Source organism: Sebastes fasciatus, chromosome 3 (assembly GCF_043250625.1).
Source record: "Sebastes fasciatus isolate fSebFas1 chromosome 3, fSebFas1.pri, whole genome shotgun sequence".
Lineage (NCBI taxonomy): Eukaryota > Metazoa > Chordata > Actinopteri > Perciformes > Sebastidae > Sebastes > Sebastes fasciatus.
In genome coordinates this window covers 40,593,311-40,665,032 of record NC_133797.1, presented here as the reverse complement: position 1 = coordinate 40,665,032, position 71,722 = coordinate 40,593,311, and the positions used below count along the sequence as shown (strand labels likewise).

Below are 71,722 nucleotides of genomic sequence, written 5' to 3'. Positions count from 1 at the left end.
TCCGGAAGAGCCTCCACCCGCTCCCCGACCACTGAGGAGGGAGGATGATGGGCTAGGTATCATTTGAAAGTTTACTTTAGTAGTGAGTCTCAGAGCAGAAACCAAACCTTCCTCTGAGGAATATAAACACATAGTTTCTACAAAAAAATTACTTATTTCATTCTGAAAATGATAAATACAAAAGAGACTAGAATTTACTAAATAGTTTATCCTTAAATGATTGTTTAAAAAAAAAAAAAACATTATTGCGAATAAACAGTTAATTACACCATGTTTCTGGGGGAATACTTGATTCTGATTGGCTAGAGTGTACACATAAAAACATTTAAACACACAAAATTATTGTTATGAATACATGTAAGGGATAATGTACAGCGAGCCGGTCATTGTTGGGAAATAAACCCCGACAGGGTGATGTGGACCCTGGAGTGAAGCATCGCCCTGAAGGGGTTTATTTCATGATAATGACCCGCTAGCTGTACATTATCCCGCTTATTACACGGCTACGTACTGAAGAAATCAATAATTTGACACAAAAATGGTCCGCCAGAGTCCGACCGTCCATAGCAACGGTCTGTTATACATAGCAACGGTCTGCTATACGTAGCAACGATCTGCTATACGTAGCAACGGTCTGCTATACATAGCAACGGTCTGCTATACGTAGCAACGGTCTGCTATACGTAGCAACGGTCTGCTATACGTAGCAACGGTCTGCTATACGTAGCAACGGTCTGCTATACATAGCAACGGTCTGCTATACGTAGCAACGGTCTGCTATACATAGCAACGGTCTGCTATACGTAGCAACGGTCTGCTATACATAGCAACGGTCTGCTATACATAGCAACGGTCTGCTATACATAGCAACGGTCTGCTATACGTAGCAACGGTCTGCTATACGTAGCAACGGTCTGCTATACGTAGCAACGGTCTGCTATATGTAGCAACGGTCTGTCATACGTAGCAACGGTCTGTCATAAGTAGCAACGGTCTGTCATACGTAGCAACGGTCTGTCATACGTAGCAACGGTCTGTCATACGTAGCAACGGTCTCTTATACGTAGCAACGGTCTGTTATACGGCGCAACGGTCTGTCATACGTAGCAACGGTCTGTTATACGTAGCAACGGTCTGCTATACATAGCAACGGTCTCTTATACGTAGCAACGGTCAGTTATACGGAGCAACGGTCTGTTATACGGAGCAACGGTCTGTCATACGTCATAACGGTCTGTCATACGTAGCAACGGTCTGTCATACGTCATAACGGTCTGGCATACGTAGCAACGGTCCGTCATACGTCATAACGGTCTGGCATACGTAGCAACGGTCTGGCATACGTCATAACGGTCTGGCATACGTAGCAACGGTCTGGCATACGTCATAACGGTCTGGCATACGTAGCAACGGTCTGTCATACGTCATAACGGTCTGGCATACGTAGCAACGGTCTGTCATACGTAGCAACGGTCTGTCATACGTCATAACGGTCTGTCATACGTAGCAACGGTCTGTCATACGTCATAACGGTCTGGCATACGTAGCAACGGTCTGGCATACGTCATAACGGTCTGGCATACGTAGCAACGGTCTGTCATACGTCATAACGGTCTGTCATACGTAGCAACGGTCTGTCATACGTCATAACGGTCTGGCATACGTAGCAACGGTCTGTCATACGTCATAACGGTCTGGCATACGTAGCAACGGTCTGGCATACGTCATAACGGTCTGGCATACGTAGCAACGGTCTGGCATACGTCATAACGGTCTGGCATACGTAGCAACGGTCTGGCATACGTCATAACGGTCTGGCATACGTAGCAACGGTCTGCTATATGTAGCAATGGTCTGCTATACATAGCAACGGTCTGTTATAAAGAAATAACAGACTGTAGAACGCTGTGATTGACCAATCAGAATCGAGTATTCAACAAAGCCGTGTAATAAATGCTGATAAACAACATCTGTTGACACACAGAAGCTAAATGCTTTAACAGTAAGAAGCCTCCTAACCATGAACCCTGTTAACTTTCTCTTTATGAACTTTCCAAACTCTGAATAGAAAGAGAAACCCCTGCTCTAATTTTAAACCGTGATGTAAGTGAGATAATTCACAAGTGTATGTTGAAAAGGATTGCAGCAACAGAGGCAACCACTCTCTCACTTGGCATTGCGTGCTTTGCTTTGCCTCCACTCATGCATTTAAATCATTAAGTGCACTTCATAAAGTGTTTTTATTCTTACTTTAGTCAGGCGGAATTAGAGAATATGAATCCAGTTGGATATCAGACACTCTGAGGAGTCAGTTTTAGGTCGTAGGAGACACATGTGGGTCCTGATGAGCCATATTTCTAAATCAATCCTGGACTTTAGACTTAAAAAGGCCGTTTGATCCTTGACCCTTTGACCTTCAGACCAAACAGCCAGTAAAACTACTGTAAGAAAATCTTCTTAATCACATTTCTCATGTGTTTTGAATAAACTTCAGTTTGTATAACTATCAGTGTTTTGAATATTTAACAACCATCTCATCGTCTTTTTGATTAAATAAACGATAAAGAATTTATAAGCTTAAAGCAGGATCCACAACTTTCATTCTCGTCCACATCCTGAGAAGTTTGGATGAGCAAACTTTCCCGGAGTCTCTACAGCAGTTAGACGTTTGAGAACTTTACATGAAAACAGCGTGAACCTCGAGATGAACTCGTCAGAGCTGTCGGATCGTACCTGCCGCTCCGGCGTTCAGCATGCTGTACATGGTGTACATGTTGCAGATCTGTCTGTACTGCTCCTCGGCGCTCTCGTCCGCTACGTCCTCCTCCTCGTCGTCGTCGTGGTAACTGATCGGCGAGTCGCTGGTGTACATGCTCAGTGTGCCCGGGCTGGTGCCTTCGGGGGTCCCGCCGTTGATGTTATTGTTGTTGTGGTTACTGTTGAGTCCGGCTCCTCCCATCGAAGTGGCAACGCCCCCGCCGCCGCCCAGCATGGCAGCATTGGCTGCCTGTCCGCGCCCAGAGGCATCCTGGTTAGTATTGTTGTTGGAGGAGGAGGACGAAGAGGAAGAGGTAGAGTAGCGTGCGGCCTTTCTCATCCCGCCTCCCCCGCCTCCTCCAATCCCCCCGCCGTCACGGTTGTTCCCCTCCCACAGCCGCTTGGCCACAGGGGTGCAGACCACCGAGTAGGGAGAGCCCTCCTGCTGAGAGAGAAACACGGGCTAGTCATCATCTTCACCTCGGATTAACAAAACACATAAACCAACTATTTTAACAGCAAACAATGAAGATATTAAAATCATTTAAAGAGCAACTTTCAGTGGACAAAATCCCAAAACACTCTTCGATGTGGCCTCCAAGCTTTCACATTTATCTCCTCGAACAGGGTCAGAAGTAGGGATGCATCGATACCAGTATCGGGTATCGGGTCCGATACTGTGCTCATGTACTCGATCTCGCAAAACGGCTCCGATACCACTTTGTGGCACAGTGACGTTAACCTCTCGTCACCATCATTCGGGTCCTATCGCTCACGCTCCACCTCCGGTGCGTGCGAGACAGGCTGGTGGTGCGCCCAACCCCACGGGGCCGGGATCCCACCTCAGCCGGCGCGTGCTGGCCCTCACTTTCATTGCACCACGGGGTTTTGCTTGCACCCTCTGACTCGCGCGTGCGTTAGACTCCTTGGTCCGCGTTTCAAGACGGGTCGGGTGGGTTACCGACATCGCCGCAGACCCCTGCCGCGTTTTACGTGGGCCGAGCCCCATCCTGGGGGCACGATGCGGTTGGGGCGCACTGTGGACAGTCTGCACCGGGAGCAGGGGCCCCGTCCCTCCCCGACGGGGGAGAGAGGGCGCAGTGAGCACTTTGTCCACGGCCCCGGGAAGCACCTTCGCCCCGAGCCTTCCCAAGCCGACCTAGAGCCGGTCGCGGCGCACCGCCTCGTATGCGGGACTCCCCAGCCTGCCGTGTGTCGCTCAAACCCTCCAGCTGGCTGTTAACGAGGGTCTTTAGACACAGAGAAGTACTCGTATCGGTACTCGGTATCAGCAAGTACCCAAATGTAAGTACTTGTACTCGGTCTGAAAAAAAGTGGTATCGGGGCATCCCTAGTCAGAAGATATGTCTTGATAATAGGGCCGAGTTTCATGTGAATATCTTCTGAACGACACTCAGTAACGATACAAACATTATATAAAATACCTCATTTTGAACGTGTTTTTCTTCAAAGCCCTATTTTTCATTTAGCAAAAGAAAGAGTTCCTGAATGTTAATTGACAGGGCTGGGACGGTACACCTATCTCCCGATTCGATACCATCACGATACCTGGGGGGCGATTCGATATGTTTTGCGATTTTTTAAGTGTTACGATTCGATATTATGATTTATTGCGTATATAACTTTTATATAACACTAGATCATGGGAAAAAGTTAAATCATACACTTCTAGGGACTTTTACTTTGGAAATAATCTTAATGAATCCAGTAAGAATGTTTGATTTTCAGCATGTATGTAGTCAGAGATGTCCTGAAGTCAAATATATCAGTTCATTGTCAGGAATTATTTTTCCAGCAACCCAAAATTCAAAGAATAAAAGACATGTCCCTCACAAAATCGTGGCATTTTCTATTTACACGGGCAGACTAGAGACGACGGTGCGGAACACACCGTAAAAACTAGGCTGTCGGACGCTCATAGACGGCCTCAAACTGTCCGACGGCCGACCATCGGCTTGGTGCGTCAGGGCCTTGCGGGAGTTGCCTCACAGGACGGCACCCCGAGCAGTCGGGGGTTCAGTGCCTTGCTCAAGGACACCTCTGCAGTGCCCAGAAGGCGAACTGGCAGCTCTCCAGCTACCAGTCCTCACTCCATAACGGGGACTTGAACCGGCGACCCTTCGGTTCCCAAGCCAAGTCCCCACAGACTGAACGATGATAGATGAAGTGAGACACTGTTTACTACAGTTTGTGCTCATCTAAACGCCCACACCTCATTAATATGGATGTTGATGTGATAAAAACACACACTCATCTCTCTCTTCGACACCTCCAGTTAAAGCTCTCATAAAGTGGTTGACTGAACACTGAATTCAAATAACGACATCTCACTTCTAAAATAATTGAACGTCTTTGCCTGAAGAACGTTTTGAGAGTGTCTTTGCCATATTTCAGAAACAACCTTCAGGTGACGTATGGATCTTTTCAGCTGCCACTACAACAAGTAGGGAGAGGAGCTTTTTTGTAGCTGGAGCGACTTTCCTTGAAAGTCTATCAAAGCCTTTTCAAATCTCAAACTCAAAGAGACGCCTACTGACGATGCCCCGTTTAAAATGATACCCGATTTATTATTTTTCAGACTCCACAGGTAGAGAAGAGGGCCTAGACTTTGCTTGTTCTGAGATGATCGGTGTCGGCCTACCTGCTGCGGCTGTGGGGCGGGCTGAGTTGTGGAGGCCATCTGTTCCGTCTTCACCTTGGACACCAGTGGGAGGGGCGTCAGACAGGAGGCGGGCCTACCCGCGGCCGGGGCGACGACGCCGACCCCGCCGCCTCCCATTGTTTGAGTGACGGGGCTCTGAGGCTCGGAGGGGGGGGTCTCCTCGGTGTGGAGACCCTGGGAGTCACAGCTTGGAGATGAGACCTGGAGGTGTGGCGATATAAAGAAGGATGGAAGTTTAATTTCATCGATATGTTTATGAAAAACTGTCAAACTTAACCCAAATTCATTTTAACACAACTAATTTCTTTAACGCATTAACGTAACTTGTGATTTTTAGGTTGTAGCGGGCTCAGTTTTAAAGTTAGAGTGAAGATAGGAGGTTAAATAACGCTCCAAACTTGCACTACATTTTGGCGAGGAAAAACTGTCATGTCCATTTTCAAAGGGCTCCCTTGACCTCTGACCTCCAGATCAGTGAATGTAAATGGGTTCTATGGGTACCCACGAGTCTCCCCTTTACAGACATGCCCACTTTATGATAATCACATGCAGTTTGGGGCAAGTCATAGTCAAGTCAGAACACTGACACACTGACAGCTGTTGTTGCCTGTTGACTTGAGCATATAGTTTTATGCTAAATGCAGTACCTGTGAGGGTTTCTGGACAATATCCGTCATTGTTTCGTGTTGTTAATTGATTTCCAATAATAAATATATACATACATTTATACAAAGCAGCATATTTGCCCACTCCCATGTTGATAAGAGTATTTAATACTTGACAAATCTCCCTTTAAGGTTCATTTTGAACAGATAGAAAATGTGTGATTCATTTGCGATTAAATATTTTAATTGATTGACAGCACTAGAAAACATACACAATATATCATGCCATTATTTCCTGTCTATGCACATTTAAAATGTTATAATTTTCCATCCTTATATGGCATCAAATATCTAGTATATTTATATTAATGTGTACTTACTCTATGATCAGATAGCTCCTTATTTCACCTATTTTATTTTGGTGAAGCTACTGTTATTACTGCTAGTAACACTTGAGGCTTCTGATCTTAAAGGGATAATATATATTAGAGCTGTCACGATAATTTTCTGACAAAACCCTATAAGTGGGTATATTGTTTGTTTTTTTACCGCGGTATCGAGTTGAGTATCGAGGAATTTCCCATGTATTGGTATCGACTACTAAATTTCTGGTATCGTGACATCCCTAGTTCTGTAATTCAAAAAATGAAAAGCTAAATTAATCTATAAATAATTAGATAATTAATAAATAAGAGATCAAAGGATTTGGTAACAAAGTGTGGTTATCACATTGACACTAATATTCAACATTATTTTTTAAGAGGATACTCAACCCGATCTTAAATCTGGTTTATACGACGAGTATCCCGTCTTTTGTACAAAACTATCTACTTTCACTACGAGCTGGACTGATCTTTAACTTCAAACTAAGTTCCCAATATTCCTCTGTAGCTGCTGGAGAAGCCAAACTCTACAAAACACCACCATGTCTGATAACCAGCAAGCAGTCATTTTCCTGAGCATGCTTCCTGTAACACAGCTGGTTCCACGTTGACTCTGTGTCTGGAGGTGTTAAGAGGTACTTCCAAGGAAATCAGTTTTCCTCGTTAATATGTAGATTAATGCAGCGAGGCACTTCAGATCTAATCAGATCATCTGCTACTATTGTAGAGGGGTACCTGTAGTGTCAGTGCGATGTTTCAATTATTCTCTGGTCACACAAACGCGTCTACAAAACACAGACACCGCCATGACAACATGATGCCGGGCATAATGTCACACACAACAGGTGTCGTGGTGGAAGCGCACAAAAAAAAAAGAAACCTGGTTTATTAATAGCATGATTACAAATTATTCAAAGGATTTTTTATACTTCTACACCTGCATTTAAATCATTGTTTACGTCTGCTTCGTCGGGAGGTTACCTTGAGGAAAAACTCGGTGCCTTTCTCCATGATCTGTTGGATCTGGAGGAAGCCAGCAGTGTACATGAGCAGGAACTGGTCTCCAACGTTCATGCTGAGGCGTCCCGTGTAGCAGAAGGCCAGGATCTGCTGGAAGCTCTGCGGCTGCACGGCCGGGGGCAGCTCCACCACCGAGCTCTTCCCGCCGGCGTTGAACAGGTCCCGGAAGTAGGAGCTGCTGGCTGCCAGCACCGCACGGTGGGCCTGAGGGGTAAACAGCGAGGAGAGGAGAGGCGAGTCGTTAAGGGTGTAAAAGATACGTTGACTCTGACTGAAATCCAGCTCATAAAACTCTCAAACATCTCTACTGGTTCCACTCGCAGTCAAGTTTTGAACTGAATATAATTTATCATATCAACTGTATCTAACTGAAAAGGAATGATTTCCCGTTACAGTGAATTCTGAAAGACAGCCAAAAAATTAATTGTAGCCATACAAATTGAAATTGTATTGAACAAGATGTATTCCCCTTGTGAGAGAGGAGGCCAGAAAAATCTATCAGAAATGATTTAAAAGCAGGACTCTGGCAGATTTTAACCTGGGTCACATTTCTCCGTCTTAAAAATCTTGTCAATATCTTCACCATGGAGCTAATTACGCCTTATTGCAGCCCTCACTACCGGTCCTCCAGGGCCTTAATACAAAAACCCTTCTCAGGCATGTTGTTTTAATACAGACAATTGCAAGAAAAATATCTGCAAAAACATGGAAAAATGTAAAATCTTGCATTTTTTTGTTTTTTACTGTTTTGATTCCAAATTCTACTTTTCCCTAATAGCAAATATAAATAACATTTAGGGCCGACCTCGACCAAAGAAATTCATTAATTTCATTCAATAACACTCATACGATTTTGTTGTGTGCAATACTTTCAGGGAAATTTCATTCCACTCACTATATCATATCAATATCGGTATCATCAATATCATATTTACACTTGTGCAATTGTGTCAATTTATCTGTTTATTGACAATACTGTTTATATTGTTCCTATTTTTTACATTTCCTTCTATTTAAATTGTTCATATTATCTGTCTGTCTACTTTTGTTTTGCTTCTTTTTTTTTTTTTACTGTGTTGTATCTTGCTTTTTGTTTTTACTGCTGCTTCTTGTTCTGCCCTATCCCCCACTGTGGGACTAATAAAGGAATATCTTATCTTAATAATAGTTGATTTAAGCAAAAGATCTGTAAAAGAATCACACAAAAGCACCATTTTAAATCTGGAGTTTACCAGAGATGTGCTCATAACGGCGCATTCACACCAAGAACGAAAATAACTTTTCACGCGGCGCGATTACATACAAAGTCAATGCAAAGACGGGAATAGACGCAAATCCGCTCCTGGTGACGCTGATGCCGCAAATAGGGATGCACCGATACCGATACCAGTATCGGGTCCGATGCTGTGCTCATGTACTCGTACTCGCAAAACGGCTCTGATACAACGGCACCGATACAGCTTTACAGCAGCGTGACGTTAACCTCTCTTCACCATCTTTCTGGTCCTATCGCACGCGCTCACGTTACACTTCCATCATCCATTTCTGATTCAACAACGTCAGGACGTCAGTGACCACAGGAGGAGAATCCCAAGGCTGAGAGGCTTTTGCAACACGGCGTCACACAAATGTCTGACGTGAATTTTGCATGTTCGCGTCACGTCATTTGCGTCTAGGGATGCACCGATACCACTTTTTTCTGACCGAGTACAAGTATTTACGTTTGGGTACTTGCCGATACGAGATCTCTGTGCCAAAAGACCCTCGTTAACAGGTGTCAGAAAACCAAATGGAGGCGTTTGGTTTTCTGACATATCTGTGACTTCCATGCAAAAGCAGCAGCAGTGGTTATTTCTTCTATGGTTGATGGAGGAAAGAAAAGTTTTTGGTATCTATGGAGACAAGCCCCTCGCTCTTGGTGTGAATGCAACATAAGTTTCTTGGACATGAGTCATTCAGAGTGAAAAAAGCATAAAAAACTACTAAAGAAATCTTAGTGGACTAAAAACCAAATCAACCGATTAGCTGATTAATCCATTGGAGAGGGCAGCCCTAATAACGTGATAAATATTATTTAGCTTTAAAGCTGCTTCTGCTTCTCGAGCTACAAGTTCATATGAATGATTGAGACGTCTATAAGCTCATTACTGTCCAACATGACCAATAGGCCAAAGTAGTTCTTTATAAGAACTTTTTTATAGAGCTATAAGTTGCCTTTCCTTGAACAGGTAACAGTCAAATAAAAAAAGGTTGGGACCTTGAAGGCGTGTCCCTTGACGACCACGGAGACATCACAGTAGAGGCCCTGCAGCCGCTGTTCGTTCAGACACTCCAGGATGTTGTTGCCAAAGTTAGGGATCGCCATCTGCAGCGTCTGAGCCATAACGCTCTGCCCAGCACCACAGGGTCTGCAGGAAACAGAAAGGTGGACGTTAAGAGTCGAGATAACAGGACGATAACAGGTTATAAAGAGACAGAAGAGACATATCTGGAGGGAAGGATACAGAGATGAAGGGGATGTATAGATGATTGAAAGGCAAACGGAGAGAAGTGACGAGGAAGAAGAGGACAAGATGAGGAAGCAGGACGGGAGAAGAGGAAAAGGTAAATAAAGGAGTAACGAGACAAAGATGTGCAAAAGACAAATAAGACAGAAATGAGGAGGAGGAAAGAGACTTGAAATAAAGAAACAGGCTAAGTGAAGTGTATGATGATTAATGAACTGAATATTTGGTAAACAACTTTAATTCAAAACTCTAACTTCCAAAATGAAAGAGAATTTTGGGCCACCAGTGCCGCCCGTTATATAAGCCATCTTTCTGTTTTTTTAGAACCTTGTTTCATTACATCTAATTCACAGTTAATAAACTGTTTGGTGGGTTTTGGCCTACTTTGTTATTTTTCTCGTCGCTCCTTCTCAGTCAAAACACAGTCTCTTGCATAACTCCGTCTATTTCACTCATCTTCTTCTTCTTCTTCTTCTTCTCCATCCGACAAAGAAGCCTGTGATCAAACGTGGAGGAACTGTCTAACTTGTGACGGGAAAAATAAACAACTAATCCATCTCTGAAAGACGGAAAGCATCAATTTCTGCTGGACGCTTTATTTTTGTTTAGAAATGCACAAAATAGACAGAACTACTTTAATGATAAGGAAGATTTCTGGCTGTAAAAGACCAAATTTGGTTCCTCTGGCACATCTCACATCTAAATTATTGCATATTTTAATGAGTTTGCCTGCCTGAATATAAATATGTAGTGAATTATTCTAAAGGAGAATCAGGCTTCTTGTGCGTTTTAGCCCACACAGTCTGTAAATAGATATTAATATTTATAAGTAAGAATCATTAGATCATATTTATTAATTTATTGACGCCTTCACTGTAAAGGTTTATGAAGATACGCCACAATGATGTTTAATGTATTGTTTTACTAGAAACATAAAAGCACTCTTATTCAAAATAAACAAGGTTGTTTTAAGGGGACATGTTTTTAAACCCATGTCTTATCCTATCGATTGGTTTTAATTAGCCTACAATTGTCTGTTTTAGTGTCTGTTGCAATGTGGCTTAGAAATGTTCTGTTGTAAAAAAGTGCAATGTGAATAAAGATAATTAAATCATCCGTTCATTCGTTAAACATCTGCGTGGTGTATATGGAAAATGCAGCACACATGATCAGTGGTAAAGTCGCTCTGCGCTGGCTGTGCCATTGTTTTCATATGGGGAGAGCGGTGACGCCCGACTAGGCGGAAGTGCTATGGAAGTTTTTATTGAACTTTAATAGTTGTAATCTACAGAAGATAATCCACAAATGTGTACCATGATCCACAAATAATTCACTATCCACAAACATGTATTTGTTTTGTGTAAAGTCACATCCACAAAAATACAGGGTGATTTACAAATACGCATAACTTACTCTGTAAACACGTATTTTAATTCCACATAAAATTTTTATAGATTTACATATAAAGTGATATATATACCATTCTCTTGTGCACGAGGACCAAGAGACCTTGTGCACAAGAGAAAAATAAAATAAAACAAATAAATAATAATGGCAAAGTATCCATTTGTACACGTGGAATGATATCACTGTGCAATATCATTTTTCCACTTGTGCAAACATGTTAATAGTCTGTTTATTGTCAATACTGTTTATATTGTTCCTATTTTATATTGTTCCTATTTTTATATTTCCTTCTATTTCCTTCTCGTGTTCATATTTTGTTTCCCTGTGTTGTATCTTGATTTTTGTTTTTACTGCTGCTTCTCGTTTCTGCACAATCCCCTTTGCTGCTGTACACTGCACATTTCCCCACTGTGGGACTAATAAAGGAATATCTTATCTTATTAGCGCATTTGTGGATCGCTTCCGGTCTGTTGGCCACGCAACATCTGTAACTTTCCTCCTGTTTGTTTATTTTTTTGTCCAATTCGTTCTGCAGCAGATCTGTAGAAACAATCTGTAAGTATGAGGTGTATTTAATAGCTCCAGCAGAAGGTGTGGGGAAGAATGTGGAATTAAAATATACGTGTTTACAGAGTAAGTTATGCGTATTTGCAAATCGCTCTGATTAACTGATTAATCGACTAATACTCAACACCATGCGCTACAGTATTACAAACCTAAAAAAAACAATATTAATTTATATAAACTAGAGATAAAATAACCCCTGAATGCAATTGTTTAGACAAAAATAAATTTTAAGTTTGGGTTGCTGGAGCATTTAGAAGAAGTAGGTCATCACACTGGACCGCACGACAATAACAAATACAACTGTAACTTTCAGCTCCGACCTCAAATGGCTCCACAAATCATTGTGGTAGAAATCTGATTTAGTTATGATATAGTGCTTTTATAAATCAACAAAGCCAGACAAAAACAATGACAAATACTGTGCTGCCCGGCACTATATTTGGGTGTTCAGCAAAGGAAGAAAGGCAGACTGATTCCTGATCAGGCTTAAGGCCATGAAATGTATCACCCCCCCCCTCATAGGAGATCTTTTAGCAACTTATCATGAGTGGAATGAAAACAGTTGAGACTTGTTGACAAGCTGTGCATCTCAGGGTGTTCATCTTGTTAAACCTCACTGATGGAGGACTTCTCAATCTGGGCCACACTGCTGGACTAACTAACCCTAACCCAAAGACTTAGGCTGCATTCGCACCAGATCAGGGGTTGTGGCGATCACACCAGTCCTCCCATTCATTGAGCGGAGGTAGTGCATTTGGCCTGCAGTAGGCTTGCCGCAGTAGTCGGTGTTACACGGTGGTCGGGCATACATCAATTACATTACTGGCCCATCACCCCCACCATCATTTTGCTTTTTTTTATAGAAATAAAAACCCATTTTGTTCATCAGCGGCATGTTATCAATAGATAGCCGGACAATGGACGCTACAAACTGAAAGTGAAAGTGTCTGCTCCGTACAGAGTCTCAGCACGGGACGAGAGAGAGTTGACAGAAAAGACGATGGCGGAGGATTTGGTGTCAAAGCGAAAAGTAAACGCCCCTATTTGGCAATATTTCAGATTTAAACCCAACGCTATAAGGGAACCATAATGTTAGTGAGGCAGTTGCCGGGCAGAGGTTGAAGCGGTCACAGCCGGTGTGCATAGTGCAGCAGCTCCGGGTAGACCCCTGTGGCCCCGCAGCGAAAGCTGGACCAGAGAGGCCAGACACACCGCCATCCGACGGTAAAGATCAAAGTAAGCACGCTACACATATTGACCGTCACGGTGTAATCGGTAACACCGGTGTTGTCACAAGTTTATTAATCAATGGGAACTTTTCCTCGCCGTGACATCTCTAAGCCTGCAGCAAAAAAGTTGATGACAGACTCAAGATTCAACTTTTGGGGAAACACAGTTTGACGTCACGCTGCGGTGGCCAATCACGTTATCAGAGATCCAGAGCTGTACAACCCAGTTATGAGGGGACAAAAGATGTTAATGGTCGTGTGTTAATGGACACTCCCATAATGCCGCACAACCCCGCGCTATATCGCAGCAACGCCTGATTTGGTGTGAATGCAGCCTTAGCACAGTCTGCACCAACAACCAGGTCCAACTTGAATTTTAGCTTGAATAGGATGATGACCTCCACATCTGGGAAACGTAAACACCATCCGCTCACAGCACAACTGGCCTTACATAATATAAAAAACATTATTCAGCAAAAAAAAAACTACTGAAACTGACTGTGGAAATACCCCTACAACGTCTTGACCACCTACATCTATGAGAAGCACTAAGAAGGTACTAGTTCAAATCAACGCACCAATCATTCAACCAGAGAGAAAGGCTCTCTGCTCCTTCAACAGCTACCACCCAGATGTACCTGATGTTCCTCTTCAAGTACAAATTTACACTAAAAAGCATTTGATCACTACAAATTAGGGAACAAGTGGCAAATTCTCACCAATGCAGAGACCCAGGATTCAGGATTGAGGATGCACCACTCACGCTCACCTACACTAGTTATAACGGTATCAAGGAAAATCTGCGATGTGCGATATCGTTGTTCAATATTGCGATGACGATATGAGTAGCGATAAATAAACAAATATTATATTGTGCATATTAGCCATATTTGTCAGTCTGGTTTTCTTTAAATTCAGAACCAGATTAGAATTGAATATTTTAAATATAACTAGGCTAAATGTTGTTTCTAGAGCAGCAACAGTAATGTTTACAACAGCAAAGTCACTATATTAAGTCTAGAATATCTCACTGGAAACAGTTTTTTTAGCAATTTTGAGAGCAATCTCAAACTTTTTCATGTCAAGGATCTCCAGAATAGATGTCCAATAGACCACAGACCATGCATGTATAAGGCGGCAGCGCTATCCCAGCAGTGCAGACGCACCAGCACACAAGCATAAATGCTCACAATGGCGTAGGCCATACATACATACACACACACACACACACACACACACACACACACACTTTGTTTGGTGTTCTGTGGTATATTTTCTTTTCACATGTAAACAACTTGACTAAGCAATTTTCAGCCCTGCCACAGAAACATTTGATAGCAATGCATTATTTTGAAGGCAAACACCAGCTTTTGTTGTTCTTTTGAACATTAAGGGCTTTTTCCTGCAGCCACCATTTCACACCAACGTTCAGAGGGTGAAGAGGAACACACGTATGGATTTCTACACATCCAGAGTCAGTGCAGCGCTGCAATCCCTTGATGATCTGTAGTAGGTGGCGACAGCTTTGATGTTATAAGAACAACCAGGCATGATGACACATCATGACAATGTAGTTAAAACCTCACTTCACAACCTCGTATTCAGTATACATCATAAAACTAGGGCTGTCAAAGTTAACGCAACTGTCCAGCTGCCGTCTATGAGAGCCGGCTGTCAATCACTCGCAAACTCCGACCAAACTAGGCAGCGCTGATCAAATATGAATCAATATTATGTTACGTTAATGCCTATTTCTCTCCTCAGATGTTCTCAGAATCATCTTGTAGTGCACGGTTTAGCTGGAAAATGAGAAAGTTTGTGAAGCCAATGTGAAATCTGTTGAAGGAACGCCAAGTTCCGGTCACATGACCGGAGCACAGCCAACAGGAACGCTCTCTCAATGAAATGACCTGTGATTGGTCAAAGTCTCCCGTCACGAGCTAAATGTTCTAAAGCCTGAAAACAGAGCCATGAGGAGGAGCAGAAGTCTAGTTTTCTCTCAGAACACTTGAATTACAATATGCTGAAAGGTTATTATGGAATTTTTGCCCAATGATGCAAAATATATACTGCCTACTGCAGCTTTAATGAACAAATTAAACCCTAAACTGAAGAAAAAATGCACCAGTAAAAAAAAATAATCCCTGAGTACAATATCGCAGTCTTTCGCGATGTGTTTATTGCGCAAGTTGACACTGCGAGGACGATAAAACAATATTTTGTACCAATCTAGCAATTAATTTGCGATTATTCGTGATTAACATTGGACAATCATGCAATTAATCATGATTAAATATTTTAATTGATTGACCGCCCTAATAAGATTAACAAAACATGTCAATTACAACTCTGTCACAGAATACGCTCACACTATGGAGTTAAAATGAGTAGTTTTTTCCTTTTAAATTACAACTCCTCCAGTGGAGCTGCTCCTTAGCCAACAATAAGAGATAGTGATTGTAGCTTCCAGGTGTGAATGTGAGGCAGGGTGGTGGTGATGCTGTAGCATCATGCACGCTCAGCAAACCTTCCCCAGTTGATGAATACAGGTTGAAAAACGTGGGCTGAAGCAGTCCTGAGCTGCAGCCTCACGCCTACATAAGGGCAGCACTGAGAATAAAAGGACCATCAGCATTTCATCATAATTAATTTTTTAAGTTTATAGCAACTCGTTAATTTTGATAGATATAGGGATAGTAAGTAGGGCAGTGGGCTATGAGGAAGAGTAAAGCATGACTCGATTTACAATCCCGGTGCTACTTTTTTTATTTATATTTTTAAAAGTTCTGGACTAGTGCCCACGGTTAAGGTTAAAATAACATTTATTATCAGCATCTCCGTTGGAATAAGACACTTTAAGATTGCCCTAGTGTGAGTACTGATTGTGTAAACTGCCATTATAATATTATCATGCTTAATTAATTGGGCTGCCATATTCTGGACAAAAAACAATTAAGATTGCAGACTGCTTATTGGATTGGGAGCACTTTGTACAATTTGATCTGAATAACACTGCCATCATATCAAAACACTATTAGTGCCCTGAGTGTATGAATTACAGTTTCTACTACTTATTTTGTTAAAATCAATAATGTTTAGACACAACTTCCTGGCCATTGTACCTTGACAGTTTGCGTCGATGTAAAGAAATCAATAAGCATCACATTAATGTAATTATTATTCAGCTGAAGTGGCTCAGGGTGATATTATCTGCATGCTTTTTTGGGTCTCATCCAGGATTTGATTTGCATGCATTACTCCCACTTTAATTAGTATATCATGATCTTAAATGGTGACGTCGTGGCTTTCTGTCTTATCAAAACACAGGCTTGTGTGTGCCGATAGAGCCGCAGGATTAAGGATTAAAATTTGACCTCCGGATTGGCTGGTAAGCATTAAAAATGGTATGATTTACACCGTCTGCTCCCTCACATCTGCACTTCTCGTTGGCCTTGAGCGAGCAATTGAACCGACAAAAGTGTCCCAGTGGAGCTTCTCAGCGACCAATAGCAGATGCCTGTGGCTGTTTCCAGGTGTAAATATGTGCAATCGTATGAATAATAAGCAGGCAGTTGCTAAGACAAAGCAAGTGGTGTGAAGAAAAAATCTTCCCTCAGAAAAAAAGAAAACAACTAGGACTGTCAAAGTTAACGCAATAGTAACGCAAATTTGTTTTAACGCCAATTTCTTGAATGCATTGATGCAACTTTTTAGGTTGTACAGGCTTAGATATATACTGATATCATATGAAACTAGAAAACCTAACGGATCCATCGGTACCAATCATGTCACACTAGATTGTCACAAAGGAGGTTAAATAACGCTCAAAACTTGCGCTAAATTGTGGCGAGGAAAAACCGGCATGGACATTTTCAAAGGGGTCCCTTGACCTCTGACCTCCAGATATGTGAATGTAAATGGGTTCTATGGGTACCCACGAGTCTCCCCTTTACAGACATGCCCACTTTATGACAATCACATGCAGTTTGGGGCAAGTCATAGTCAAGTCAGCACACTGACAGCTGTTGTTGCCTGTTGGGCTGCAGTTTGCCATGTTATGATTGGAGCATATTGTTTTATGCTAAATGCAGTACCTGTGAGGGTTTCTGGACAATATGTCATTTTATTTTACGTTAATTTACTTCCAATAATAAATATATACATACATTTGCATAAAGCAGCATATTTGTCACTCCCATGTTGATAAGAGTATTAAATACCTGACATTTTGAACAGATAAAAATGTGAAACTAATATATCATGCCATTATTTCCTGTCTATGCACATTTAAAATCTTATAATCACCCCATCCTCAGCAAAACTGGGTATCAACTGAAATGCGTCCGTAGCATTTATTAAGTACCACTATGTGTGTACTTACTCTATGATCAGATAGTTCCTTATTTCAATAAATATTTACCAATTTTAGACTATTTTATTTAGGTGAAGCTACTGTTATTGCTGCTTGTAACACTTGAGGCTTCCTATCTTAAAGGGATTTTGTAGAAAACATTATATATATATATATATAAGAGCTGCCACGATAACTTACTGACAAAAACCCTATAGTCATATCGTCCCTATAGTCATTGTTTTGTGTTGGTAATTATGCATAAAGCAGCATATTTGCCCACTCACATTTTAATAAGAATATTAAATACTTGCCAAATCTCCCTTAAAAAGGCACATTTTGAACAGAAGTATACGAATAATTTGCGATTAATCACGATTAACTACGGACAATCAAGCGATTAAATATTTATAATCGATTGACAGTCCTAATTTTAATATGGTTTGTTTATTCTAAGAGGCATTTTAATCGGCCAATAAAGGTATTCTTCAAAAAATCAAAAAAAAAGGCAAAAGAAAAAGTAGCGGCACAGAGAACTCTATGTTCACAATACAGCATTTGGGATAAAAACTTCAAATTGCTCAAGCGTATTTTTACTTTTTCTTTTGACCCTAACTTACTCGCATGCCTGATTTGATTTCAACACACACTGACTGTAGAGCATTGAGATGTCATCCAAGGACATCCTCCTACCAGCCACCTTTTCCTCTCCTCACAGGTCACAGAGGTCACAACAACTTCCAGGAAACATAAAGGGGAGTTAATTCACACCACTTGACCTTTGTCCTGCAAGTCCCCATGTGCCCTATTATACTATGACTCCATGCTAAACAGTGTGTGTGTGTGTGTGTCCTCTGCTCCTGTTAAAGTTCATGCACCAAACCTCAACTTTATGCAGAATAAGCACAGTCAAATAAAAGTAATCACTGCAGCCAGCTTGCTGGTATATAATTAACTATTTGACTAACATGTGATATGAACACCAATCACAACCTAAATCAGTTTCCTGGTTTAAGGAGGTTAAAGGTGGCCTGTTAGCAAGTAGCAAGCTAAAGCTACAGGCTAGCATTAGTAAAACACTTAGACATGTAACTCACATTAAAATGCCTTTAAATCACAATTAAGCCTCGTTTTGTATCTCCTTTAAAAGACATTTATGGCTGAAAACATGCTGTATTCTTGCACCAAACTCGATACAGACACCACTAAAGATGTGGCTAGCAGCCTCCTCCTGGAGCTCGACTACAAAACTTCATTTTATTTATCCACATAAATTAAACATCAATTAATCTCACATGAAAATGAGCCGATGTCTCGCCGGTGTAGACGCCGAAAGAGAGGGAGAGAGAGAGAGAGAGAGGGTGGGAAGAGCCCGGTAAGCAGCCGGGCAGCAGGGCAGTCAGAGCGGGCAGAGAGCTCTCGGTGCCCCGCAGAGTGCCAGCCGCGATGCCGCCCCGGTGGAGGATTTTGGGAGTCCTCGGCTGGCCCGGGCCGGTGAGTGTGTGTGTGAGTGAGTGTGTGTGTGTGTGAGCAGCGGGAGGGAGGGAGGGAGTTAGCGGGAGGGAGGGACAAAAAGAGCTCCTATCTCCACCACCACCACCACCACGTTTACCGACGGAGGAACCGGGGACACAAATAGTCGAAGGGGGGATGAAATATTTAGCAGTTTAGCGCTCTCTCTCTTTCTCTCTCTCTCTCCACTCCGCTCCGTGCCAGCGCCGTTTGATTTTTTTTAGACCGAGTTCTCCTCGTCCTCCTCCGGCCGGGCCGAACCGCAGCGCACCGATACACGGGACACACACGGTCCCCCTCCAAAAAAATGTCGCTTAAATGATTTATAATCACAGCGAATACATTATTTATTAAATCTCCACCATAAAAATAGATTAACACACGTTCAACTTGGCCGATTTTAACATTTATTTGGGGGTTTATGTTAAACCGTTGAGTCGTTGAGGCGACCGTTGGTGAACCGCTGGGGCGACGGGACACACACGGTCCCCTACCTCCAAAAAATGTCGCTTAAATGATATTTAAATCACAGTGAATACATTATTTATTAAATTATTAAACCTCCACCATATAAAACCGATTAACACGCGTTCAACTCGGCCGATTTTAACATTTATTTGGGGGGTTTATTTTAAACGGTTGAGCCGTTGGGGAGCCGTTGGTGAACCGTTGGCTCTACAGCAGCAGCAGCGGAGGGAGGTGATACTCCATCTTTACCCGACATCAACAGGTCATCCCGGGACACAAAATGCGCTGGGCGAGACGAACGGATGGATCCGGCATGGCGAGAGAGGAGAGCAGAGGAGGCGGAGGAGAGGAGGGGGAAGTAGAGGAGGGGAGAGGTGGCTGTTAAAAAAAAATGTTAACCCGTTTACCGACAGGACATTTTTTAAATGATAAAAGTAGAAAAAGTTGAGGAATGCGGGAGAAAGAAGAGCGGAGAGGAGAAGAGAGGTGAGGAGAGGAGGGGGGACTGAAGAAGTCTCGCCGAGGGAGAGGAGGGGACAGCCCGCAGCGAGGACAGAGTGAAGCCGGTGAAGTGGTTAAAGTTTGGTTTGTCCCCTGGAGCCCATCCCCCACAGCTAGCACAACTTTAACACCCCATCTCCATCACAAATAAAACAATCAAATAACACTATCTCAACCCGCTCTTCCACACACACAGCCGCACACCAAACCTCTATACTATTTATACTGAATTTAAAAACACACGCGACCAACTGACCGCGTCTCGAGCCCGAGCCGTTGTCCTCGTTGACCCGCCGCCGTGCCTTCACAACAAACTCACCCCCTCGGCTGCTGTTAGTTCCGCTGTGAGAGTGATTGAATGGAGGTTCATCCAGCAGCAGAGTATCAGCAGCGGCTCTGTTTAACGTGTCTCTCCGCCTCGCCTCGCTCACAGCCAGCAGCCATTCATTGTGACTGTAAAAGCTGTGAACCAGCAGCCGGGGAGAGCACGCACACACACACACACAGCTCGTTTAATACACATACATGCTGTACACGCACGCACTCACACATTGCAGTGCGAGGAGGAGAGCGCAGAGCTCATCGAGGAGGAGAGCAGAGCCGAGCGGGGTGGGCTTCTGCTCCCAGGGGTGCAGACAGAGCGCAGAGCTGCCGATCGGCTAGACAGACAGGTAGACAGACAGATTGGGGGGGGAGGGACAGACCTGCATGTCTCACTACTTTTGCTACTGCTGCAATGAATTAACACTACACCTTACTGTAATTTAAAGGTCCCATATTGTAAAAAGTAAGATTTTCATATATTTGTATATTATAAAGCAGGTTTAAAGGGACTATTTGTAACTTTCAGAATTGCTTGTTAACAGCGACACCTGTGGCCATTAAGTCAACGAAAGGCTTTGCTCGCTCTAAATAGACATGAACGAGCATCGCTCAAAACAGTGAGGCGACACACGTCAGCTAAAACCACAATATCACTCTATATTTCAGCTGCTTGGCAGTAATGTTAGCTGACCAGACGAAGGTCTCTCCATGAATCACTGCTGGCTTTTCCTGCCTCAGCCTCCGGGGCTGAAGCAGGAAGAGAAACGTTATCGTCTCCCAACTGCGCCCGCAGGGAGACACCGGCACCCGGTCGGAGACGATAACGTTTCTCTCTGCGGAGCCCCGTCACTTCACAAGACACGGGAAACCTCTGTTGGTCCGGAGGAGCTGCAGCAGTTATTTCTGCACAAACGTCCACTAGATATTCTCAGAGCTAAACTAACTCTTCTGCAGTGTGGAGTGTACGCGCACGCACGTGTAGAGGTGGAGAGAGACAGCGAGAACGCGTGCGGTGTGTGAGTGAAGGCAAGCAGGCAGAGGAGGAGATACTCCGGCCACACGCGAGCACGCATGTGTCCCGACCCGTTACATTTATCCGCTTAAAAAGTTACAAACAGTCCCTTTAATAGTCTGTTTATTGTCAATACTGTGTATACTGCTCCTATTTTTTGTATACTTGCTTCTATTTAAAGGTACTGTATGTAACTTTCAGAAAATCCTTGTTATTAATGACACCTACAGTCAGAATCCTGACATCCCAACACATTGTTCATTAATTCCTGATAATGGACCCCTTGTCTAATGCCCCTTACATAATGTTCTGAAATGTTTCTATATTTTATTTGGACCATTTGCTTCAGGATACTAACTAGCTTATAGTTTGCAAATTACTTTATTAGCTAAAGCAACCAATGGCTTCTTTGGATTGTCCCAGCAAAACAGTCCCAAGTCCTTTACATAGAAATCAGTCCACACACAGGCTGTTAGAGGCATCCGAAAAAGTCGAGGAAGGTCTCAGTTTTTAAGTTACGTTACCACCCGTTCACACATTGGCAATATAAAGTGATTAAAACATGTAAAATGTTACATATAGTACCTTTAAATGGTTCATATTTTGTTACACTTTGTTTAGCTCTTCTTTTTTTTTACTGTGTTAGTTGATGCATCTTGTTTTCTGCACTATATCCCCTTTGCTGCTGTACACTGCAAATTTCCCCACTGCGGGACTAATAAAGGAATATCTGATCTGATCGTTTCACTACTTTTGCCAGGGCTGCAATGAATTAACACTGCACCTTACTGTAATTTAAGATAATGAGTAATTAGGTGGGCAAACTGGGTTTGCTTCACATCAATATAGGCTACATTATTATAATCTATTCCAGACATTAAAGCTGCAGTGGGTAGAAATGGAGCCAATATGATTTAAAGGGACTGTTCGTAACTTTTTAAGCGTATAAATCTACCAGGTCGGTGTCCCATGCGCGCTCGTGTGTGGCTACGCTGTTCAGAAAAGATTGCAACACAAACTACACAGCAGCACCAAAACCTCAAAGTTCTATCCAGTGAAGCCCGTCTGTTAAACAGAGTTGGCCGCGGTCGGAGGATGCGGGGGAGACCGTAGCTTTGGTCTCCAGGACCGGAGTCTCTGCTCCTCTGCTCCTCTGCCTGCCTTCACTCACACACCGCGCGCGTTCTCGCTCCACCTCTAGACGTGCATGCGCGCACACTCCACACTGCAGAAGAGTTAGTTTAGCTCTGAGAATATCTAGTGAATGTTCAGTGGACGTTTGTGCAGAAATAACTGCTGCAGCTCCTCCAGACCAACAGAGGTTTCCCGTGTCTTGTGAAGTGACGGGGCTCCGCAGAGAGAAACGTTATCGTCTCCGACCAAAACTCCGGTGTCTCCCCTGTTCCCTCCGGCCGCGGTCGGGAGGCTGAGGCAGGAAAAGCCAACACTAGGATCAGCATTGATTCATGGAGAGACCTTCGTCTGGTCAGCTAACATCAGCTGAAATATAGAGTGATATTGTGCTTTTAGCTGACGTGTGTCGCCTCACTGTTTTGAGCGATGCTCTTTCATGTCTTTTTAGAGCGAGCACAAGCGCGAGCAACAGGACGCTGACTTTAGTTGACTTAACGGCCACAGGTGTCGCTGTTAACAAGCAATTCTGAAAGTTACAAATAGTCCCTTTAATATTTTTTTTGGGGTTATTTTTGTCATTTTTATTTTAAATTTTAAATTAGTGCATATTATTTTATTTTGAATGTAGCCTAAAAGACGCTATAAGTGTTATTTTTTTTGAATGTCTATCCAATGAAATGTACATTGAGAGAGCTGCATAAAATCAGTCAAATGTATGTACTGTATATACTTTTTTGGGGGTTATTTTTGTCATTTTTATTTTAAATTTTATATTTGTGCATATTATTTTATTTTGAATGCACCCCAAAAGAAACTATAAGTGGATTTTTTTTCAATGTCCATCCAATGTAATGTAAGTAATTAGATTACATTTGAGGAGAGTAATAGATTACATGCTGCAGGCTGCAGCAGGTAGACAGGCAGCGTCCCCAGCCGACCTGACTGTCTGAGCCCCACCCACCATCCACCAGTCCACCCACTCTCTCTCTCTCTCTCTCCCTCTCTCTCTCTCCCTCTCTCGCTCTACTCACCGGGCTGTCCTCTCCCTTGGGTGGTGGAGGTGGTGGAGGTGGTGACTCTGCACGGACCGTAGAGCCGCCTGTTCGATGCTCAATGCGTCTTCAGTGCTTCTAGACTCCGGGCAGGTGAGCAGCCCTCCGGGGCCTCTTGGCGCTGCGCTCAGTGAATACTAAACAGGATGAGACTGCATTCAGACACTACACAGCTCCGCACTCCCAGCTCTCTCTCCTCTCTCTCCCTGTCATGCCAAATACTATTAACTCTATAATTCTCCTGTGTCAGATGTATAGCGCCACGCTCTCTGGGCATTTATTGTCACAGCGCCCCCATCCAGATGTTCAGGCTGCTGTGCACACATACAGGTACATACAGTAGAGAGAGGAGCAGAGCAGATTGCTTGCTTTTGTTTCTCACCCACAGTCATCATGCATGTCCTATTTTATTTTATAGGGAAAATGGGTGCAAACTACTAAATAAAACAGCGTGATGGTGGATGATGTGACAGTAAGTGTGAAACACTTGGATGTATATTGCTTTTCAGTGCAGGTCATGCATTTATCACAGACATAGAGGCAGTAGAAGTATTCTTATCATGTACATGTAATAAAATAGCACATTGTAAAAAAATTACAGCAGGGCTGCAGCCATGCAGGCTTTTACAAATATGAGTTCATGAGTCCCCAAAATACTTTTAAAATGTATTTATTTTATTAATTTATATTATACATATTTTATTTTTTCAGGTAATTTTTTTTTTTAACATTGTTTTTATTGTGCTTTTAACAATTGAACTTGCAAAACACACATGAGAGATCAAACAAAGTATAAGAATAATAATTATACATTTGTAATAAACAATCTGTCATATAATACAAATTTACAGTTCACAGAAGAGTGTGCCTTACTGACAGTCTTACCAACAGAAAAAAAGTAATAATTAAATAAAATATTTAATATTCCAAAAAATAATAAATGATAAAATAAATAAAATAAATAAAATAAATAAAATAAATAAAATAAATAAAATAAATAAAAAGGGGGTGGATGCCTGTTACTCTTGTCAGCAAACCAATTAGTGTATCTGCAGAAAGTCTGTCCAAATTCTGTTTCTGCGCAATCAAGTGTGACTAAAGAGTAAGTCAGGTATTTATTTTTTATCTTGAATTTCTGAAGCCTCTAAACTATGTTTTCATTATTTTGCTGGCTTAAATATTACATATTCATTTATTTATACAGCACCTTTCTTAAACATTGTTAAGAAAGGTGCTGTATAAATAGAGTGTATTATTATATTTTATATCTATTCTAGGTTTTTAATTGTAGTTCTTAGATGTTAAGTAGAAGTACATAATTATTAACCAGCAAAATGTTGAAATACTAAACGTAAAAGTACTCATTATGGAGGCAAGATTGGCTGTTGAGTTGGTATTTAGCATAATTTTAATATAGCGAGCAAGGTACATTATTTTACATACTTTTGGGTAGTTTAATCTGTAACAATCGGGTAACAATAATATTAATAATGTAAAATATTGTAAAATATGAATCTGCAAGTTAGTAACTATATAAATGCAGGGTAGTTGAGTATAAAGTATATTTAAGTATAAAGTTGCATAAAAGGAAAATATTCAAGTAAAGCACATTTTGTACTTAAGTACAATACATGAGTGAATTCTACTTAATACTTTACACCACTGGTGTTATGATCACATTAACCGCCCCATTCCCTGTGCAGTGTGCACAATTGTCTCAAGCTGTAATACTACCTGGCCCCGGGTATGTTGTGTGGTAATTTGATTAAAAATATTAATTTAATAATATTCGGTTGTCTAACATAAGCATTACATGGTACCAATCACAGCTGTGGAGGCATTGGTATAGTTCTTTATATGTAAGCCATTAATGTATGTATATATTTATATTTTTTAATCATGACTTTTTATAGTGCTTCTTGTATTGTATTGTAATGTATTTTGTATTTTCCTCACAATGTCTGCCTGAATATACCTGTATTTACCCTCTGTCTGAAACGCTTCGTTTTAGTGCATTTCAACAGAATGCAACAGAATTGCGTTGCTAGGCAACAGCTCGGGTCCATGTTTACTTCCTGTCAGTTGATGTTATTTACATCCACTGCAACCGGAAATAAACTGGGACACATTTAGTATGTTTACGTTTAAAACTGTAAAATGGTCTAAATATTGTAGATTTGTGACATCACAAATGGACAGAAATCCTGACAGCTTGTTTCAAAGGCACAGTTTCTGAATACGGGCTGTGTGTATTTCTCCATGGATTGAGCATTTTGATAGTTTAACAGTATATATATAGCACTTCAACCTGCTTTGTAATATAAAAGACGTGAAAATCTCACTTTTTACAATATGGGACCTTTAAAACTGTGATTTTGACTTATTGGCTCTCTTCCAGACAGGGCCTCAAGAGCAGGTAATACATTATGTCAGCTGATATTGTGTTTATGGTAAATATTCCCTAACACATTTTCATTTAACCAACTAGTAAACACACACAGTAAACCTGCACCTTTCAGAGCCCTGCAGATCTGAGGTCACAGGCAGCTTCCTACTCTAATCCAGCCTTGTTTACTGCAGTGATAATAAAACATATCTCCTGTTTGATGATTAACCTAAAGCAAAAAACAACAACAGAATGACAAGAAACAAGATATAAATGCTCATTTTGCACAGTAAAGAATTCATCAAGCTTGCCATTTTTCTATGCAAACTGCAGGCCTAAGCAACACAATGCATTTTATTTATAGTCCTTATTATTAAAGTGCATCACTCTCATGTCAGCTGAATTCACTTGACTTATTCCCACATATTATTCTAAAGCCTGAGCTGCTCAGCACTGACACTGACCTGCACTGACCTTATTTTCTCTCTGAGGCAGTTTTTATCCTCCCATCCCCATCATGCCTCTGGGATATTTTGGTTAATCCATAGGCTATGTTTAGCCTTTTTCATCACAATGCATCACCAAACTTCAGGGCACTGTGAGATTAAATTAGATTATTCATGAAAGCAAGAGGCCTGATGTGTGTTTTCCAGTCTGCTCACATGTGCACTGCAGGAGAAAGTAGGCCAGTCAGAGTGTGTGAGCACTCTCTCTCTCTCTCTCTCTGTTGTCCTTACATTACACTGACATTTCCGCTTCGCGTTTCCTCACTGGGCCGTGCGAGCTTCCGTAGACATGGCTGCCTCCATGTGCTAACGTGAGATTATCCTGCAGAGACTCTGAAGCAGCGAGGAGACACTTACCTGACATTTACCTGACATTTACCTGCTCCATCACCTTCACAGTAACACCTCTGACACACACTAGGAACGTGGTGTCCGCCTGCAGAGAGACGTACCAGGTAAACGTGTTTAAAGGGTTGTCATAGCTGGTAAACAAGCTAATGCTTTAGCATCAGTTCTGTTCTGTAGCTCAAGGTTTGTTTTTCTTTCAGCAGCTTTACTCACAGTATGTGTTTGTTTATTTAGATCCCCATTAGCTTTTGCAGAGCAGCAGCTGTTCTCCCTGGTGTCCTCATAGTTAGGGTTAGTAGTAGTAGTACATTGACATGTTAACTAATCTACCTAAAACTACAGGTCAGACCAGTCTCATGTAATCCCTGATTTGACTCTACTGCTGAAACGACTGTTGTTGTTGATCGATTAGTCGCTGAAGTTATCTGTCTGAACCCCACTTTCACATTTATTTTATTTGGGAAAATACAAAAAGGGAGATTTCACTGTTTTCCCCCCCTAGGGCTGTCTGTGAGTGCATGATTATCCAGTTAATCATGATTAATCTCAAATTAATCTAACATTTCTCTGCTCTAAATGAACTTTAAAGGGGGATTTGTCAAGTATTTAATACTCTTATCAACATGGGAGTGGACAAATATGCTGCTTTATGCAAATGTATGTATATATTTATTAATGTAAATCAATGAACAACACAAAACAATGACAGATATTGATCCAGAAACCCTCACAGCATAAAACAATATGCTCAGATCATAACATGGCAAACTGCAGCCCAGTAGTAGCTGAAGGTTTGTTTTCATTCAGACACTTTACTCACAGTATTTGTTTGTTGGTTTATTTAGATCCCCATTAGCTTTTGCAGAGCAGCAGCTCTTCTTCCTGGGGTCCACATAGTAAGGCTATATCAGAGGGTGATGTTATAGGTTGATACAGATGTACATTAGACACATCCCAATCTGCATTTATTTAAACAAGGGGAGCTCTTATTGGCAGATTTCAGTGTATTGGTGTATATGTTGGCTTAACCTCAAGAAATTGCAGCGCAACAATGCCAAATGTATGTTTGAGCTAACTCAGAAGCAGTGTTGCCATAACACTGTTTGTCCACAAGCAGTGACACGTTTACTTTTTAACTGTAAAATATCAAGCTGAGCAAATATAATAAGCAAAAATGTTTGTGTTTGTGTATGATGAAAAACAAAGTGGGGTATTAGTTTCAGGAATCCAGTGTCGACCGGCTTTATATTTATCTGCACACAGCTGGAGGCGTTTTAGTTTAACTCAAAACATTCAGACGTGTCCTTTGTGTTTTCTCCAGGTGTTGTACCTTGATGCTGGTTAGGACAGCTCGGCTGTTCCCCCTCATCGTCTCCCATCATCTGCATCCTTCCTGCATTCATTCTGCCACACAGACGTTTGGTTGGAGCTTCGGCGGTACTGCTGCTGCCAGCCGGGGACTGAGATCCATGGAGCCCCTAAAACCTGCTGCCGATGTTCCCACCAGCAAACCTGCTGAACCTCCAGCAGAATATCTGAGCGTGACGGCCACGGACACGGCAGCTGACGACAAAGAGCAGATGCCTGCTGTTGGACTGTTACCCGGGGAGACGGTGGTCAAGGAGGGCAAGGCGGCCATCTTGTTTCCCAATGCTAATGAGGTGTTTTACAACCCAGTCCAGGAGTTCAACAGAGATTTGACGTAAGCATAAACTTTACGCTGAAGAAACATAACACAACAGACATGAGTGTCCTCAAGCTAATGACCCTTCCATGTCAGCCAACTGCCAGCTGAGACACCTCGCCTCTTAAATGAATACTTCACCCCCAGAATGACCGTCTGTATATCAGTTACTCACCCCGTGTTATACTGAATTCTTGAAGAAAACATTGTTTTTCTCTCATGCCTCTACGGTGAACTAAGAACCCAAAAACAGAGTAAATGATGGTCGCGTTTAAAAACAGCAAAACTATATCAAATCATACATTTACAAACTCTCACAACTCGTGTAGAATAATTCAAGTCTCATTTATCCGTATTGTATGCTCACTACTTCCACATGCATCAATGCCAAAATCTTACCAGTCTTCTAGTCTTCTTATCTAGTTCCTCAACCCGGGTCCACTGGAACCGAGAGGCATCCAGAAGCTGGCGACCCTCCAGAAACCAGGGAAATGCTCCCAAGACATTGTCTTCACCCACGTTCCCCGCCACACTAAGTGAAAACAACAAACTGTTGAGATAAACCACTTCAGCTTACAAAGGGATGCAAGGCTCCTACAAGCTAATGCAGCTTTACTCACCCAGAACACTAAACACATTTTCAGACTAAAAGAATTGGGGGACAAACGCTGCTCCCTTCCAACATCCACCAAAACAAACTCTACAACAGAAACCAGTCAGAACAGAACAACAAACTCAAAGTCACGATGCTAAATACTGAAGGTCTGTACTCCTGAAGAGTAAACTCAGTTTAGCTTTATCAAACCACAAGGGTCACAAACCAGATTGGTCAAACATAACCTAATAGTCAAGCCTCCTTCGTCACACTAAGGCTAGATCTAATCTCACCAAACAGGTTGGCATCCCGGATGAGCTCTTTAAAGTAAAACTGATTTATTTAAAGAAGCTAAATGAAGTGTGTGGATGTGTGAACATGTAGAGGTGTAAGAATACAACGATAAACCAACCAAACCAAGTAACTCAGACAGGAGAGAGACTGCTCAGTCACGCATACTGTATATACATTGATGAACAGTAACAGCATATCAGGTGTCAGACATCTCTCCCCACATCAGCTGATCGGTCTCGAGGTCGTCACGCTGTCTTTTCACTGCAGAGGCAATAAAGTAATCACAGGGAAGTGAGGTTATGCTTTCTGAGAACATGCTAGGTTGTTAAACTAGAGAGTGCACACCTCTGCCAAGGATGTACAATGCTTCAGATTTATTGTATGGAAGTACAACTATATAACAGGGATAATAGTAAATGCTAAATGTTAAATGTAGTGTAACAGCAGCAGAAGTAGAGATGCCAGTTGCACAGCGACATCCTGTAGATCCAAAGAGTGCTAACATTAGCCACCATGAGCTACTGATCGTACATCACAGTATCATTAAATAATAGAAAATAAAGAAATAGACTAAATAGCTAAACAGATATGGTGGAAGACGATCATGCTGATTGTTGGAGAATATCCTGAATCCTGTTCTGCGTCTGAACAAGGATGAATTCTGAATAATTTAAAGGGAGTCGCACTCATCACGACCAGTTGGCGCCAGTTTAATTCACGATATCGTAGCGCCACCTTCATATGCATCAAAATGTGCAGGAAATCCAGTAGGGCGTTCCTCGACCGAAGAAATCCTTAGTCGACTAACACTATCGACTAATCGATTAGTTGATTTAATCAACAGATCTGTAAAGCTGAGTTTCTCCACAGAGAATCACACAAAAGCACCACTTTAAATCTGGAGTTTAGCAGAGATGTGCTCAGAAGTTTTTTCAGTAAAAAACGACTAATCGACTAAAGAAATCTTTGTCAAGTACGACCAAAACAACCGATTACTACTAATCGGTTGTTTTGGTCTTAGACTAAGATTTCTTTAGTCGATTAGTCGTCCTTTCGGGGGTTAATTTCGCAATAATGACCGGTTCACTGTACATTATCCCGCTTATTACACAGCTCCTCACTAAGGCTGCATCCTCTTTGTTGATTAGTTGATTGATTAATCGGTCGTTTTGGTCTGAGTCTAAGATTTCTTTAGTCGATTAGTTGTTGTTTTTTAAAATGCTTTTTTTTTCAAGCTGAATGACTTATTTCCAAGAAACTTAAAAAGCTTAAATTTATTAAAATTAAATTTTATTTAATTTCAAATTTTTTATTGACTAAGAATTTCAGTCCTACTACTTACTAAAGAGATCAGATTTAAATTTTTTTTAATTAATTTAAAAAGGATTTTAATGCTTCCGCTAAAAAAAAAAATCGTCTCCTCGCCGTGTACGGAGATCAGACCTGCGTCCATAGCAACGGTCTGTTATTCGTAGCAACAGTGTGCTATAAAGAAACAACAGGCCGCAGAATGCCATAACTGACCAATCAGAATCAAGTAATAAGCTCTGTTATTTTTATGATATATACAGTACTTGTGTGTGTGTGTGTGTGTATATATATAAGAAATCCTTTTCCCTCCCCAGATGTGCGGTGATCACAGAGTATGCCAGAGAAGTAATGGCTCAGCGCGGCATGAAGGTGGTGGTGCCGGGAGAGAAAGAGAGGGTGGTGGTCTCTCTATCGGAGGACACGAACGAGGCCGACGTTCAGACGGAGGAGAAAAACGGAGCCGAGTCTCCGGCTGTAACTGCAGTAGTGGGGGAGATATGCGAGGTACGAACGGTTGTGAAGTGGCCAGTTTTATTACTAACCATATCTGAAGATAAAGCCAGGCCGGTGGTTCTGTAGCACGGAGCACGGTACCAACACTGTCAGGGTTAGTGGTTTGAGTCCCGCTGGGGTTTCCCCCGTACTAAAAATATACACACTGATGCCGGCCTGAAGAGGTTTGGATAAGGGCTTCCATCAAATGACTTATGCTAATGTTGCACCAGGTAATTTCACACTCTGGTGGCCCCAAGTGGCAGAGAGAGGTCATTAGATCCGTTTTTAAAAACTTCAAAGGATTTCATTATGTTGAAATCAAGTCATTGGGTTTCAGTAAAGACCTGAGTTTCATCCTCTTGTTTTTTTTTGTTTTTTTTTATTTGACCTTTATTTAAACAGGTAAAATCAATTGAGAACCAATTCTCATTTACAATGATGACCTGGCCAAGAGGCAGTAGCACAGTCCACACAAGTGACACAAACAGCACAGATACAATACAGTATGACAAACACATGAGAAAATGGCTAAAAACAGCATCGGTAAATTAACAAACACTATGTACAAAAAAAGGCGGATTACTGGATGTACTTTGTGAAAATGGAAGAGAGAGAGAGAAGTGAGGGCTGGTCAGCAAGTACGTTTACGGACTGAGCTGCAAAAGATGTTCAGCCACTGATGGAGATTACCCATTGTCAGCTTGCAGTGTTCGTTTGCAACAGTGACGACGTTTACATGCACAAAATATTCAGTTTTTTGCCCTTATTCTGAAAAAGACAATATTCCTACTAATTTGTTTACATGGCTAATGAAAATATATATTCCACTAATATTCCCGTTTACATGCAGCTGTTCATACTCTGATTAACGTAACCGGTGGCGAACGCAGCCTCCCTCTTTCATTCCTTCAGCCACCGTCTTGAAAAGGTCGTTGTGATATTTGTGCACATCCAGAAACCTGTTGATATCCAAGTCTTTCAAAATGTTTAAAAGTTAGACGTGTTTCTCCCTCCGACCAGAAATGTGGGCTTTTCTTTTGGGCGTGCATCTCTGTGCAAACTGCAAATCTGTAAACTGTCTCTGCAAGAGGTCGTGTGTCGCAAACCCCAACTGAGACTCATATTGTGAATGCGCTGTATACATGTCCAAAGAATGCTCCTAAAACCTGAATGATATCAGCGTATACCACATGTCTTAATCGGAAAATACTCTTTTTGGAATAAGACTGCATTCACAACATTGAGGCGTTGCGGCGATACAGGGTTACGCGGAGGTCTGGGCGAGTCACTTTAATGGCCCATTAACGGCGACGACTAACGTTGCTTGTTCCCTCACGGCTGGGTTGTACAGCAGTTACGTGATTGGCCACTGCAGTGTGACGTTGGGTTGCGTTTCTCCAAAAGCTGATTGTGTCTTTACTTTTCCGCCACTGCATTTTTTTTCGGCAACCCCTGCAGCAGCCGTGGCTGCAGACCAAACACACTATCACCATTCAAAATGAATTGAAAAACTTGTGTGAATGCAGCCTAAGGCCTAATTCAAAATATCCAAACTGTTTACATGACCCGTATCAAATTCAGAATATTGTCATATTCGGAAATAATAGCGGAATATTAGTGTGCGTGTAACCGGGCGCTCTGAAATCCAAAGAGAAAGATGCCTGCACAATTCATTCTCCTACAAGAGAGGAAGTTGTTGTATGTCAAAATCACAGTTTAGTGGTTATTTAGTTGTTAATTTGTAGGTTATGAAGTTGTAAGCGGCGAGAGAGTGCCATCGAGCTAAATTAACATTGAATAAAGTGACATTTATAATGCACATTCGGTGGCAGCACCCTCAGCTCAAATTCCAACGCCTATGCATGTCAGTAACTTTATAAGGTGGGAATGTGTCATGTTGTGTTCACAGCTTGTTTCTGCTGCCACCAAGTGGCCAAAAAAATAAATCAGTTCACGCTTTAAGATTGTTCCCTCGACTCCTTCGTTTCAGCGCGGCCTTCACGTGCTGGAGGGTCTGGCGGCGTCCGGTCTGCGCTCGGTGCGTTTCGCTCTGGAAGTCCCGGGCCTGCAGAGCGTCACCGCCAACGACTTCTCCACCAAGGCCGCGGCGCTGATCGCCAGGAACGCCCAGTACAACAAAGTCAGCCACCTGGTTCGGCCCAGCTGCAGGGACGCCAGGTACCATGACTCAGCACATTGCTGCCGGTCTGCCTCTGCCCCGGTTATTTATCTGCCTCACTGTCTGTTTGTTCCTCCTCATCCTCCTTTTCTATTTATCTTCTCTCATCTTCATTCCTCTCCAGTCTTCACCTTTGTCCTCTTGTTCTATTCACCCCTCTCCTCCTGCTCTCATCTCCTCCGTTCACGTCTCTTTGCTTTTCTTCTGTCATGAACTCTTTTGTCCCTTCTCTGTCATTCGTGCCGCTCTCCTCTTTTCTCTTTTGCCTGCTCGTCTTCATGCCTCTCTTCTTCTATCTCCTTCTCTCAACTAATCTGCTCCCCTTTTTGAAGTGGCCTTGACTCATCTTGTTTCTGCTCCTCTCTTCTCTCCATCCCTCTCTGCTCCGTTTTTTAAATTACCTTCTGCCTCCAACATGTCTTTCAGTGGTCAATGGATTTGTATAATATTTCTTTTCACTCCTCTCCCTTTGTGTTTTCCTCCAGTATGCTGATGTATGAGATGCGAGGGAAGAAGGAGCGTTATGATGTAATCGATCTGGATCCCTACGGGAGTCCTGCTTCTTTCTTGGACGCCGCTGTGCAGGCCGTCAGCGAGGGAGGTGGGTACTCCGCTCGGTCAATAATTCAATCAACTCAAATCAGCTTTTCATTCTTCTGTCTCTTCTGGGTCTACTTGAGTAACTGTGTGGTTTAGTGCCCTTGCTCCAAATAACAGCATGACTGTCTGCGACTGTCGTCTGGGAGAGTCTGATGTTAGATGCGACATAAAGAGCTTTTGGAAAAAAATGATCTCTGAGCAGCCGGGTTGATAGATATGGGGAATAAAACGGTCATTAAAGTTACTACAAAGAACTTTTAACTGGTTATGAAACCGTCTCAATTTAATACTGACGCCTCTATGTGACCTACATAAGTAAACAACCCCACAAAATCAGACCTACGGCACGCAGTTTCACCAGAAACTCCTTCACCTCGGACTCCAGCGGAGCAACCAGCCCGCCGTTGACAGACAGACCCAGATCCGGCTTCGCTGCCGCCTGCGACCTGCAGTCGGAGCTCCGGTGGGAGGTGGAGAGCTAGCGGCTCCTCTTCCGGCCAGGAGCAGAGCTTCGCCTCGCTGGGAGCCAGCGCCACGCTGCTGGAGGCCCAGGCCGTATTGCTGGGCCCGCTGGAGGGAAGGGAGGCACGGGAGAACCAGGACTATGCGGACCTTGCCCTGAATATGACAACCAAAAGCAGAAATGCAAGTCTCATGAAGATGTTCAAAGAAAATGACTACATTTTCGACTACAATATTTACTTTTATCCTGAATATCATAACTTCAGCGTGGACCCTGCTGCACTTAAATGAGAGGTTTTCTAAAGGGACTCTGGTGCTTGGAAACACTACCGCTTTGTCCACAGGGACCGCCAAAAGCAACACAGAATAATAGTTCCTCGTAGTCGCTTTAAAAAACAAGACTTGGTCCAAAGCGAGTATATGTCTGGACCGTGTACGGTCAGTGTGTTCATTTGTGGCTAAACTGTTCCACTAATAGTCAGAGATCATGTCTATAATGTTAAATCCAGCGGTACATGTCCACCAGGTCCGGCGAGGACACCAGGGGACGTGCTGGTCCACTCAACTGGCCGTTGAAGCGGTGACGTACCCTATCGTTGAATGCACCTGATTGGTCCTGTTATTCCGTTTTAACAATCCACCAAAATCTACTTCTGAAAGCATTTTAAGCGAGAAATAGGCAATGATGCAACGGCTGAATCTGGTTTCATTTTAGAACTAGAGCGCCTAGTTTCACAGCTTGGTCCAAGTTTCGTGAGCCGGACGCGTCCCGCTGTTCTCCACCTTTTCATTTTGAAAGAGCAACGGCCAATAAAGGAAACTCCAACACTCGGCCGACCAGTCGTGTAACTTCATCACTCGTCATCTATAAGATCTGACCTCTGTGGCCTTTACAACAGTTGTACCTGCGGTCTCTTCTTGGTGAAGTTAATGGATTAAAAAAAAGAAACAGTTGCGTTGCTCTTCTTTTTCAGATGAAAGCGTGACACATAGCCACGAATATGTGTCATTCTCAAACAACATAACTGCTTAAAACCAATCATCCCTGAAAGACTGTTTTTTTTTTCTACTCACCATTCTTCTTATGGATTTGGTTGACATTCATGTGAAAGACATGCACTCAAATCACATAACATCAAGTCGACGGTTGGATCAGAAGTAGGTCAGATATTGTTTGTGAAATCGTTTTTTATTGTTTGCTTTTATCCCATTTGAGTCTAAAGATGAGTTTGCTTTATAGGACCGTACAATGAACGGTGTTTACAAACAAAGATGAAAAAAAATTGTGGTTGTATAAATGTAATTTATGGTGTTGTTAGATTGCTGCCAGACCGACAAGCGGGAAAGCAAAACGTTTTTTGACCTCAGTGAAAATGTTGTTTTTGAAAGGCTAAACGCCAACAGATATGGATTGAAGCAGAATATTTCGTTAGATAAAAACTAGGGCTGTCAATCGATTTAAATTATTTAATCGCATGATTGTCCATAGTTAATCGCAAATTAATCACACATTTTTATCTGTTCAAAATGTACCTTAAAGACAGATTTGTCAAGTATTTAATCCTCTTATCAACATGGGAGTGGACAAATATGCTGCTTTTTGCAAATGTATGTATATATTTTATTATTGTAAATCAATTAACAACACAAAACAATGACAGATATTGTGCATAAACCCTCACAGGTACTGCATTTAGCATAAAACAATATGCCCAAAACTTGCCCCAAACTGCATGTGATTATCATAAAGTGGGCATGTCTGTAAAGGGGAGACTCGTGGGTACCCAGAGAACCCATTTAAATTCACATATCTGGAGGTCAGAGGTCAAGGGACCCCTTTGAAAATGGCCATGACGGTTTTTTCCTCGCCAACATTTAGCGAAAGTGTGGAATGTTATTTAGCCTCCTTCGCGATAAGCTAGTGTGACATGGTTGGTACCGATGGATTCATCAGGCTTTGTAGTTTCATATGAAATATGTATGTTCACTCTAGCTTTAAAAATGAGCCGCTACAACTTAAAAATCGCAAGTTGCGTTAATGAGTTAAAGAAATTGCGTTATTATCGTGTTAACTTTGACAGCCCTAATATAAATGTAATTTATGGTGTTAGATTGCTGCCAGACCGACAAGCGGGAAAGCAAAACGTTTTTTGACCTCAGTGAAAATGTTGTTTTTGAAAGGCTAAACGCCAACAAATATGGATTGAAGTTGAATATTTCGTTAGATAAAGACATGTTATATAAATGTTGGCTTTTGGACTTTACAACACTCTGGAGTTATTGGGAATGTTTGGATCACAGGAGTCAGAAACAATCCTACGCAGACACCGCTGGAGTCTAATTCCACTGCGTCGCATTCGAATGTTGATTTAGAATTTGAAAATCAACGTTATGAACGAAGCTTCGAACTATTCAGTACAGCCCGATGTGTGTGACCCATGTTTTAACGGTGGTCTTTAATATCCACTGCTCTTCTCTCTTTGCTGACTCACTGCCTCTTTGTTCCTCTGTCTCTCAGGTCTGTTGTGTATAACATGTACAGACATGGCGGTGATGGCAGGAAACAGTGGAGAGACCTGCTACAGCAAATACGGTTCAATCTCCATCAAAACCAGATACTGCCATGAGATGGTGAGTACACACACACACACACACACACACACACAACATGCACGTGGAGTACATGCACAGACATGTCTCCGTGTTTGCATTCATAATGTGTTGATCCTTTTAGTGAAGCAGTGTGTACAGTATGTGTGGCTCTGTCACAGTAAACGCTGCCATGGATTCTGGCCTGAGGCTACAAGTTAGTGAACTGAGAGTGTGTGTGTGTGTGTGTGTGTGTGTGTGTGTGCGCTTGTATTTCTTGTACTCACCAGGGGACTTTTTTCTTTCACAAGGATAGAAAGATGAGAAAATAATGCTCCATACTGATGACATTTTGCAGCTCCTGGCATCATTAAAGTTCTGATCCGGGCTCCGTTAAGTTATTCAGCTCACTGAGGAGATGGAGGTGTGAAGTCTGCAGCTCACCGCGGCTGTTCCTTCTGCTTTCTTTACTCCCTGCAATATTTAAAGCAACAATATGCAAGAATTGGTATTTTTGCGATTTGGCGCCCTCCTACAGATTCAGAGTGCAGTTCACTTTTACTCCTTTAACACCGAGGACTCAACCCAGGTCGAGAGGTGAGTCAGACCATGGTCGATTTCGATGTGAATGGCACGGACTAGGGTTGCTAACAACCGGGCCGGAACAAATCTATTTGGTTGTAAAATGAGGGCGCAAAGTCGTAATGCAACTGTCAGAGGTCGCCTTCGCCGTGGCTCAAACAGACGGAGCGACGGCAGGAAGGTTTTCAGATACATTGGAGGAGAACAACGCCGATATGTGGCGAGACTTTGAGGCTGGGGAGCTGCTGGCCGTCCGCGGTGAGGAAGAAAAAAGCAGTAGATGACGGGATGAGAGACAACGTAGTGTAACGTTAAACGAACATAACAAGGCTGCTGAATGAGAGGCATTCACAGTTACGTTACACAGAAACACACCGTGTAAGCCGACCACCTCGCGTTACCGCCAGCTCTTTTTAAAGCGTGTTTGCACATTTTCTATTTGTAACGTCCCCTTTTTTAACTTTTTTATTTTTCCAAATAAACCCGCAAAAAGATCCATCTGTCGCCGGTTCCATCTGTTCATCATTGATCATTGATTCCACCATCGTCTCCTCTCTATAATCCTCCAGACCTTTATTCCAGAATAAAGGAAGTGGGTACTGCAAGCTGCAGTTGCTTCAATTAAAGAGCAAACACATGAGCAACATGCTGCCCTGTTAACGCTCTGTATGATGATGTCGTGTGTTTTGTCATACCTGCTGTTGCTGCTGTGATTCAATGTTGTCTTGTTATGTGTTGATGCTGCTATTTGACCCCGTCTTGGCTACGTCTCACTTGTTTTAGTCTCAGTGTGACTTCCTGGTTAAATGAAGGTTATATATTTTAGTTTATAATCTTCATTTAGCTGTAAATGGCGCAAGAAGAAGATTTCACACCAAGAAGAATAGAAACTGACTGTGTGCTTCTCTTACTTCCCCCCCCCCCCCCCCTGCAGGCTCTTCGTATCATCCTCCACAGTCTGGACCAGAGGGCGGGGGTGTACCAGCGATACATCCAGCCTCTGCTGTCCGTCAGTGTCGACTTCTACATCAGAGTCTTTGTTCGTGTCTTCACGGGACAGGCCACTGTCAAAAACTCAGCCAGGTGCTCACACACACACACACACACACACACACACACACACACACACACACACACACACACACACACACACACATATACTGTCTTCAGAGGATATATGATGAAGGTTGAATGAAGCTGAAACTGGGTCACTGCAGCAGCAGAACCTGGTGAGATAAAGATGAGATTATTAAGAATAGTGAATAGTGTAAGTACAGTTTACAGACAGGATTAACGTGCCTGTGTCTATATAAACAGCTGTGCACATACATATATACATACATTATATATGTAGATTGTGCCTGTGTATGTCGCTTTTTGTCGTTCGTCTCCTGTCTGTCTGTCTCACACCGTTTTCCCCCCCGACTATGTTAAAGCGTCTTTGAGAATATTATAAAGCGCTATATAAATCTAATATATTATTATTATTATTATTATTACATGCATTGACATGCTCACAGAGAAATAGTTAGTTCTAACAGGAATGCTCTCTCCGTCTTGTGTTGCAGTAAACAGGCTCTGGTCTACAACTGTGTCGGCTGCGGGTCTTTTCACTTACAGAGGATGGGCCGGAGAACAAGCAACGGAAAACAGTAAGACGGTCCAGTACAACTTCTTCTTCTTCTGTTGTTGTTCATGTCTTCAGGTGGCGTTGCTCTCCCGTCCTGTTGGGAAATGATTCTGACAGCCTGCCAGAACTTCCTGTAATTGGTCCAAAAGTCTGAACCATCCCCCCAAAATGTTTTCACACTAGAAAAAGAACCGAACCACGAATCAGTTTGATCTGAATCGTTGACCCCGTCTTCTTTGTCGGACCGAGGTTCGGCGGTTTAGTTTCACAGTTTCACAGCTGTAATTTTGGTTCAGATCAAACTGAAACGTCCGAACCAAACGAGGTAGATTAGAGTTGTTAACTAGAATGGCACTCGAAGAGCGCGGACCTCCACCAAGCTGCCCGAGTACGATTGCCCTCCCCCCCTCTCCGTTCAGCTTGCTTCATCCACGTGTATTTGTGTTTATGTTGAGATCAGCTGTACGTAGCGGAGCGTCATAAAACACTTCATTCAAACTGGACAGAAACAAAATAAAACTCACCTAAACCGTCGTCGTTACTCTTTCCAACAATCACCAAGTGTGCTTTGGTCAAACTCGACTCTTAATTTCACAGAGTTTAATGTGAAAAAACGCAGAATCTACAGGTGTCTCCACCCCGTCCCTCCACCCCGTCCCTCCACCCCGTCCCTCCACCCCGTCCCTCCACCCCCCGCTCTCTCTCTGTCCCTCTCTCTGCAGGCAGAAGGAAAGAGGCAGGGTGAAAGCGTCATCAGTTACACTGTGCATGTCCTAAAGCCTGTGGTGTTAATGCACAGGCTGAGTGGAGTTATTAAAAAAAATTCCCGAAGACGGATCATGATCCGGATCACCACCAAAATCTAATGGATTGTTCATTGTGCCACACATCACCCCTCCAAAAGATTTAACTCAAATCCATCGCGGACTTTTGGAGTAATCCTGCTAACAGACAAACAAACACACTAACTAACTAACGCCGGTGAAAACAGAACCTCCTTCCTAGGCCATGGGCCTTGGCAGAGGTAATAGAGTTGTGACAGCTGAGTAGCGTCTCTTGGTTGTATCTGTCTCCGGTCGACAGCGTGTGTGTAGTGAAGATGAATCTTCTGTGATTTCAGTATGAAGTATTCTGCTGCCACCGGACCTCCAGTTGGACCAGAGTGTGAACACTGTGGACAGAGACATCAGGTGAGACACATATACACACATACAGTAGTAACACATAATGTAAACTCCCTGGTGTGTTCTGTGTTTATAGTTATACCCAGGATGCCGTTTATTAGCAGGTGTCAACTGTGTGAAAACCTCTCTGCTTGTTTGTAGTTATTATCACTGTACGAACAGTCCAGCTGAAGCCCGTCTGTCCTCTCTGTAGATGGCCGGTCCGATGTGGGCAGAGCCAATCCACGACACGGCATTTGTCCAGAAGGTTTTGTCTGCGGTGTCGGGGAACCCGTCTCGATTTGGGACGTCCAAACGCATCGAGGGCATGCTCAGCATGGTGACCGAGGTATTTCATTTCCCTTCTATATACAGTACGCTGTCATTCTATGTTTCCATCTTTTGTCTGGTGGGTGCGGTTCGCTGCATCGGGTAACTTCACATTGTGTGAAACATATGTTGTGTTTTTTAAAGATGTGTGATTTGTCTTCCTGCTGGACGAACACATGATCACCTCTGATGTGCTGTTTTGTTTCAGGAGTTGGAAGATGTGCCTCTTTATTACAGCGTGGACAGTCTGAGCAGCACGATACACAGCAACACCCCCCCCCTGCTGCAGTTAAGGTAAACACACACACACACACACACGCACACGCACACACACACACATTTCCAGGCTTCAGTCTTTCTCTCAACATTTCATGTCTTGTCTGAGACACATATATGTAAATGAATCTGAACATTTCAGCGTGTGCTGTCAGATGTTCCTCCTTGAATCAGCTGCTTCTACGTCTCTCTCTCTCTCTCTCTCTCTCTCTCTCTCTCTCTCTCTCTCTCTCTCTGCAGGTCGGCTCTCCTTCACGCCGGTCACCGGGTTTCCCTCTCTCACGCCTGTAAGAACGCCCTCAAGACGGACGCTCCTCCTGCAGCCATCTGGGACATCATGCGATGCTGGGTAAACAACAACTACTACTACTAAAGCTATTTTTAATAAGCCTGAACCCCCAAGTCAGAAGCTGAAGGTATGAAACTGCTCTCCTGAATCACACAATGCATCATTTTCACTTACACTCGTGTCTGTTTGATTGGTCGTCTGTCACAGGAGAAGGCCAATCCTGTGAAGAGAGAGAAGCTGTCAGAGACGAGCCCCGCTTTCAAGATCCTGTCCTCCGAGCCCAGGTGAGACCACGTCCTCGACTCCACAGTTAGATAGTTTATACTATTGTGTTAAAGAAGTACAATGCAGAGACTTAACCTGCAAACCTGTAATATTAATATAGTTTATTTACATTTAACATTCTCACACAAACACATTTTGTGTAACCTTGAAGTGTTCTTACCCAACATGTTTGTGTGTGTGTGTGTGTGCGCAGCTCAGAGGCGTGTTTCACGGTGAGGGAGGACGCCAACCCTCAGTCCCGTAAACGCCACCTGACCCGGTTCCAGGAGAATCCGCAGGCCTTCTGGGGACCCAAAGCTCGCGCCAGATCTGGGTAACTAACACGCCCTCTATGCTCCCAGGACACACACACAACTCATACACACTGACTGACTAACACACAACAAGCGGTCGTTGGGGCGGGCAAAAAAATTGATTCACTTACGTATTGCGATTTGTATTTTTTTATGATTTTGAAATATATATTTTTAACAAAAGAATCTATACATATATTTGCTTAATTTGAGTCTATGTGGAGGTAGAAGGAAGTTACCACTTTTATTGTGGTAGTCTGAGTAACGTGACGTCATATCCGTTCCATATCCGTCAACCAAAACAAACCTCAGCGAGCCGAAACTAGAAAGTATGAAACGTTGGAGGGTCTGCGTGGATACGACCTGCACCCTCCCATGTTAAACCCAGCGTGGTAAACACTACACATCCAGTAAAGGATGGAAACACTTTGGGTTTCACACATTGACAGGAAAAGCAGAGCTAGACAGAGCAGAGCTAAAGCTGCATGCTGACTCTGTAATCACATTAAATCGTAACATCGAATCGTCACCCAAGAATCTTGATCGTATCGAATCGTGACATACTGTAGGTGAATCGTCTCAGCTCTAGCAGCCGTAGTTCTGAGGATGGTCAAAGATAAGACGCCATTTCTTAATGCGTTAAAAACGGGACTTCAGTGTTTATTTCGTATCGTTATTTAATAACTATGATGAAACATGTTTGTCAACAACTATTTTATTTCCATGACTAAGACGAGACGATGACGGGACGCCAGCACCGACGTCATAAAACACTAACGATGACGAACAAAGACGAGAACAAAATGTAGTTTTCAAATGTTTTAATTTGACCAAAATGTCTTTTTATTTTCGTCACCTCCCTCCTTCTGTTCCTCTCTCTCTATCTCTCTCTATCTCAAACACACGACAACGACAGTTATGCTACTATAATGCATAAAGTTGGCGGTTTGCCGGCCGGGTTCTGGTTATTGATTAATGCATATTTTTGGATGTCGGGTGGGTGGATCGGCTCTCATAACGAGCTGCAACTGAACCGCGCGTCATTAATGAGCTCAGTTAGGAGGACTCTGAGTAACTGTCTGCAAAAACTACATTCTTCATCATTCAACCTCTTGTTATTCATCAGATAAGAGATACGATACAATGTTATGGGAAATAAGTCAGACTAAAATGACAGAAATGTTTAATATATCCTGATGTTTAAGCAGGACTACGACGAAATAAAATATAGAGCTGACAAAATTAAGAGAGAAAACATTTTGACTAAAATCAGATGACTTTTCGGCGACTAAAACTACAACGTTTCGAGTTGTCATCAAATAAAACTGGACCAAAACTATGACTAAAAACGACTAAAATGGGTTTAAAACTAATCAGCATTTTCGTCTGAAGACTCATCATTATGCGACGCATCATTAATGAGCAGTAGGACTCGGGAGGACTCGGAGTAACTGTCTGCAAAGCTGCATTCTTCATCATTCATCCTGTGTTATTCATCAGATAATGACGAGACAAGACTGGATTGACTGAAATGTTCAATATAATCTGATGACTAAAAAAGAACATTTGACACAGGACTAAGATTAAATAAAAAAATAGCTGACAAAATTAAGAGAAAACATTTTGACTAAAATCAAATGACTATTTGCCGATTAAAATTGGACTAAAAGGTTTTGAGTTGTTGTCGACTAAAACTATGAAGGATAAACGTGACTAAAACTAATCAGCATTTTCATTTTAAGACTAACACTAAATCTAAAATAGCTGCCAAAATTTACACCGGCTGCCCATCAGCTGTTATCCTGGAAATGTGTCTCCTAATTACAAACCCCAATTCATAAACACAATGAGTTTGAATATGAATAATAACAGGTTAAATTATTGCATGAAAGAGCTGATTTCTCATTAAAATGATGCACCAAATCATCACATTTAAATGTCAAGCTGAATTTAGAGAGAAAATTTTTCCATAATTTTCAAATATTTTATTAACCTGACTAAAATAAAATTTAAAGATATAATATACAGCTTTTTTATGTGTCCTGTAAACACCCTGAACTAGTCACGTATACTGGTGAGAGTTATTTTAGAGAATAAAACCCTTCATAATAAACTCTCCTTCCGTTTTGCTTTGCTCCTTGTACATGTTGCTTCTCCATCTCCTTCCCCTTTCAATCTCCCTCCTCTTCTTCCTCCTCCTCCTCCTCCTCCTCCTCCTCCTCCACCTCTAACCTTTCGTTCTCTCCTCCAGCGGCGGCATTGTTACTTCCCTGCAGGACAAGAGGAAGAAGTGCCAGAACAAGAGGAAGAACCAGATCACAGACTCTTCTGAGCTGAAAAACTTTCACTGCAAAAAGTTCAGACAGGTCAGTTCACCTGCAGTCGGCCGCGCTGCCATCGCATCACATTTACTTTAGACGAGAAAGTACTGAATGTTCAGCCTCTGAAATATACCGTAGGACAGCTGGGATCCGAACATGTTTCTGTCTATTTACTGCTCCTAAACATTGATCAGACAGAGGACGGCTCTCTGATGGTTTCCTGTAGGTGGAACTCTTTGTTAAGACACATTTCTTCCCGTGTAACAAAGGTTATTTTCTTGGAAATAACAACCTAATGTTGTTTTTTTTCTTTGTAGAAAAGACATTTTCTTCTGGAAAAGTCCGACCTGACTCTGTTCTTTTCCTAGAACAGCAGAGGAAGTAAACGATATGATCCAGTCACTTCAGTGCTGGAAGATAAAACTGTCTAATAACACCAACGTTCATTAATGATTTATTATGAATCATTCAGAAATCCTCACTTCCATTCTAGCAAGGAAATAAACCCATCTGAGCATAGAAATAGAACAGGAGTAGAACGGACATTGGAACGGTTTGTCGTGGTTATTTGACTCGATCAAAAGAAAATGTTGATTGTTGTTATGGTCGTCTGTCGAGCCGTAAAGTTTTACTAGTTAAAGGCTCATTAAGTGTCCAACGGACACCGGTAGAAACTTGAGATGAACAGCTGTAGCCTATTATAACGAGGGCTGTCCTCAACCAAAGAAATTCTTAGTCGACTAAATAGTTAATTTAATCAACTAATGGATTAGTTTAAATCTGCTGTTTACCAGAGAAGTTTCTTAGAAATAAGTTAACAGCTTGAAAAAACCAACGACTAATGGAGAGTATCCTGAATCCTGTTCTGTCTTTGTACAAGGATGAATTGTGAATGATTTAAAGTGAGTCACACTCATCACGATGTCGTAGCACCACCTACATATGCATCAAAGTTTGCAGGAAATCCAGTCGGACGGTCCTCAACCAAAGAAATCCTTATTCAACAAACATTGTCAATTAATCGATTATATGATTTAATCAACAGATCTGTAAAACGGAGTTTCTCCACAAAGAATCTCACAAAAGCACCACTTTAAATCTGTTTACCAGAGATGTGCTTAGAAGTTTCTTAGAATCAGTCATTCAGCATGAAAAAAAGCATAAAAAACTGACTAATCGACTAAAGAAATCTTAGTCAACTTAGACCAAAACGACTGATCGAGGTTGCAGCCCTGATTATAACCAATTATATATACATCTAATCACTTCACATCATCAAAGTCACACAATAACAGAAACTAATTAACAGATCGAGGCAGCGGTAGACCAGCAACCCCCACTCTGAGAGGTAAAATGACTGTTTTTGTGAATGGAGTCTGGTGGCGTTGGAGAGAGCATAGATAACGGCTTCATTTCCCCGTCAGAAAGGGCTGTCTGACGGCGAAGTAAAGCGGTGAAAATATTCTAAATACTGCGTACACTTAAACCGATATTGATGTTATTAGGTGGCTTAAATACGTTTTTGCTTGCGGTAGATAATAAACTGACATACAACCCCCCTTCAGAACGTTAGTTACTGCTAAACCTCCCCTCAGTGGGTCCGCGTCGCCACAGTTTAGTTTAGTTTATGCGGAAATTATCCCGCTACACCGGTCGCTATGGTAACGACACACATAAAAGTGACCTCTTGTTCTTTAGGATTCTGTAAAAAATAATTAATTTGCTGCTTTTTTAGCATTGTTAATGTTTTTATTTTAAAAGCACAACAAAATAAAAGATGATTAATAACCTGGTTTCTATCCAGCAGTTTATTACAGCTGAGTTTCAGCACATCATGATCTTTATGATCATATTGATCATACTGATTATATCTATTATCTCACAGTGATGGACTTTTACGTATTATGTTTTATGTCTTATGTTGTGTATTTATTGTCATGTGGTTGTTTTTTGTCTCCCTGCCCCGGGACAACAGATGCAAATTAGCTTCTAGCTGCAAAAATAAATGATAAATTAATTAAATCAAATATATATAATGTTGGCAACAGAAGTCTCACGGAATTAAAGTTACTTAAATACTAATCACACAGATGAAGTCTTCGTGTCCTGGGTGGAAGGAGACGGTGGACACATGCTGGTGAATTAGTCGTCTCCATCAGCTGCTCTGGCAGAACGCCACGACTCACCGGTTGGTGTTCTGCCAGAGAAGCTGAGTGCTTTCACCCGCCGCAGCCAAAACGTCCCTTTTAGCTATTTTAGAGTCGGTAATATAACATCAGCCTCTCGGAGGATTGTTATTTATGTTATTGTCTTTTCTTTTTAAAGGGAGTATGTACACATGGAGAGAAATGCTGCTACGCCCACAACCCGGTGCAGACGGACGAAGAGAAGATGGAGTGACAGATTCTGTCTCTTAACTTCGTCGTTGTTTTTTTTTTTTTAATAATTTTATTTCTGGAGCTTGAATGTGTTAGAGCAGCCTGGATGAAGTGAGTATGATGACCTGCAATCAGAGACTATGTGGATAGTTTAGGGACTAAAACCTAGAAACTGTTAATACGCAGCAGAACTAGTTTTACACCAGAGCTTTTTTTTTTGTTTTAGCTTCCTTTGTTATTTCGGTCCAATAAAGTCTCACGCTGACTTTACATGTGTTCTTTTGTTGTTCTTTTGGTCGGCGTTCAGGTGGTGAGTGTTAGTTTTAATCACCATGATGTTATAGTGTGACAGTCGTCCCTTTCACACCTGCAGTTCAGGAACATTTCCTGCATGGGCTCATGTGTGAACGAGAGCAGGGATCGATATTCAGGGAACTCTGAACCGCCACCTCAAGACCTCGTTAACATTTCAGGGAGAATGGCGGTACGGCTGTGTTGTGAATGAAAGCAGTAACGTTGCCGGGACCAGCAGCACGTAAAGGGTTACGTCTGTCTGACGGAAGACGCTTTCACGTGGAGCGAGTGAGTGAACCAATCACAAGACTCCGCTGATGATGTATTTGAATCCGTGACTTGTTTACGGTTTAGCATTTACGACAGTGCTGTCGCGGTGATTTGATAACTAACAAACAATAGAGCGCTCCAGGGATGACGTACTTTTGTAGGTCGACCAGGAAGTTAGCGTCGCCCTGGTTCCCTCCGCTAACAGCCAATGAGATCGTTCCATTGGGTTTTGGATTATTGCAGAGAATCAGCTCTGTGGCAAACACACGTTTATGATTCTTACACGTTTTTTGTTCAGCAAGAAAATCTCCACAAATGAACGTCACTTTATGATTTTTGAAGCGTGAATGCAATCACCAGAAGTAAGAAGCTAACGTTATGCTATAAAGGAACTACACTACGGTCACAGGAGGCTGTAAAGGAGGACGAGTCGGCGTGATGACGTTTAGTCGTCTCATTCAGCCGCTTGTTGGAAACCTTTTTTGAGACACGTAGAAGCTTCTAAATTCACCAGTGGGGTATTTACTGACGTATATTATGTCGTAGAAAACGTGAAAGCCTCCTCAGCTTGTGTTAACCACAGACCTTATTTCAGACATCGAACTAAAAACCTGTTGACTTCCAGTTGAGGGAACAGGAAGCGCTAAAACACTAACTCATTTCTGGGTTTTAGGACTCATTCCTGCAGCTCTCTATACAATTTCTTGTTTGCAAACAAGGTCCTTTTCTTCAAGAAAGGCTGCTAACTGATAATAAGAGACGTCTCCCCCCTCACCGTGTGCACGTACATCTGGCCTCGCCACGTCTAAAATCATCTTAACGTTTTTTGTTGAAGACGTCTTTAGGGAGAAAACGGGATGTCGGTGGAAGTGTAGCTGTGACATCAACATGCAGGTCGACACAATGTAAGAAGAATAGACTTTATTATCAGCTGCTTGGTGATCAGTATAAAATCATGTTCATACTATATACACATTGGCAGGAATACAAAGGTTACACGTATTGCACGGAAGTTGGCACCAGTTTTGTGTACAGAAAATGTCTTTAAGGATTTGTGTGATTGGAAGTGTTAAAAGAAATCAGATAGAAAATGTGTGAAAAAGTCTGAAAAAGAACTGTTTTGAGGGATTTAGTATTCTTGATGTGTGCAGTACAAAAGGCAGCTTCAGCAGATTCTGTCTCTCAAAGGAGAAACATTCATTCAGCGTCACTAAGTGGCAAATAGTCATCTTTTCTTCTGTTTGGACCGCCGTGAGGAAGAGACTTGCTTGATATGGCGTTGATATGATTTATCGTTGTGTTGTCTCATCGCCTCTCGTTCTTTTAATCCCTTTTACAGCCGTCCTCGCTTGATGGAATCAATCACAAGCGAGAGGCCACAGGACGTTTGATTAAAACTGCATTGCTGCAGCGTCTTGTAAAAGCGGAGGCGTGTGATCGGCTATCTGAGGCTGACCCTGAGCAGGAAGGTTCGGATCTCCATCGGCCTCAAGGTTACCTCCCATGCCGACGGGTCTAGGAACTTCTTCGGCAGCGGCGGCTTCTCATCTGGAAAATAGATGCAGCATGTAAACACAAACAAAAACAGACATTTCTATGAATATGTACGGAGGCCTGGAGTGACCATAGAGAGAAAGAATATATATACACTGATCAGCCATAACATTCAGACCACTGACAGGTGAAGTGAATAACACTGATTATCTGGTTACCATGGCACCTGGCAGTGGGGGGGATGTATTAGACAGCAAGTGAACATTTTGAATTTTGTGTTGAAAGCAGAAAAAATGGTCCAGCGTAAGGATGTGAGCGACTATGACTTTGAGGGCCAGATAGTGCTGGCTAGACGACCGGGTCAGAGCATCTCAAGAACTGCAGCTCTTGTGGGATGTTCCCGGTCTGCAGTGGTCCAAGGAAGGAAAACTGGTGAACCGGCGATCCAATAGAAGAGCTTCTGGAGCTCAAACTGCTGAAAAAGTGATTGCTGGTTCTGATAGAAAGGTGTCAGAACACACAGTGAGGAGCAGTTTGTTGCGTATGGGGACCGGTCAGGGTGCCCGTGCTGACCTGTGTCCACCGACCAAAAGCATCTACTATGGGCACGTGAGCATCAGAACTGGACCACGGAGCGATGGAAGAAGGTGCCCCGGTCTGATGAATCATCTTTTACATCATGTGGACGGCAACGAGTTGGAGGTGTTGACTCGGCCTCCAAATTCTCCAGATCTCGATCCGATGGAGCATCTGTGGGATGTGCTAGACAAACAAGTCCGATCCACGGAGGCCCCACCTCGCAACTTATACAGGACTTAAAGGATCTGCTGCTGACGGCTTGGTGCCAGATACCACAGCAGACCTTCAGAGGTCTAGTGGAGTCCATGCCTCCACGGGTTAGGGGGGGACCTACTCCATATTGGGCAGGTGGTCATAATGTTCTGGCTGATCGGTGTAAATTGAGGTCACAATTTACTAATTTGTGCGTAATTGTGGCTTGACAGTGTGCAACATCCCTCCAGTTGCAGCCTGCAGCAGGGTGCGCTGTGCTGGCTCTCTGTATGTTCTTATTTTGTGCGCTCTACGGAGGCCACGAAATATGTCTCTGTGTGCACAAATTACTAAATTGTGGCCTCAACATCGATTTTTTTCTCTCTACGGCTCCGTAAATATGTCATCCTGGAATAAACCTCAGTTCTCAGATCAGCTGAGGTAAGAAACCAGCAGTAAAAAGGTCAAATGTCACAGAAATTCAAAAAGGTAGAAAGTTAGCAACGGGAACGTGAAATTCATTAATTCTACCTCGTCTTGCTGAGTCTCTAAAAACACCCCACAGTTTACTATTAAATCTCTGAGCCATAACAATGCAGTTATGACTCATTATACTACACTGCCTGCCTGATTGGTCCCTGCAGGGAAATAAGTCTTTACAGTTAAGTCGACTGTAATGGAGCGGTGATTACCCCCCTCGCAGAATTAAACAGCGTTGGTGGGATTTCTGTATTCTCCCCTCTTCAATCCATCTACTGCTAAAACTGAACACGACCCTCAACCAGCAGCCAAGTGGTCCATCAGTGACTGGCAGCTAACCAGCGGCGGCTTCCTGCCAGAGAGCCGACACACACACGCCAGACAAATTCACCAACGTTTGGCGGCCTGGTGTTCAGAACCGGTGAGTGTCAAACTGCTTTTTGGAGGACAGGTTCTCCTCTGGTGTCTTTTCCTTCTCTAACGGGGGGTTAAAGGAGCTGAAGTGATCTTTGGAAACATGGCGAGATATCTCAACAACTACGGGAAAGACTGTCACAAAACTCAATATACACGACCCCCAGAGGAAGAGTCCGTCACATGTCACACATTTTACCAAACAAAATTGTCATGATGAGTCCACGAGTGCTGTTTGACACCTCGTGTGGACGCTCCACGTTATGATGCTCTCTCCCAATAAACTACGGCGTTTTGAGCCCGCTATCTCCACGCATTACGCACCGCCTCTCCGGCAGTGCCCGGCTGCATATCTGTGCGTAATGCAGCCTGCGGAGGCTTCCTCTCGGCCGGAGCCTCGCAAAGGTTGCGCTCCGTCATGAGCAACGGCGACGGGGGCTCTTATGCTCGTCTACATGACGTGACTCGGGAAGGACATCCAGACATGTCTCTGTTCTCGGCTGAGATGGACGGCATCAGAGCGCTGCAACATGTGTCTTTCCGTTTAAATTAAAAGGATGTTGTTGCATGTTTGTAACCCTGCGGGGTTAAAAGAAAAACCAGGAATATCTAAATAGCATAATTGAAAATCGAATACGAGCAGTCGAATATTGTGGTCCAGCCCTATTTTCTAGTAACCCTCCCTGATCTTTCCTCTAGTGCTACCAACAGGACACAATGTCCTCTTCTACACAACAAATATCAAAACTTAGAGGGCGAATGTCCAAGAAATCTGACTCCACTCCTGCACTTCCCTCTGGTGACACCTTTAAAACAATCTAAATATCAGATATCCATTCATGTAATTCATTGGAAAGACTGAATAGAACTTGTGTTCAGGTCTTCACTGTTATCGCACTTCTCCTGTTTACATCATAAATAATAATCCAAACTTTAAAAATAACAAATTGATTTAGTTTTCCTCTCAGAAAAAAAAGAAAAGCTGAGACATACACCAACAGTATAATTTAAAAAAAGGTTTTCTTACACCCCTAAAAAAACAAGAATGGCCTCACGACCTGTGAAGCTTTGGCGACCCCTAGTGGCCCCAGTGGGTTCAGGTATCAGTATACCAATATCATTTAAGGTTTTTGTTGCATGCCACAGTTTGACAAGTTTCCACTTTAACAAACAAAACCACAATCCTATAATGTTAAACATTTTCTAAACACAAACAGCCGAAATAAAATCGTCTTAAATTGGAAAAATTTGGATTAAAATCAGAAACTATCTGATGAAAAAATAAGTAAACAACAATACGGCTCTGACAGTCGAGGCCAGTTATGAGTACTTGACAGTTCTCAACACTTGGTGCTATGGATTCATTTCAGTCTGTACCAAAACAAAAAGGATTGACACCGAGCCCGGCTCCAGTGGTGGGCTACACTTCAGAGTGAAGCTTTGAATCTGGGATGATCTGTGCTCATTACATGTCTCTCCAGACCAAACTGACTTAAAGCATGTTCAGAGCGACTGTACTGAAGTTCATGACAGGTGTAGGTGTGCCGTACCGGTCTGTGGTGTCCAAGGAAAACGTTTCATTTCGTCTTTCCACTGATTGGCTGACAGGTTCAGTTCAGACATGCCCAGCACGTCCAGAGTGGAAAACAGCTTCTACAGTTGTACACAAAGCAGTTATAGTAAAATAGTTTGGATTAGATTTCATTATATCTACTTTATTTGACTTAAACAGTAAATTACCCATCTATATAATGTCCACACAACACAACAAAAAGTATAATAGGTCTCAGACCTGCAGGTTGACGGTGACGGGCTGTGAGTTCACTTTGCTCTCCCAGACCTGGAACTGATGCTCCAGTCTCAGCAGCACCGAGTCTTCGTCCCACTGGGTCAGTGTGAGCAGGTGGACAGCAGGGGGCAGCGCAGCCTGCAGCCCAGAGAACTACAGACATACAGAGGAAGACAGCTGACTTACTGTAACTCTGGATGGTTCATTCAGACCATCCCGCTGGATTAAAACATTTAAACGTTGCCTGTGACGTTTGGTTTTGACTGATCTGTCTGAGGAATGGCACATTAATTACGGGGCATCATTTCTCTGTAATTAGTAAGACGTTGACACGATGTGCTTCTAATTATTACAAGCTCTGAAGACATGTCAGCACAACTAGAGCTTAAAAACAACAACAGCTCAGCTCAGCTCTCTCACCTGAGAGTTTGTGAAATGAGGACGAATGTCTGAAAATGCAAACATGTAGAAAACAGGAGAGAAACGGAGCACAGACACATTAATGACCCAAACGGGTCGGAGACTGACCGACAGCAGAAACATTCAGGTTTACAATTTTGCTCAAAGCTATAATCACCTTTCACTAAGACTGAAACAAACTAGTTTAAGTTGGCAGAAGTAACCTTAACCTTAAATAGTGTGTCATAACATGTCATAAAAAAAACATAGGCTGTATATAAGAAGTGGACGTAGTCACCGTGACATCACCCGTTGGTTTGAGGACTGACAAATCTACCCACCAGGGTTTAGATTCTGACCTCTCATATAAGTCCTGTCCTGTGATATCTGTACTGCAGCTACAGAGTAAAATGCATCCCACTGCTCCTCCTCACTCACCTCCAGTTGAGTGTTCGGGTGCAGATCTCCGTCAGTGAAGGTCAGCAGCGGCTGCAGCACCACCTCCTGGGCCAGCGGGCGGTGAGCGTCGGCCGCGCTGGGCGGGCGGTCCAGGGAGAGCAGGAGGCGGCCTCGGACCACCAGCCCCTCTGGGAAGATGCTGGAGGTCTCGTTGAGAGGCTCGGCGACGCCGCGGACGTCATCGTACAACAGCCGGCGGTGGAGCTGAGGAGGAAGAGGAGGAGGAGGAGGAGTAAAGAGGAAGAGACTTGGTATGTGTGTGGATTAGGCTGCAGTGTGTGGTGTGTTGTGTGTCACCATGATCTCCAGAGAGCCGTTGTGGATGCTGCCTCCTCCTTGAGAGCGATCCGTCACCACAGTGAGCTGGTCCTCGTCATCCTGAAAACACACAACACATCCAATCCAAATGTATTCATAAAGCACATTTAAAAAGAACACAAGTTCACCAAAGTGCTGCAAAATTAAACGTAAAATCAACTCAATAAAACACAAAGAGCAATTTAAAACCAACGGGACATTAAGATAATAAAAGCGTTAAGACCAATAGGAAAGGATAAAGGATTTAAAAAAGCCAAAAGCCGAGGAATAAAAGTGTGTTTTGAGGTTTGATTTAAAAACAGGAAGTGTGAGCGACATCCCAACATGTGGAGGCAGAGCGTTCCAGTGCTGGAAAGGCTCGGTCACCTCTGAGCTTCAACTTTGACCTCGAGACAGTCAGAAGCAACCGCTCAGTGGATCTGAGTGTCCTTGATAAAAGACGTGGTTTTAAAAAGGTCTGAGAGAGAAGTTGGAGCTTACCCATTTAACGATTTATGTATTAATGATACAAATCAATCCTAAAAACGCACAGGGAGCCGGTGAGGAGAAGCCAGAATCGGGGAGATGTGCTCACGTTTATGTGAACCGGTTAAAAGACGAACAAGCTGCAGGCGAGACAAAGAGGCTCGGCTAACACCGACACCAGTGAAGTGCATCACAATAGTCAAAGACGTGTGGTGATAAAAGCACGCGTTACCTTTTCAAAATCATTAAAAGATAAAAAGAAAAAGGACTTAACCCTGGATAAAAGCCGCAGTTGGAAAAAGCCCAGTGAACCAACACATCACACAGAAAACTTCAACTATCAAGAGAGAGGAGCAAAAACACTGGACAAAACAAAAGCTTCTAGTTCCTCTTAAAAGGTGGATTATTTCAGAAAGACCTTTCACACCTTGATGAAAGCACGGGAGTTGATGGGGTAGTAGTTTCCAGCAATGGGCTCCGACTGCCTCAGCTTCCAAGTGGGACGGAAATCTTTCCTTTAGGTAAAAAAACAACGACAAACATTTCATTTAAAATACTGTAAGTAACATCTGACAAATGTTAGTTACAACATATCTTTAAAAAAATCAGTTTGTCTCACTTCCTCTGCAGCACCTCTCTGCCGTTGGAATCGGTGTAGAAATATTCAGAGGTTTTGATGCTGGTGTCCAGACGAGTGATCACCTCCTTCCCCAGGTCGTCACTGATGGAGAGAGGAAGAGATGTAGACGCCGCATTTAAATTAATACGACTACAAAAACAAAAATAAAACACTTAAAGGGAGCAGTGTGTAGGATCTTGCGGTATCTAGCGGTGAAGTTGCAGATTGCAACCAACTGAAGCCTCTCCCGCGTGCCAAGCGTGTTGGAGAGCTACGGTGGCCGATGCGATAACGTGAATGTCCCTCTCTAGAGCCGGTGGTTGTAAGAGTAGCGTAGGTGGGAAGTGAGTGGTGAAGCAAGAGAGAGAGAGAGAGAGAGAGAGCGGTGGCGACAGGAGCGAGTAACGTTATCGACTCCGGTAAGCAGGGAACGTTTATGCAGATGTAGACGTAAACGGCTCATTCTAAGGTAACGAAAACACAATGATTCTTATTACCAGGTGATTATACACTAAAGAAAACATAGTTATTAATATTAGATTCACTATATTCGTGCTAAACACACTCACTCGATGGGCAGCGGTCCGACGGTCCACTCCAGCTCCAGAGCTCTGCTGTCGGCGTAGAGACGAACCACCTGAGACACCCAGGGAGAAAACCACTGCCTCACCTCCTGCACCACGGGGGTCTGGACGGGAGACGGATGATATAGAAATTAATATTTGTTTTAATATTTACACTGTAATTGTGCATCACTGAGGACATTTTTGGCTTTTTTGATTTGTAATTTTTCGATCATTTCAGCTGTGGCATAAATGTGTTTTCAAATTCTGTTAGTTCAACCTCAGCTCCTATAACAAGTCTAAATAAACTGTGTTATATACGGCCATTACAGCATCAAATAATGCATTCTGTTATATCAGGTTTTCAATCTAAAGCCCTGGATTCAAAATTTTACTTTTTACTATGTTCCACCAGATTGAGTCATTTTCTCATGTTTGTGCTATTTTCCAGGTTTCCTGCACAAATAAATAAATGCATCAACACCAATGTTGTTGCTAATCACTGACATATCCCAGAGTAGCATTTAGTATTAAAAAAACACAGTGGTATTATGTAAACAAACATTTAAAAGGTTAAAAAAAGTGGAAAATAATAATAATATATAGTATTTCATAGCAGTTTTTAGGAAGGAGACTTTTTAAATACATATCTGACAATGCACAAAAAATAAAAATGCATCAAATCAATGTTTCTAATCAGTGACATATAACAGATTGTGAAGAAAATAATAAAAATCCCCCTAGCATTTAATATACAGAAAATAATTCATTTTTTGGTGTTTATTTAATAAAACTAGAATTACCGCCTCACAGTTATACGCCTCCACCAACCAGTCAAGTTGCAGTTTACATCATTGTCTGACATGTGACACTAATATATTCATGAATAAATAGAATAAACCAATTTCAAAATAAAGCTGCATAATGAAACCTCACCTTTAAGGATGTCAGGTTTGTGAGTTTAAAAGAGATATAAAAGGAATCCCGCTCGCTCTCTACCTGAATGCTCTCCGTCTTGGCCGTCTTGCTGATGATGAACGGCGTGGAGGAGTTGGGTCTGAAGATGTAGGCACCTGACATCTGGTTACTCAGCGAGTTGTTACCGTCACTGGCGTTGTACCTGGAACACACAAACACCCGACGTGTAACAAACGGTAGGAAAGCAAAAGGCCGCTCTCTTACACAAAATCGTCTGCAGGTGTCTCGGTTCAAACGTGGAGTATCAAAATGTTTGTGTGCTCTTCCGTCAGAGACACTAACCAGTAGAAGTTCTGGGTCAGTTTGATGGTCTGTTTGGTCTCCAGGTTGGTGAGGCTGCTCAAGAGGCCGGTGTCGGGGTCAAAGGTCACTTGTAGGAACTGGAGCACGAGGACACACAAATACTCAGTTTTCAGAGGAGAATAAACACAGGATTAGCCCTTTAGTTAGGTGCTCTTTCAAGGAAATTCATAAATCATAGACTGTTTATAAAGATGGACGACATGACAGCTCCCCAAAACATCTGGATCGCCCCCTGGTGGCTGGCTGCAGTATAGCTCATAAACCCCGCCTCCTCCATGTTAGCGGATGGGACATGGGCCAAACTAAAATATCAAAGTACACGTCAAATAAATTCTTCTCACAGATGTTTTTTGTAATTTTAGGTAGTTCTCATCACGCTGATGTTTGTTCAAGTGTTTATTTTACTGATCAGTTTGATTTTAATTAGTTATTTGATGCTATAAAAAGAGGCTGAGACGTTATGATTGACAGCCGCTCTGAGCGAAGTAGTCGCAGTCGGAGGCTCTGAATTGTACGAGAGAGGAGACGTAACTTTAACTTTCCATAACCGTCACCAGTCTGTGTAACGGAACATGTGAATGGTTGATCCCAAATGTATTTAAAGAGATATTATTATGGCTGCAACTAACGATTATTTTCATTGGCGATTAATCGATTAGTTGTTCGGTCTATAAAATGTCAAAAAATTGTGAAAAATGATGTCACCACTGATGTAAACCACATTGTTCGTGTCTGTGAAGCATGATGTACTCATTTCCCATGATGCAGCACAAAGTGTGTGATAACGCTGTGGTGAGACCTTGTTCTGGATGGCGGTGGGCGTGCGGCGCCGCGTGGAGGCAGGTGGAGGCCCGTCCTGAAGCAGGGACACGGAGTAGGTGGTGAAGCCCAGCGGAGGAGCCCGGACCTGGAACAGCAGCTCGTTGACGGCGAAGCCTCGGTTTCTCCTCACGTCCCGGGTGGCCGTGGACACCGGAACCACCTGCAACACAAACACAAGAGAAGAAGATGTTAGAGAAGGGACAGAAAACGTTTTAAAGTCTTCAAAGAAACACACAACGGCTGCAGCATTATGGCTGAAAAAGGTCAACTGTTTACCAGGGTTACCATGATGCATGGAAACCCTGCACGCACACACACACACACACACTGACCTGGCAGTCCACAGATTTGCCGTCAGCATCCGATACGGCGTATGACGTCCCGTTCACCGGCAGCCTGACCGGCCAGGTGACGGGGCGAGCGAGAGGGTTGTACACATTGACTGAGAACTGAGAGAGAGAGAGAGAGAGAGAGAGAGAGAGAGAGAGAGAGAGAGAGAGAGAGAGAGAGAGAGAGAGAGAGAGAGAGAGAGAGAGAGAGAGAGAGAGAGAGAGAGAGAGAGAGAGAGAGAGAGAGAGAGAGAGAGAGAGAGAGAGAGAGAGAGAGAGAGAGAGAGAGAGAGAGAGAGAAGAGGTTAATTGTTTTCTGCTATTTTCTTGATTTTAGGAATTGTTCTTTGTCTTTATAATCTCATTATTACTTGATGCTTTGGCAATATTATAATATATATATATATATATAAGGAACTTTTAAGGACAATGACAGCAAGTGAAGCTGTGTGTGTGTGTGTGTGTGTGTGTGTGTGTGTGTGTGTGTGTGTCACCTTTTTGCTGGCCTCGGTGAGAGGACACACACTGATGTTGAGGTTGTCACAGTAGATTCGTTCAGCAGACGAGCCGCTCAGAGCAGCCAGACTGTTACTGACCAGAACCTGAGACACATGAGAGAGGCAGAACAACTCAGAGAGAGCAGGTGTGTTACGAGGTTAGTCCTCCATTATCATATCTTTAAACAAACTACGGACATAAAACACACAATAAGTAGTTTCAGCTATTTGCTTGATAAAAAGTTACACCCCAGGAGGCTTGATAAGTCCCATAATACACATTTGTGAACTATTTTAGCATTTTTTGGAGTCTTTACTGATTTTCACCAAATGCCTAATGAAATTTATAACAATTATTTTTACAGTTTCCATATAAAAAGTACATTTTCCTAAAATATGACTAAAAATAAATAAATTAAATTGCCATAAAAGCTGGATAATTCACTCCAACTCATTATCAAATAAAAGAGTTTTTGCAGATTGGAGGCTAATCAGAATCGTCTCCATCACGTGTCTGACAAGAGCAAACCTCGTTGTGGACGGGGTTATTATTGTAAAATAAAACTGAAAATATAATAGAAATAAGCAGAAACTGAAACGATATAAAAGAACGAATGAAAAATAAATAAAAAATGAACGGAAATTCATTTCAGTTTGAGTTTTTTAAAGCTCTGTTATATCACCAACTACAAAAAAAAAAGGAGAAAGCATGAATTTCCGTCAACTCTCGTGACGTTGAACCACAGAACCTGAACTTGACCTTCAAGGAGACGGCGCCATGTCGCTATTGCTTCACTAAAGTAGCGCGAAGATTAAACATTATGTCCATTCCTACACAGTTCTCCAGTCATGTTTATGATATATATCTATATGATATATATCTATATCAAACACACTCTGAAAACTAACTAAAATGAAACTAAATCTAAATGAAAAATAGGTTTAATAGACATTTACAGTTGATCCAAACGACCAGTTTTTATTGGAAACAAACAGGATTGTGTGGAACAACATGACGCCGTGTGAAGCTTGAACTACCTGACAGTGTTGCCAGCCGTTAGCGAGCCTCCTGGCGTAGTCGTTCGCTACGTGTTGCTTCTCCGTGCCCGACACTGCGTCATGGTGCTGAGCCACCGCCATCGCTTTCTCTGACAACCACAGCACAAACACGTTCCTGTCAGTCAGTCAGTCCTCTGTCTGGTCTCCAGTCATGTTTATTGATATTAATTATCATGATAGTCAGTTAGGATGTACAGTATGTGGTGATCCAAGTAATGAAAACTAAATCTCACTCAGGGTCTGGCTGTCCCCCTTCCCAAAGGGTCCGTTCCTGGAGACCGGACCACCAAGGATCTCCAGCTGGTTACAGGTCTGTAAATAAACAACGCCACACAGTCACAACAGACCGACTATCAGACGGAGTTAATACAACACTGAGAGCAGATGTTGTGGTCCCAGAGGATGAATCCTACTGACTTTGGTGACCCGTTGATGAATGAATTTTTGTACTAGGACTTTTTTTTTTTTTTTAACTTTTTTTATTCTAGGACTTTTTTTTCACATTTTTATACCATGACTTTTTTTTTTACATTTTTATACTGACTTTTTTTTGTTTTACATTTTTATACTATGACTTTTCTTTTTTTTTTTCTTTTTACATTTTTATACTTTGACTTTCTTTTACATTTTTGTACTATGACTTTTTTTTTTTTCTAAACTTTTTTTATACTATGACTTTTTTTTCACATTTTTATACCATGACTTTTTTTTTTTTACATTTTTATACTATGACTTTTTTTTGTTTTACATTTTTATACTATGACTTTTCTTTTTTTTTTTTTACATTTTTATACTTTGACTTTCTTTTACATTTTTGTACTATGACTTTTTTTATACTATGACTTTTTTTTCACATTTTTATACCATGACTTTTTTTTCAGTTTAGGTGGTTCGGGCATCTAGCACGGATGCCTCCTGGGCGCCTCCCTTGGGAGGTGTTCCAGGCACGACCAGCTGGGAGGAGACCACGGGGAAGACCCAGGACTAGGTGGAGAGATTATATCTCTACTCTGGCCTGGGAACGCCTCGGGATCCCCCAGTCAGAGCTGGCCCGGGAAAGGGAAGTTTGGGGTCCCCTGCTGGAGCTGTTGCCCCCGCGACCCGATCCCGGATAAACGGTTGAAGATGGATGGGACTTTTTTTTTTACATTTATATACTATGACTTTTTTTGTTTTTAATTTTTTTATACTAATTGTGTTTTTTTTCATAGTTGGACTTTTTTTTTTTTTACATTTTTATACTATGATTTTTTTTTTTTTTTTACATTTTTATACTTTGACTTTTTTTTGTTTTACATTTTCATACTATGATTTTTTTCTTTTTTTTTAAATTTTTAAATACTATGACTTTTTTTTTTAACTTTTTTTTTCTATGACTTTTTTTTTTTAACATTTTTATACCATGACTTTTTTTTTTACATTTTTGTACTAGGACTTTTTTTTTTTTTTTTATACTAGGACTTTTTTTTCCATATTTTTATACCATGCCTTTTTTTTAAAAAAATGTTATACTATGAATTTTTTTTTTAACATTTTTAAACTTTGATTTTATTTGTTTTACATTTTTATACTATGATTTTTTTTTTTTTAAAAATACTATGACTTATTTTTTTTACTTTTTTTTTTTTAACTTATTTTTATACTATGACTTTTTTTTAAACTTTTTTTTTCTATGACTTTTTTTTTTTTTTACATTTTTATACCATAACTTTTTTTTTACATTTTTTTCTATGACTTTTTTTTTTTTACATTTTTATACTATGCCTTTTTTTTTCTATGACCTTTTTTTAACATTTTTATACTATGACTTTTTTTTTTTTTTTTTTTACATTTTTGTACTAGGACTTTATTTATTTATTTATTTATTTTTAAAATACTATGACTTTTTTTTTCTATGACTTTTTTTTAAACTTTTTTTTTCTATGACTTTTTTTTTTTAAATACTAAGACTTTTTTTTTTAACTTTTTTTATATTATGACTTTTTTTTTTTTTTTACATTTTTATAGTATGATTTTCTTTTTTTTTTTTTTTTTTACATTTTTATACTATGACTTTTTTTTATATTTTTATACCATCACTTTTTTTATATTTTTATACTATGACTTTTTTTTTTTTACAATTTTATACTTTGACTTTCTTTTACATTTTTATACTATGACATTTTTTTTTTACATTTTTATACTATGACTTTTTTTTTACATTTTTATACCATGACTTTTTTTTTACATTTTCATACTATGACTTTTTTTTTTTTTTTTTTACATTTTTGTACTAGGGCTTTTTTTTTTTTTTTACTTTTTTTATACTAGGACTTTTTTTTCCATATTTTTATACCATGCCTTTTTTTTTTTTTACATTTTTGTACTCTGATTTTTTTTTTGTTTTACATTTTTATACTATGATTATCTTTTTTTTTTTTTTACATTTTTATACTTTGACTTTTTTTTTTACATTTTTGTACTAGGACTTTTTGTTTTTTTTAACTTTTTTTTTCTATGTTTTTTTTTTTCCATATTTTTATACCTTGACATTTTGTTTTTACATTTTTATACTATGACTTTTTTTTAAAATTTTTATACCATGACTTTTTTTTTACATTTTTATACCTTGACATTTTGTTTTTACATTTTTATACTATGACTTTTTTTTAAAATTTTTATACCATGACTTTTTTTTTACATTTTTATACTATGACATTTTTTTTTTTTTTTTATACTATGACTTTTTTTTGTTTTTACATTTTATACTATGATTTTGTTTTTTATATATATTTTTATACTATGACTTTTTTCTTTTTTTTTTAACAATTTTACACCATGACTTTTTTGTTTTACATTTTTATACTATGAATTTTTTTTTTTTTTACATTTTTTATACTATTTACTACTTTTTATACTATGATTTTTTTTTTTTTTTTTACATTTTTATGACACTGTTACTATATGTCATATAGTGACACTATATGACACTATGATGTCTGTAACCACTGTTAGTTGAGTCAAGTCTGACAGTGTAGAGCAGCAGAGCTTGACAATGACAGTCAGCCATGTATTTAAATGGCGTCTGTCGATGACATTTTCACTACACACCTACCAGAACAAAGTAAAGAGACACTCCATACCAACTCAACAAGACCTCACAGTTCATGTCAGGGATTTACTGTGAAAACAACAAAGTCCTACAGCCCTACTCTACATACTTTTTTAGTTATGACTTTTAAAAAAATTTTTTTAAGTTTGTGTATTCTACGGTGTAAGCCTCACTAATTTCTTATTTTTCACTGGAATATGGTTAAAATTTGTACCAAACATCCAAGAAACCCTGACGGATAAACATGCAACATGTATTGATATAGTTTTATTGCATACATGCATTAATAACTTAGTTACATATTAGTTGTTGAATGTTTTACAGTCATCAAATTAATAAAAACAAATATCGTTTTTACCCGAACGAAGAATCTTTAATTTTCAAAAGTTAATACGTCCACTAGTTTTCACTTTCTTGCAACCAAATTTTGATTCTGTGTAGTATTAATATATTTCTATCACATCTAGAAATGTTATTCATTCCTGCATAAAAAAAATGAGTGCCACAGATCTCGCAACATATAGCTTCTGAGCTGAAAACCCACTTCTTAAAGATATTTTTTGAATATATATTTTCCCAAGAAAGATAATTTTGATTTCTTTGAAACTTTTTACAGGAAAGTGTTAATATTTATTGCGACTTCCATTGTGGAAAATGCTAATTAATCCGTGTTTGTACTCAAAGAGTGAACCTCAAACTACCTGCAGGTTGCTGTTGCTGATCCTCTCGTAACGCTTCAGCGCCGGTCGGCTGGTAAAGTAGCCGGTCCAGAAATCATGAGCGCTGTCTGCGTAGGGGAAGAAATCATCCGTCTTCAAAGCCCTGGGTTCAAAAGAGGATGAAGTTGCAGCAGAAAAGAACTGAAATGATGCTCTCATTATTACTCCAACATTTAAAGTTCACACTACCAGGTGAGGTTCGCTCTGTGCAGCTCCTGTAGGTAACAGGACGGCGTAGAATAGAGCACGTTGACTTTGCCGCCGTTCGCCTGCTGGGCGTTGACGTAGTGGATCAGCTTGTCCAGGTTCTTGTACCACAGGTTGGCGTTCTCATACTGGAAGTCTGAGCCCATGGTCATGATGATGTGGTTGGTCTTATACACCATAGCCTGGGAGAGGAAAAAAAAAGAGATTTAATCATATCACTCAATCAAAACTCTTCTCTTGGTTGTATTTATTGGCTTTAGGTTGTTAATTAATGTAACTTGTAATTAAAAATGTACATTTCTTTCTTTGTTAAAGGTATAATATGTTACTTTTCCGCATTAAAACGTCTAAAACCGACTAAACCCATGTTATATATTTTGTTGAACTGTGTACTTACATTATACCAAATGTTTCCAACAATTTTCAAACATGAGAAATAATAATAATTTTAATTAAAGTAACAGTGTGTTTCATTTGGTCGACTGTCAATAGCGTCATATCCCCTTTGATCATGCGTCAGCGTTGTGGTTTTCTGCCAGAAGCAGTCATAAATAGACTTTTTATCCAGTTTTAAGCTACATTTTTACAATATAGTTATAATATATTGATGGTTTTTATTTATATAATTTAACCAGATGAAGGATTTTTTGTCATCGGACGTCTGGATCTGAAGTTATCAGAGAAACAAGCTGAGCAAACGTTAGCGGCAGCGTCGCTCGCAGCCCCTCCGGGACGTCCTGTATCCGCCGAACAGCGTCGGAGAAATGCGACTGCGATGAAAACAACAACTCCCATGATCCCACGCTGCTTCACCGTTTCACCAAACTCCGTCTTTTGTTATTGTTTTGATTGAGAGACCCCTAGCGGCAGATATGGTGCATTTAAAAGAGTACACATAATTGGGTACAGTGAGCATGTCATTAGTTATCATATCTTAAAGGTCCCGACACACCAAGCCGACGGCCGGCCATCAGACGGTTTGGGGCCGTCGGTGAGCGTCTGTCGGCCTACTTTTGCAGTGTGTCCCACACCGTCGGCTCTAGTCTGCCCATGTCGGAGGCCGATTCAGCATGTTGAATGGACCCCGTCGGAGAGAGAAATCACTCCGATTGGCTGTTCAGATTAAACGACTCAGTGCACAAGAAGAGAAACGGACGTGAGGAAAGCAAGCCAACGAGTAAAGTCGAGAGGAAAAACACAGGAGGCTCTTCTCATGTTTCATCTTCATCTTCATCTGATCGTTCCAACACACGGATATTTTCACAGCGACATGAACATCTGGAATGAAGCTAAGTGTTGAGTGAGAGTGGTGTGAAAATGGTCGGCAGACGCCGCTTTGTTTCGTGTATGTATCATAACAACGGTTTGTATATCCGCCGTCCTCGGTCTTCCGAGTTATTTCATCTCACGCAGGCGCAGAACGTACGTGGTAGTCGGCCGTTGGCTGTCGTCTTTGCGGTCGTCTTTGCGGTGTGTTCGAGTGAAACGTTTTGGCCAAGACGCAGGCGACGTGAGGCGACACCACAGGCGGCCTTCGTCAACGCGAGTTCTTCGATGTTGGATTGTCGGTGTGTTTATGTTTAGGTGAGTGTGTGTGTGTCTAACCTGACTGTTGGCGATGGTGAGGAAGCGCCTCACCACATCATCAACATTATAGTCCTCCAGGTCAGGGTCGTCTCTGATTGGTGGATCATCACAGGACTGGTCCCAGCAGAAGCCCTCAGGAGGGTTGTACCCGTTGGGAAGGATCCCTGTTTAGAGGACAAAAGGTTAAACGGTCGGTTCAACCCAATTACAAAAAGAAAGAAACAAAAAACAGACATGCACCCCAAATGGAAAAATATGTATTTTTATAATACACAAAAGTGAAGTATCATTGTGTGCGTGGGAGTTTTGTTACCAGTGAAGAGGTCAGCCATGGGCGGTGTGAGGCTGTCAGACGCCCTCCACAGAAGCTCCTGCTCCTTCGCCGTCATCCTGTGAGCCCGGTCCTGGTAGTCCAGACGTCCAAAGAAGAAGCCGTCATACCCCATCTGGAACAACACACACACACACACACACACACAGGAAACAGTTAGTCATGTGGGTGTGACGTCATGGTGACCCCGTCTACTTCTTATATACAGTCTATGGTTTAAAGTCTCCGCTGGTTGCCTGGCTAACTCTCTGCAACAGAATTTTCAACGTATTTCCTAAAAATGTTGAACTATTCCTTTAAGATGATCTACCTGTGCAAACATGGAGGCGTGTTCTCGGGCGTGGCCAAAGGGGTCGATGTGCCAGGCGACGCGGGGTCGACCACAAGGCCCAAAGGTGTCATTGAGGAACCTCAGGCCCATGGTCATCTGGTCGATGACGGCGCTGTAGTGGGTGGTGGCCTCGTCGCTCATACACCAGCCGCCATTCACAAACTCCAGACGGCCTGGAGGAAGGAAGCGGTGAGGAGAAGGCAGGTAGGGGAGGTTAATCAGGTTATGAAACCACTTCCATTGTAAATGTAAATGTAGAGTGTTGTTGTACCTTCATTAACCAGCTGTTTGACCGTCTGCTGCATGCTGGAGCTCTGCTGTTTCCACCAGCGGTAGAAGAACGCCGTCTCCACGTAGATAAACCTCCGGTCCGGGTTCTTCAGCAGCTGATCCACCACAGAGTCCAGGATGTACTGCACCCCCGCATGCTGGATGTCGTTACGATCTACACACACACACACACACACACACACACACATACAAACGTGCACAGATTCAGGACAAAAGTGACATTGTTTTTCACTATAGGAATCACAACTTCAAGACGCTGTAAGGATTTACTATAGTATTTAGTCACTGTAGTGAAAATAATACAAATATTTGTAAAACGACGGTGTCACAAGTTTGCAAATATATTTACTCAAAATGATACTCAACATTTGTGAAACCTTTTTTTAGGTTTAAGTGAAGAATACTAGATGCTTTCAACACCAATACTGGATCGGATATCGAACCGATACTGACTCAATAGCTGGATCAGGTATCGGTGACAATGGATTCAATCTATTCTATGTTTATATACTATATACATTATATACTGGAATTGTAATTCCTGTTTAAATTTTGACCATTTTTTTGCTGCTTTAAAAAGGTTTTCACTTGAATTGTAATTCCTGTTAATTTTGAAGATTTTTTACAAAGTGACTGATCTACGATTTATTATTTTAATAATAAATAAAAATTTCAATTAATTTTAAAGAGTTTTTTTACCACGTTGCTGGTTTATGATTTATTATTTTAATGATGAATCATTTTATTAATTTTAAGGATTTTTTTTCCCAAGTTACTGGTCTACGATTTATTATCTTAATAATAAAAAAAAATTCTATTAATTTTAAAGATGTTTTACCAAATAGCTGGTGTACAATTTATTATTTTAATAATAAATACAAAATTTTATTAATTTTAAAGATTTATTTTACCAAGTATCTGGTGTACGATTTATTATTTTAATAACAAATAAAAATTCAATTTGTGTAAATAAAATATAAAATTGTATTTATTTGTTACATTTTGTTTTACAAAGTTAAGAAAACAATGTTTGAGTCAAACCTGATGTTGCCTTACACAGAAAAGAACAGTGATTTCCAGCTTATTTATTAAACACTCGGTATCGGCCGATAAACAAAGGACTTCAAACATCGGATCGGTGCATCTTTAGCTTTCATGGCAACAACAAAATGAAGAAACACTCTGCAAATTTTTTAAAATTATTTTCAATTTTCTTAAACATTAAAGTTCATAACGCTGTGCTTACACTGCAGGATCATATTGGAAAAAATAAATAAAAAATGGATGAAAGTTTGTACTAATGCACACTTCAACACAAACATACAGTCGACATTATCTATCCATATAAAGTGCAGATGATCTCTGCTTTCATAACGACACACAGGTCAAGAACAGATGATGGTCACCTGCAGGACTCACGGCCGCTCTCTCTATAAAAAGACATGTGATGCTGAAACAAGCAAGGTCGTCGCTGAATCGCACTAAAACTATAAAACTGTTATTGCAGTGTCTGCTACTGAAGACAACATAAGATAGAAGGGCACAGAGCTATAGCCTACGCTCGTCTGACCTGTACTTATTATCTGTACCTAAGGTCCGCACAGAACTAGGTAAGATGGCCTTTAGCTGAGTTGAATCTGGGAAATCTGATTACTTTTGATGGATTTAAAACATTAATGAAAGACCTAGAAGTCAATCGGGAGCTGTCTGTGTTTCTATAACGTTGGCTTCAAACACTTGATTTTAATGTGTTTTGTATGATATTATTCTATGTTTTTATTTTGCATTTGTTTTATGTTGTGGCGTCTGAACCTTTAATGTATGTTTAAATGCTGCTGTCTTGGTCAGGTCTCTCTTGCAAAAGAGATTCTTAATCTCAATGAGCACTACCTGGTTAAATAAAGGTTCAAAAATATCAGGTCCAAGCTCTTCCCCCCAGTCTGCTCAGATCTTATCAGGTGCTAAACTATTGAATGACATAACAGTACTGTAAATATTTGACATAAGACCTTTAAGCTGTGCAGGAATTTGCAAAATAACATCAGTCCTGTTGTTGGCGGTAGACTGGGAAAAAAACATGTTCTTTCTAAATGTAAATAAAAACATTTCACTTCCTCTAATTAAAGAGGGGAAGCACGAGAATGTGTGGGAGGTATATTCAGTGTGTGTGAGTGTGTGTGTGACTGTGTGTGTGACTGTGTGTGTGTGTGTGTGTGAGTGACTGACCTCCATAGTAGTACTGGTCAACAGTCTTGAGCCAGCCGACGTCATCGTGTGTGTGAGGGACCAGGTGGACGTTCAGCATGTTGGACTTGGTGGAGTGACATGACTGTGACACGAACACACACACACACACACACACACACACACACATAATAAATACAATTTCTAATAATTTTAAAGATGTTTTACCAGGTAGCTGGTGTACAATTTATTATTTTAATAATAAATAAAAATTCTATTATTTTAAAGAATTTTTTACCAAGTTGCTGGTGTACGATTTATTATTTTAATAAATACAAATACTCACTAAAGACACATCTACAGTATCTACAGTACTGGACACGTCAGTAGAGACATCATATTAATAAATATAAGTAGAAATAAACCTTCTTTCTGTTTATATCCTCAATATAATATAATATAATATAATATAATATAATATAATATAATATAATCTCACTTCCTCAAAACAAACTGAGAAAACAAAAAGGCTGATGAGTGAAACTGAAACTAACTTTAACTAACTGATGTTAAACAACTCAAATAAACTCATTAAACGTTAGAACAGTGACCTCAGCTCACCTCGTATCCGCAGGTAGGAGTCTGTTTAGTCTCCTGACCGAGAGGGAAACTTAAAGCCCCTCTGAGGAGGAAGAAGAAGAGGAGGAAGAGGAGAGAAGCAGCAGCAGGGAGCTGCAGCAGCGACCCGGCCGCCATGGTGGAGAATGAACCGAGAGTCACATGACTTCTGTTTATGTTGACTGACGTCACGTGATGAGACTTCCACACAGTGGTAAGAAGGTTTGTTCCCTCAGTTCAGACTCAAAGGGGAGTTTGTTCCCGCAGTCCAGATTCAAGGGGAGTTTGTTCCCTCAGTTGAGACTCAAAGGTGTCATTCTCATTGTTGCAAAGTTTTACACTCATAAATGCAAAATTTACAGCTAGACCTCACTTTTTTTTCAGAATGAAAGAAATTAAACTATATATAAAGACAATATATTCTGCAAAAAAACAAAAAGGCTAGTAAAAAAGTGAGTTTGTGCTCCCATTTTAATGTTTATACTTAAAGGTCCCATATTATGCTAATTTTCAGGTTCTTGCTTGTATTTTGTGTTTCTACTAGAACATGTTTACATGCTGCAATGTTAAAAAAAATGCTTTATTTTCCTCATTCTGTCTGTCTGAATATACCTGTATTCACCCTCTGTCTGAAACGCTCCGTTTTAGTGCGTTTCAATGGCATTGCAATGGAATTGCGTTGCTAAGCAACAGCTTGGGTCCATGTTTACTTCCTGTCAGCTGATGTTATTTACATACACTGCAACAGGAAATAAACTGGGACACATTTAGAATGTTTTATGTTTAAAAACATGTAATGGTCTAAATGACATCACAAATGGACAGAAATCCTAACGGCTTGTTTAAAACGCACAATTTCTGAATATGGGGCTGTGTGTATTTTTCTGTATATTGAGCATTTTGATAGTTTAACAGTATTCATAAAGCACTTAAAGATGCTTTATAATATAAAAGACATGAAAATCTCACTTTTTACAATATGGGACCTTTAAGTTACTATCATTTATTTATTTATATGAACCCCTGGCATGTGGATTTTATGTTACTTTTTTATTTATTTTATTTTTATGTTTGTTTGTTTTATTTATTTATCCCTTTATTTCCTTCATATGTATTGTTTACCTATGTGTTGATTTAATTGTTCTTTGTATTGTTTACACATTTAAAATAAGTTTTAAAAAAAGACTCAAAGGCACAACCGGAAACAAAAACAAACAAACAAAGAGTATATGTAAAATGAGATGAGTCACTCCGTCCCAAAAACACACACATTTTTGGAGTGGTGTCTGAAGACTTTTTTTGCCAATGCAAACCAAAAAATACTCTCATTAATATGTTTTTCAACTGGTAAATTAATTTCTTAATTGACTAAATGATTAATCAATGAATTATTAACAGTAAAATGTTCTTGTTTTGCTATTTAAAATTAAATATTTATATAAAAAGGATCCCCATTAGCTGATGCAAATGGCACCAGATATACTGTATGCTACCACAACTTCATCTTAGTGCATAACAAAAGCAGTATTTCTCTGTGATAAAAATATTGCATAGTGTCCTAATGTTTCCAGTTCACAATATAAAGTAGCCGCAGACCGCCAAGTCAGACCTCCATGGATCGTTTTATTGCGAGCCAAGACGGAATGATCTCATCTTGGAAAAAGCAACACTCAAATTACAATTACAACATATTTTTTTCTATCACATCATCACATGAAGGAACTGGAGCACAGCGAGTAAACAGAGAAAATGCTACGAGAGAAAACTTTACAGACGAGCGGTTCATGTTACAGTCCGACAGCTTGTGGAATAATGCACTTCATGGCAGAAAACAAAACAAAACAACAACTTTGGATTGACCTGCCAGATAAGATCAAATTCAGAATTTCCAGAATTGCTTGTGTGGAATTGTAACTTCCAAGGTATTGTGTAGCGTAGATGTTAATACCTTTTAGGTTTTCTGATAATACATTTTCTGTTTTTGTCTTATTTTTTTAGACTAGTTTTTGAACAAAGTTATTAAACAAACAACAAAAAAATAATACAAAAAATAATAATTTAAAGGAAGGGTCGACGATGTTGGAAAGCTACCATAATTTGAAAGTAGCATCGCCTCAGGAGCTCCATTCTGCGAGAAATAATCCTGCAGTTGCTGAATCTGTCTTTATTTTGGATCGACAACGTTTCTTTTAAAAGATTCTCGGGAGTTCCGAGAGGCGGCGAGTCGCGTCAGACGCCTGTGATTTGCATAAAGTAGACTAGCCCTCAACTATATGCAAATGAAGAACGATCGTCGTGACGCTCCGTCTCTCGAATCGCGCCGCCACGCAACCAGAATGCATTGCACGGCTGCTTACATAGATAATGAATGGGAAGCGTGGAAAGGACGGATCCTGTGGACACGTTCAAGGTAGGCAGGGAGGAATCTCATTTGTTCTTTCTAAGCGGACCGCAAGGCAGTGATTGGTGGATGTTTTTACAGGATTACAGCAGCTACAGATGACGGCTCTTTTCTGGTCCTTTTTCAGAGCTCATCAGTAATGGATCGCTGTCGGGGTGTAAAGACCATTTCAACCAATATAACAGATTGTGTAGACCGGAGAACATCGTCAACCCTGCCTTTAACTAGATTCTATGTACCTGCATTGTTGTTGCGTCTTTGGAATTATAATAGCAGATCCTTAGTTGGATCTTCAGGTTTAAAGGCCTCACACAGTGCTCGGTCTCTGGAATAGCACCATTCAAAACTTCAACGAGGCAAAAAACAAAAAAACAATCCCATAACCCAAGAGAAACGGTGGCTACAGTATGGCGTCCATTCAGATGGAAGTCGAGGTCATTCATGCACTTTGTGTTATATTTAGTGTCACAAGTGGATCCATGTCCCTTTGTAATGCTACAACCAAAGACTGGACTTGATTAGATATGATTGGATATGAGATTTTGAGATTTGGAAAGCATGCAAAGTCTCCGATAATTCCGCACTTCAAAACATCTTTACCCAGTGTTGCAATGACAGGAAGTATAAATGTTAAATCATTCACCACTGGTCACTAAATCATAGCCAGGGAGTGGAGGCGTGTGTGGTTTCCCTGACACAGTATTAACATCCAGTAGTGGAGATAAACCACAGAAATGGTGGTTTAAAACATCACTTTAAAATATGTAATCATATATTGTTACTGAATATAAGTTAATATTAGTCATTAGTATACTGATAGAGATATGATGGTCCTTGGAAAAAAAATCATGTTAACAGAAATTTGACCTGCGATCAATTAGTTTTAATTTTAGTTTAGTTAGTTTTCAGAAAGGTTTAGTTAGTTTTTGTTAGGGCCAGCTATAATGTCTCAGAAGTATGTAGCTACATAAACATGTAAAATACATGACTGGAGAACTGTGTAATAATGTTTAATATTCACGTTACTTTAGTGAAGCAATTGCGGCATAGCTCCGTCTCCTGGGAAGGTAACGTCCGTTCAGTTTCCGTGGTTTGATGTCACGAGAGTTGACAGAAATCCATGCTGTCTTT

At 41.2% G+C, this 71,722-nt stretch overlaps 3 protein-coding genes and 1 long non-coding RNA gene across 15 annotated transcripts in view; 1 reads left to right on the top strand and 3 right to left on the bottom strand.

Annotated features, from left to right (window-relative positions):
- The window catches only part of LOC141765178 (uncharacterized), a 33,188-nt gene extending 15,587 nt beyond the window's left edge, over positions 1–17,601 (bottom strand). Inside the window, exon 1 of the long non-coding RNA XR_012593399.1 lies at positions 17,056–17,601. This is a non-coding gene — a long non-coding RNA (uncharacterized LOC141765178). The remainder of the gene's footprint in view (positions 1–17,055) is intronic.
- Positions 1–20,519, bottom strand: part of nacc1b (nucleus accumbens associated 1, BEN and BTB (POZ) domain containing b) — a 303,884-nt gene extending 283,365 nt beyond the window's left edge. For 2 of the 9 annotated variants that reach the window (XM_074631190.1, XM_074631189.1), the window contains exons 1-6: positions 20,247–20,519; positions 9,706–9,856; positions 7,410–7,652; positions 5,420–5,641; positions 2,734–3,202; positions 1–52 (exon numbers count right to left, since the gene is read on the bottom strand). The exon at positions 1–52 is cut by the window's left edge and continues 267 nt beyond it. In XM_074631190.1, the coding sequence (XP_074487291.1) occupies positions 1–52; positions 2,734–3,202; positions 5,420–5,641; positions 7,410–7,652; positions 9,706–9,831 (1,112 nt within the window). In that variant the 5' untranslated portion in view covers positions 9,832–9,856; positions 20,247–20,519. Of the gene's footprint in view, positions 53–2,733; positions 3,203–5,419; positions 5,642–7,409; positions 7,653–9,705; positions 9,857–18,804; positions 18,938–20,246 lie in introns of those variants that run through there. The other 7 variants (XM_074631185.1, XM_074631186.1, XM_074631193.1 and 4 more) reach the window with 6 other exon arrangements.
- A 6,145-nt stretch (positions 20,520–26,664) lies between these two features.
- On the top strand, positions 26,665–46,778 carry trmt1 (tRNA methyltransferase 1). Of its 3 annotated transcripts, none has more exons than XM_074630934.1 (17): positions 26,740–26,859; positions 26,987–27,043; positions 28,074–28,454; positions 30,951–31,140; positions 33,122–33,309; positions 33,796–33,911; positions 36,891–37,003; positions 38,478–38,626; positions 39,112–39,195; positions 40,294–40,363; positions 40,551–40,685; positions 40,875–40,960; positions 41,183–41,291; positions 41,439–41,515; positions 41,710–41,829; positions 44,061–44,175; positions 46,456–46,778. In XM_074630934.1, exons 3-17 carry the CDS (start codon positions 28,087–28,089, stop codon positions 46,528–46,530), a joined length of 1,995 nt encoding a protein of 664 aa, XP_074487035.1. In that variant the 5' UTR covers positions 26,740–26,859; positions 26,987–27,043; positions 28,074–28,086; the 3' UTR covers positions 46,531–46,778. The 3 variants fall into 3 exon arrangements, with proteins under 3 accessions (XP_074487034.1, XP_074487035.1, XP_074487036.1); XM_074630935.1 differs by lacking the exon at positions 26,987–27,043 and adding an exon at positions 27,598–27,648 and having other exon boundaries at positions 26,765–26,859; XM_074630933.1 differs by lacking the exon at positions 26,987–27,043 and having other exon boundaries at positions 26,665–26,859.
- Positions 46,779–47,978: 1,200 nt separating this feature from the next.
- man2b1 (mannosidase, alpha, class 2B, member 1) lies at positions 47,979–68,352 on the bottom strand. Of its 2 annotated transcripts, none has more exons than XM_074630930.1 (24): positions 68,194–68,352; positions 67,615–67,717; positions 65,369–65,542; positions 65,077–65,270; positions 64,749–64,881; positions 64,454–64,599; positions 62,831–63,030; positions 62,624–62,744; positions 59,065–59,143; positions 58,811–58,920; positions 57,770–57,877; positions 57,279–57,395; positions 56,924–57,106; positions 56,104–56,201; positions 55,843–55,963; positions 54,850–54,968; positions 54,281–54,382; positions 54,089–54,176; positions 53,176–53,256; positions 52,858–53,082; positions 52,024–52,173; positions 51,782–51,884; positions 48,341–48,620; positions 47,979–48,282 (listed from the first exon to the last, which is right to left on the bottom strand). In XM_074630930.1, the coding sequence occupies exons 1-23, from the start codon at positions 68,326–68,328 to the stop codon at positions 48,514–48,516; spliced, it is 2,997 nt and encodes a 998-aa protein (XP_074487031.1). In that variant the 5' UTR covers positions 68,329–68,352; the 3' UTR covers positions 47,979–48,282; positions 48,341–48,513. The 2 variants fall into 2 exon arrangements, with proteins under 2 accessions (XP_074487031.1, XP_074487032.1); XM_074630931.1 differs by having other exon boundaries at positions 48,351–48,620.
- Between the last annotated feature and the right edge of the window lie 3,370 nt (positions 68,353–71,722).

Excerpts from the sequence above, each read along its gene's own strand:
- trmt1 (XM_074630933.1), top strand. The coding sequence starts at position 28,087 with ATGCTGGTTAGGACAGCTCGGCTGTTCCCCCTCATCGTCTCCCATCAT. Across the intron at positions 41,292-41,438 it reads GGGACATCATGCGATGCTGG|GAGAAGGCCAATCCTGTGAA; the intron begins GTAAACAACAAC and ends CGTCTGTCACAG. Across the intron at positions 41,830-44,060 it reads AAAGCTCGCGCCAGATCTGG|CGGCGGCATTGTTACTTCCC; the intron begins GTAACTAACACG and ends TCTCTCCTCCAG.
- man2b1 (XM_074630930.1), bottom strand. The coding sequence starts at position 68,328 with ATGGCGGCCGGGTCGCTGCTGCAGCTCCCTGCTGCTGCTTCTCTCCTC. Across the intron at positions 63,031-64,453 it reads TCACCATCGCCAACAGTCAG|GCTATGGTGTATAAGACCAA; the intron begins GTTAGACACACA and ends TTCCTCTCCCAG. Across the intron at positions 57,396-57,769 it reads TCACCGAGGCCAGCAAAAAG|TTCTCAGTCAATGTGTACAA; the intron begins GTGACACACACA and ends TCTCTCTCTCAG.